The following is a 72089-nucleotide window of genomic DNA, read 5'->3' as shown; positions in this document are numbered from 1 at the left end:
TTGATGCCATCCAGCCATCTCATCCTCTGTCGTCCCCTTCTCCTCTTGCCCCCAATCTCTCCCAGCATCAGGGTCTTTCCCAATGAGTCAACTCTTCATATGAGGTGGTCAAAGTATTGCAGTAAAGAGCAAATTTCAACAATGCAATACTGCAATTACTGTTGCACCAAACTGATAGTAGAGGAAAGGGGAGGTGGCTGAATAGAGGGAGAAATGCTTCCACATTTGCCCACCCCCATGCCCAACTGATAATAGTCATTTTGTACTTCATTGAAACAACAAAGACAGTAGGGCAGGAATTCTCTTATTGTCCAACTGAAACACTGAGTTCACCTGTCTCTGCTTCTATTACGGTGGAAGAAGTGTCCCTAGGGACAATGGTCATCTCGAACTATGGCTTCTACATCTCCCCTTGCGCCCCAGCCCACGGTCTGTTCAGGGCTGGGTCTGTTCAGCCCACGGTCTTTTCTCAGCTCCATCATCCATTCCTCCTTCTTTCCCAGGTCTCTGCCTGGGTTCTGACCTTGTGAATAAGTCCTCTTTGACCCCACATCCCTCTTCAGCCACCACCTCACTTCTTTGTGTTTCTTCCTGGAGGGCTGCAATTCTGCCCTTTCTTCATTCTACTCCAGTGTGATTTCTGTGGCCACCACTCCCCTGATGCCAAAGCCAATCATTGACTACCATGTTGTGGGTGGTTCTCTATCCTCATCTGCCCCAACCTATCAGCAGCACTGGAAACAGGTGGCCAATCCCTGATTTTTGAAGTGCTTCCTTGCTTTGGTTTGTGTGACACTTAATTTTCCTGGTTTCCCTCTTACTTTTCCTCTGCCCCTTGTTGCGCTTTTCATTCACCTTTGCTGGCTCTTCCTCTCCTACTTGTTAATATTGGCATGTCCCAGGCTCAGTTTTGTGTCTGTCTTCTTCTTGGGAGGTCTAATTTAGTCCCAGGCTTCATTTACTCTCTGTTTGTCTGATCCTAAGTTTATATCTCCAGCCTATGTTTATTTTCTCTGAGCTTCAGACTTGTACATCTATCTGACTCTTTGCCATCATCACTTGAGTATCTAATTGATATCTCAAACTCAACATGCCCGAATGAGAATCTTTGACTCATCACCTACTTTAAGCCTCTTCCTCTCTTGGCCTTCCTCAGTAAATAGCACCAAGACTTACCTAGTTAATCTTAAGAACTTCTTTTTTCAAAAAACTTTTTATTGGAGCATAGTTTATTTACAAGGTTGCGTTATTTTCTGCTGTTCAGCAAAGTGAATCAATTATACATACATGTGTATTCACACTTTTTTAAGATTCTATTTACAGGTCATTACAGAATAGAGTAGAATTTCCCTGTGCTATAATTAGGCTCTTATTAGTTATCTATTTTATGTATATTAGTGAATATATGTCAATCCCAATCTGAAACTATTTTTTTTTAAAAGAAGCTATCTGATTCATTAATTTTCCTCATTCCCATATCCAATCCACTTGGATGACCATTACTTCTACCTCTGAATTGTATCCAAAATCATTTTTTTCTTTCTTTGTTTTCCTCTAGAGAAATTTGGATGCAACATATTCTGAGCCACCATATTCCTTGGATGGTGCAGTAACTTCCTAATTGATCTCTCAGCTTTCACTTCTGCTCCTGGCCAGTCCATTTTTCATACAATGGTTACAATAATGCTTAAAAAATGTAAACCTGGTAATGTTACATTTTACTTATCATCTTAAAAACAATGGTTTCCCAATAATTTATAATAGCTCCAAATTCCTCAGAATGATTTATAAAACCTGATGATGGTGGTCCTTATCAGTTTCATTTCATACCATTCTCAGTGATGTGCTGAAGCCACTTACATCTGTTTCTGAGATGACTCAGTGCATGGCTTTCCAACTTTGCATTTATTGATACCATGTTGGTAGCTTGAAGTTGCCCATGATGGAAATATTGACACCTTGGAAATCGGTAAATGACAAAACCTAAGAACTTTTGTTTTCTCTCAGAGGGTCTCCTCTTTCTCATGATGCCTCAACCACACTGGCCTTCTAACTTTGACTTGAACTCATCCATCAGGTTGCTGCCTTAGGCTCTTTATGCTTGTGAAAACTTATAGTTCTCTCTGTCTGGATTATTCTTCCTTTCCATGGTTGGCTTTTTCTTATCATTTAGAGCTTTGTTCAGAGTCATTTCCTGGGAGAGGTCTTCCTTGATGAACTTCCTTGATGAACCTCCTTAATTCTACTGTGCCACTCTGTTTTATTGCTGACACAGCATTTACCTCTAACTGAAATAATTAATTTAAAAATGTATTTATTTATTTTATTTTTGGCTGCACTGGGTCTTCATTGCTCTGTGTGGGCTTCCTCTAGCTGCAGTGAGCAGGGGTTACTCTTCTTTGTGATGCATGGGCTTCTCATTGTGGTGGCTTCCCTTGTTGCAGAGCTCAGGCTCCAGGCACTGGGGCTTCAGTAGTTGCAGCTGGTGGGTTCTAGTGTGCAGGTAGTTGTGCAGGTTCTAGTTCTGTAGTTGTGGTGCACAGGCTTAGTTGCCCCAAGGCATGTGGAATCTTCCTGGACCCGGGATCGAAACCGTGTCCCCTGCATTGGCAGGCAGAGTCTTATCCACTGCACCACCAGGGAATGCCTAAATAATTTTTTTTTTACATGGTTACTGTTGTCTCTTCACTTTAAAATGTTGCCTCCTGTTGCTTCCTAGTACCTAGAACAGGGTCTGGCACATGGTTGGTGCTCACTAAACATTACTGAATGAATATGTGAACCTCTTTATGTTCTTTATCCTCCTGGGTCTCAATTTCCTCATCTAAAACAGGATCACTGAGGAGATGTCACAAAATGGTGATAGGAGACCCCATTCTCTGTCCCCTAACAAGGATAAACAATTAGACAGCTCTCTATGAACAAAAACAGCTTCAAGAGAGCTCTGGAACCCACTTACAAAATATCAGCAGGAAGGTGGAAGAGAAAAAGAGAGGAAGAGAAAATCTGAGAATAACTGCACAAAATGGGAAGGAAGAATAGTTCCATTTTGCCTACATCATCCCATCCCTCGAGCAAACGTTGCTTAGCACCAAGGGGGAAATCCCCAGTTAGAGAGAGCCCCTGTTTCTGGGAAGGGGAAAGCAGGACCAGCAACCAGCTTCCCTTTTGGGGCACTACATGAAGGACTCACTTCATTTTCACCCCACCTGGTGACAAACTACACTTATGTCACATAAAATAGACTTTAAGTGAAGAGCTGTAATAGACACAAGGTAATTGTTTAATAATAAAGGTGTTAATTCATCAAGAGGATAGAATAGTTGTAAATATGTATGTACTCGACATTGGAGCACCTAAACCATAGGCAAATACTAACATACATGAAGGGAATAATAGACAATAGTACAATAATATTAGGGGACTTTCAACAATGGATAGCTCATCTACACAGGAAAGCAGTAAAGACATGTTGAACATGAATTGTGCTTTAGACTAAAAGAACCTAACAGACATATATAGAACATTCTATCTAACAGTAGCAGAAGAGATGTTTTTCTTCAAGCACATATGGAACATCATCAGCATAGATTATATTTCAGGTTACAAAATGTATCTTACACATTGTATGTACTCAGTTGTGTCCAACTTTTGCGACCCCATGGACTCTAGCCCACCAGGTTCCTCTGTCCATGGAATTTTCCAGGCAAGAATACTGGAGTGGGTTGCCATTTCCTTCTCCAGGGGATCATATCTTAGATTTTAGAAAATTGATATCATACCTAGTAACTTTTACGACCACAGTGCTCTGAAACTAGAAATCAATAACGGAGGAAAAAGGAAAATTCACAAATCTGTGGAAATTAAGTGACACCCTGAGAAACAAGGAGTGAATCAAGGATAAAATAGAAAGGAAAATAAACAAATTTTGAAACAAACAAAGAAAGAAACACAATATACTAAAACTTACAGAATGAAGCAAAAGCAGTGCTAAGAGGGAAGTATATAGTGATAAATGCTACATTAAAAGAATGGAAATATTGCAAATAAGTAACCTAACTTTACATCTCACGAAACTAGGAAAAGAATGAACTAAACCTAAATTTAGCAGAACAAAAGAGATAACAAAGTTCACAGTAGTAATAAGTGACAGAAATTAGGAAAACAATAGGTGAGAGTGACAAAACTGATTTTTTTAAAAGACAAACACAATTGACAATCCTTTAGCTAGATGTACTAAAGAAAAAAAAAGGATTCAATAAACAAAATTATAATTAAAGAGAGTTTTCAACTGTGATTTCAAATCACAGAAATACAAAGGAGCATAAGAAATGACTATTAACAATTATAAGCCAATGAACTGGACAACCCAGAGAAATGGATAAATTCCTAGCAAGGTATAATCTACCAGTCTGAATTTATGAAAATATAGAAAATCTGAAGAGATCAATAATGAATAAGGAGATTGAATCAGTAATAAAAAACTTTTCAACAAAGAAAATTCTAGGATCAGATAGCTAGTGAATTCTACCAAACGTTTAAAGAAGAATTAATGCCAATTCTTCCCAAAATCCTTCCAAAAAATATTTAGAAGAGGAGGGAACAGTTTCAAACTCATTTTATGAGGTCAGCTCTATCCTGATATCACAACAGGCTACTAAGAAAACTACAGGCCAATATTCCTGAAGAATATAGATGCAAAAATTCTCAAGAAAATTTAGCAAACCAAATTCAACAGCACATTAAAAGGATCATACACTATGATCAGGTGGGATTTATTTCTGCCATGCCAGAATGTTTCCACATTAATCAGTGAATGTGAAACACCACAGTAATAAATAAAAGACACAAATCATACAATCATCTCAACAGATGCAGAAAAAGCACTGGACAAAAACCCACATCCTTTAAAAATAGAACTTCTGGGGATTTCCATGGTGGTCCAGTGGTTAAGACTCCACAATTCCAGTGTAGGGGCCCTGGGTTCCCTCCCTGGTTGGGTAACTAAAATCCCACATGTGGCTCAGTGTGACCAAAAAGTTGTTGGTTAGTTGCTCAGTCATTTCTGACTCTTTGCGACTCAATGGACTGCAGCACGCCAGGCTTCCCTGACCTTCACCATCTCCTGGAGCTTGCTCAAATTCATGTCCATTGAGTCAGTGATGCCATCTGACCATCTCATTCTCTGTCACCCCCTTCTTCTCCTGCCTTCAATCTTTCCCAACATCAGTGTCTTTTCCTATGAGTCAGCTCTTTGAATCAGGTGGCCAAAAGTATTGGAGTTTCAGCTTCAGCATCAGTCCTTCCAAGACTGGTTGGATCTCCTTGCATTCCAGGAGATTCTCAAGAGTCTTCTCAAACACCACAGTTCAAAAGTATCACTTCTTTGGTGCTCTGCCTTCTTTATGGTCCAACTCTTACATTCATATATGACTACTGGAAAATACCATAGCTTTGACTGTATGGATCTTTGTTGGTAAAGTAATGTCTCTGCTTTTTCATATGCTGTCTAGGTTTGTGATAGCTTTTCTTCTGAGGGGCAAGTGACTTTTAATTTCATTGCTGCAGTAACCATGTGCAGTGATTTTGGAGCCCAAGAAAATAAAGTCTGTCACTGTTTCCATTGTTTCCCCATCTATTTGCCTTGAAGTGATAGGACTGGATGCTATGATCTTTGTTTTCTGAATGTTGAGTTTAAAACCAAAAAAGAAAAAAATAAAAAAGAACTATGGTGTGATCCTAATGTCCTTAGACTTCACCAGTCAGAGAGTTTCTGTTATGTGGGCTTCTGTTTGGACTTGCTAATGTGTGACCGCTCCCTTCTTGCCTAGTCCCTTCCACTGTTTCAGGAATTTCCCAAAGTCATGGTGCAACCCAGGAGCTTCAGAACAGGTCCACACATGTTTTTGCTTCCTCTCATTTGCACATGGCTTCCTTGAGCTCCAGTGTAGGAGAGGGTTTCCCAAAGTTGCTCTACAGTCTGTAAGTTGAGTTGGGAGGGGCCTTCAATACTTGTACTGGCCTTTGGCTTCTCCTAAGCAGCATGAAACACAAAAACTCTCAACAAGTAGCTCTCTGACCCTAACTTCTTCCTCCTCTGAGGACACAAAACCAATCTGCCAGGTTGAGCAGAGTATAGATGTAACCTTGCTGATGTAACAAAACATCAGATTTGTCTAATCTTTCACCTTTTTAGAACAGATATTATACATGTAACATATTCATTAACTAAAACATACACACTATACTATATATCACATATATTATGTATGTATATATGTAGTTAATATATATGTACTATATTACATATATATACATGTAAATTATGTATACAAATATCAATATGTATATAGCAAAGCTAGATACAAGCTCGGGTAATAATATAAAAGTTGAGTTCACTATTTTCCCTGGGCAGGATTAATTTGCTATCCTATGAGAAAAAATGACTCAGCACTTATTCATCTTCTGCAGATCAAGATCCAACTCAACACCATCTGGGCCTTGATCAATAGTAAACAGTAAGTTAAACAAAAGCACTTTTCCTCTAGAGGTTTTCCTGGTGGCTTAGTGGTTAAGAATCCACTTACAAGGCAGGAGAAGCAGGAGATGCAGGTTTAATCCCTGGGTAGGGAAGATCCCGTGGTGAAGGGAATGGCAATCCACTCCAGTATTCTTGCCTGGAAAATTCCATGAATGGAGGAGCCTGTTGGGCTACAATCTAGAGAGTCGCAGAGAGTCAGACACAAGTGAAGCAACTTAGTGCGCATGCACTTTCCTCTAGAGAAGGTAGTCAGGAAACTGACCCATGAGTTTAATCTGGCCTTTTGTTTGTTTTTGTAATAAAAATGCATTGGGAAACAGCCTGTCCATTTGTCACAGTTTTATGCCAAAGCAATGGTGTTGACCTGTTGTGATAGAGACTTTATGACCCTCAGGCATAAAAGATTTACTATCTGTACTCTTCCAGAAAATAAAAAAATATTTAGAACACCTGGTGCCTTCTGGCATGCTAGTTAGATGTTGAAAAGGTGCAAATACTTTTTGTCTTTTCCCCACTGGATAAATTTTCTCAACATAATATTTGCCTCTTATGCCTGCCTTAAATGGGCAGTTCTCCTTAGTAAGTCCAGTTGTTTAGACTTTAGTGATGTCAGTCAGTAAAGAGAAGGGGTCTAGGATATGCAGTAGAGATTTTAACAGAGAGCTTGGAAGAGAAAGGGTGGAGGCAGCTGTGAAGGAAATGGATGGAAGAGATAGGGACATTCTAAGAATTGGTACTCAGGGACTTCTTGGCAGTCCAGTGGTTGAGACTTGGCCTTCCAATGCAGGGGGTGTGGGTTTGATCCCTGGTGGGTGAGCTAAGATCCCACAAGATCTGCAGTCAACATACAAAAACATAAAACAGAAGCAATATTGTAATAAATTAGTAAAGACTTTAAGAATGGCCCACATCAAAAACAATCTTGAGGGAAAAAAAAAGAAGAAGTGATGCTTGGGCTATGGACACTTTTCATGGGGTTTGTGGAAATAAGCCAAGAATCTGAATTACTTGAAAATTATTTTTTGTTGCCAAAATGTGTGTGTGTGTGTGGTGGGTGGATGTTTTCCCATACTGGAACTCAGCCCTGAGACTAGGCAGCAGAGTTGTCCATCATTTGAGATTCAAAGGGGCCAGTGAGAATGAAGAATTCAAGGACTGTTAACAAGTTGGGAAGAAAGAAGAAGCACAGCATCCTGAAGACCACTTGGGGACTGGCTTTTCTTTGTGGGGTGACTTCCTGTGATGTCAATTAACTCTTTTTTTAAGGTTTGAGAGTTGCTTGTGTGGGGACTTCCCTGGTGGTCCAGTGGCTAAGACTCTGAGTGCAGGGGACCCAGGTTGGATCCCTAGTCAGGGCATTAGATCCCACATGCCACAACTAAGACCCAGGGCAGCCAAATAATTTTTTTAAAAAAAGGTATGTGCATGCTTAGAAAAAGCATTTATTTGAGCCTAGATTTGTTGTGAACTATAACCATTATAAGTTTAAAAACCAAGATTTTCCTTTTTTTTTTTTTTCCATTTATTTTTATTAGTTGGAGGCTAACTACTTTACAATGTTGTAGTGGTTTTTGCCATACACTGACATGAATCACCCATGGATTTACATGTATTCCCCATCCCGATCCCCCCTCCCACCTCCCTCTCCACCCGATCCCTCTGGGTCTTTCCAGTGCACCAGCCCCAAGCACTTGTCTCATGCATCCAACCTGGGCTGGTGATCTGTTTCACTATAGATAATACACATGTTTCGATGCTGTTCTCTCGAAACATCCCACCCTCGCCTTCTCCCACAGAGTCCAAAAGTCTGTTCTGTACATCTGTGTCTCTTTTTCTGTTTTGCATATAGGGTTATCGTTACCATCTTTCTAAATTCCATATATATGCGTTAGTATACTGTATTGGTCTTTCTCTTTCTGGCTTACTTCACTCTGTATAATGGGTTCCAGTTTCATCCATCTCATTAGAACTGATTCAAATGAATTATTTTTAATGGCTGAGTAATATTCCATGGTGTATATGTACCACAACTTCCTTATCCATTTGTCTGCTGATGGGCATCTAGGTTGTTTCCATGTCCTGGCTTTTATAAGCAGTGCTTCGATGAACATTGGGGTGCACGTGTCTCTTTCAGATCTGGTTTCCTCGGTGTGTATGCCCAGAAGTGGGATTGCTGGGTCATATGGCAGTTCTATTTCCAGCTTTTTAAGGAATCTCCACACTGTTCTCCATAGTGGCTGTACTAGTTTGCACACCTTTTCTCCACACCCTCTCCAGCATTTATTGCTTATAGACTTTTGGATAGCAGCCATCCTGACTGGCGTGTAATGGTACCTCACTGAGGTTTTGATTTGCATTTCTCTGATAATGAGTGATGTTGAGCATCTTTTCATGTGTTTGTTAGCCATCTGTATGTCTTCTTTGGAGAAATGTCTGTTTAGTTCTTTGGCCCATTTTTTGATTGGGTCATGTATTTTTCTGGAATTGAGCTGCAGAAGTTGCTTGTATATTTTTGAGATTAATCCTTTGTCTGTTGCTTCATTTGCTATTATTTTCTCCCAATCTGAGGGCTGTCTTTTCACCTTACTTATAGTTTCCTTTGTTGTGCAAAAGCTTTTAAGTTTCATTAGGTTCCATTTATTTATTTTTGCTTTTATTTCCAATATTCTGGGAGGTGGGTCATAGAGGATCTTGCTGTGATTTATGTTGGAGAGTGTTTTGCCTATGTTCTCCTCTAGGAGTTTTATAGTTTCTGGTCTTACATTTAGATCTTTAATCCATTTTGAGTTTATTTTTGTGTATGGTGTTAGAAAGTGTTCTAGTTTCATTCTTTCACAAGTGGTTGACCAGTTTTCCCAGCACCACTTGTTAAAAAGATTTTTCTTAACAAGTTCAAATTACAAACCTCACTATTCTAAGGCTAAGTTTTTGATACAGCAATGAGAAAATCACTCTCAATTTTTAAATTAATAGACAGTTATTTCACTGCTTAAAATATTAAATCTCACTGAATCTTTAGCTTTTATTTTAGCATAGTAAATTGTGTTTTCCTTAAATATTTTAAGCTATAAATTTAATATACCTACAAATTTAGCAAGTGATTCTTTCAAACACTTCAGAAACCTGCCAGGGGGAGACTTAGAAATCTAGTGAGTAAAGTATTTCTAAACACCTAAGCAATATCTATAACTCCAAAAAAGGAAAAAGAAAAAAGAAAAAAAAGTAGTAAATCAGACTAAAAATTCAAACACTTTTTACAAACATAATCAAATTTTCTATCCTTCAAATTAAAATCAGAAGCCTAATATCAATTACACTTTTCAAATTGGAATGGCAAAGTTAACATTTCAAATTCTTTAATGTTTCAATATTTTAATGGTTTCAGGCACATTAAATAACAAAGACAGTTGACCAGGAGAATCTTAAAACTTATTTCTAAACTTAATGCCAAGGTGACAAAACAATGAATCTTATTTATATCATCAGTTCTACACTTTTTCTTTTTTCCTTTAAGTACTAGTTGAGTGTTGTCAAGTCACTTAACAGAGGGGGACAGATCATAGATTAACTGTCTTAGATGGTGTGTGAAAGGTCGGGTATGTTGAGGCATGCCCCGAAAAAAGTGCCTCAGACAAGTTCCGGAGGCTGACTAAACTTCCGGGAACCGACCCCCTGCAGCCTGGTCCAATCAGGAGCCGACACGGAGCCCTTGGACACCCACCGCCGCTGTAGCCCGCGCTTTCTTCCTTACATGGAAGGACCTGGCCTGGACGCCAGCCCTGGCTATAAAACCTCTCCCCATCTCTCATACCTCGCAGACTCCCTTTGTCCCCTCGCTCACCCGCCCCCGGGAGTTCTGCCCGAGAGCGACCGCCCAATACAGGCCTTCACCAACGGTCCTTAGAGGTAGCTCTTTCTTCCAGCGGCGTTTTCTAAGTGTGTAGGTCAAAGATTCTGACCCTGAGGTTCCTGGGTGAAAGATTTAGGAATTTGATTTGGACCATTGGCTTGAAAATCTGAGCCAGTTAGTGACCTCTTCTTGGATAACTCTTGACGCAAACCATAAGGTAACACACTCAGTCAACCCTTAGTGTTGGAGTCAGGCTGCTGAGTCAGTGGCAAGCCTTCGGATCAGACTTTTTAGCTGTGAATTGATTTCACAACTAAGCCCCAAGGACGTCTTTCAAAGGGCATCCTTACGCAATTTTTATCTTAACCGCTTTTCATCTTTTCCCCACCTCGTGTGTATAGACAGAAACTTGCCTCTTGCCTGGATTGTAGTTAATATCTCTCATTGCTTTATCAGTTGCAACTTTCTTTACTATCTGAATTTTCCCCCCATTGTTCGTTGATGACTGCGATTCTGTACTCATTGTATTGATTAATGGGTACTTTAATACACATACACATAACATTTCAGCATTCTCATGCATTTATTGCCTATGATAGTCACTGCTGACAGTCATCATGTAATAATAAATAAAGGGGAGATGACTTTCAGGGCCTTCTAGAAGCTGGTATGTCCTTAAAGGGGGTGAAAGTGTTAAAGTGTTAGTAGCTCAGTCCTGTCTGACTCTTTGTGATCCTGTGGAACATAGTCCGCCAGGCTCCTCTGTCCATGGGATTTTTCAGGCAAGAATACTAGAGTAGGTAGCCAATTCCTCCTCCAGGGGATCTTCCTGACCCAGGGATCAAAGCTGGGCCTCCTGCATTGTGGGCAGATTCTTTATCATCTGAGCCATCAGGGAAGCCCGAAGGGGTTGATGGTAAAGCACAATAGTGTTTGGGGCTTGGCAGAGGAGACTCCACGAGAACATACATACATGGTCAGGGCAGCTCAGTCTGCTGGATCTGAGAGTCAGAGTGAGGCAGTGAAACAGTCCTGCTTAGGGAACCAGGAGAGGAGAACCCAGACTGTGCAGGACTAATGACCACAAGGGCCTTGACAGCTGGCATCACTGAGCACTCTGAGCTGTCTCATTCAGAAGTCAGGGAAGAGCTGCTTCGTATTTCTATCCTAGGAATGACTGGCCTACCTGCCGCTGTACCCATGTATATCCCTGCAGACCCGCGCCAAGCATCACCTCCCCAGTGAGCTACTGAAGGTTTTGGCTCCTGTGATTCCCCTTTGTCTCTCCCCTCTACTGACTGACTCATATAGACCTCCCTGTGTGTTATAACAGCTCTTACCTTAAACACAAAAATCCTCTTTTGACCCCACAGCCCCCTCCAGCTACCTCGGTATTTGTCTGACCTTCTTACTCCCACTTTTATTTCACAGTAGAACTACTGAGAGGAGCCTTGCCTACTCACTGGCTTCACTTGCTCGCTTTCTATTGCATGTGCTCAGTCACTCAGTTGTGGCCAGCTCTTCGCGACCCCATGGACTATAGCCTGCCAGGCTCCTCTGTCCATGGAATTTTCCAGGCAAGAATACTGGAGTGGGTTGCCATGTCCTCAGCTTTGTCTTTCTTTTTTCTAAAATAAAAGAAAAATTTATTTACTTATTTATTTATGGTTGCACTGGGTCTTCATCGCTGCATGCAGGTTTTCTCTAGTTGTGGTGAGTGGGGGCTACTCTTCATTGCGGTATGCAGGTTCTCATTGCTGTGGCTTCTCTTGTTGCAGAGCACAGACTCTAGGACACACAGACTCAGTAGTTGTGGTACCTGAGCTCTAGAGCACAGACTCAGTAGTTGTGGTACATGGGTTTAGCTGCTCCTTGGCATGTGGTATCTTCCCAGAGCAGGGATTGAACCTGAGTCCCCTGCATTGGCAGAGGGATTCTTGATCACTGAGCCACCAGAGAAGTCTTATCCTCATTTTTGTTATGGCCACACACCACCTCTTTCTCACTGAATCCAGTGGCCAGGTCGTCACATACTCAACCTCTCAGCATCCTTGGATTTGGTGGACCCCTCCTTTAACCATCTTTCTCCTGTCATCCTCTTCCTTTTCCTGATTTTTCTCTTCCCTCAGTCTTTCCTCCTCCTCAATGAGAAGCCTTCAAACCAAGCTTTTGAGCTGTGAGTTGATTTCACATCTAAGCCCCATGGACATCTTTCAAATGGCATCCTTACACAGTTTTTATCTTAACTGCTTTCATCTTTCCCTCACCCAATGTAGATAGATAGAATCTTGCCTCCTGTCTGGATTGTAGTTAATATCTCTCTTTGAAGGCCCCATTGCTCCCTTTCCATCTCTCTACATAGTGCCTCTGGCTCAGTCTTTGGCCACTCTCTCTTTTATAGCTACACACTCTTGGTAGGTATTCTCATGAGACCCCCAGCATTCCATGCCTTTACATGCCAGTTATTTCTGAATCTGAATCTCAAGGGGTATTCCCATTTTATATTCTCAGAGAAGTCTAATATGAAATGAAGTTTTCACTCCTCAAATGAAACTTGGACAAAACAAGACTTCTGGATCACCTCTCTCCTCGACATACCACTTGTTCCTTCCTAAGTCTTCCCCATTTCCATTAGATACCCCCATTTGCAGAGTTAACCAGCTTTCAGATCTGTGAGTTCCCCTTGATTACGCTCTTTCTCTCATCTCCCACATTTACTCCATCTGCCAGTTCTGTAGTCACTACACCAGAACACATCCCTTCCTACCTTCTCTGCTTTTACCCTAGCCCAAGGTAACATTATCTCCTCGTAGTTCATTGCCACAGCCTTCCAACTTGTCTTTCTGCTTCCACTCTTAACATCCTCTCCTTCTGTCCCCAGGGTCCATTCTTCACATGACGGGAAAAGTGATAAAGCCTCTATGAGGTCATCCCTTCCGGGTGTAGGATGCTTTGTGTAACATGCTAAGTCCAAACTCCTTACACAGAGACTTGGCCCTGGCCTGCCTTCCCATCCTCCTCTCCAGCTTTCTCTCTCTCTCTTTTTTTTTTTTTAAATAATTTTATTTATTTATGTATGTATTTTTGATGGTGCAGGGTCTTCATTGCCTCGAGGGCTTTTCTCTAGTTGTGGCGATCCGGGGCTACTCTCTAGTTGTGGTGTGTGGGTTTCTTGCAGAGCATGGGCTTTAGGGCACATGGGCTTTAGTAGTTGTGGCATGTGGGCTCAACAGTTGCAGTTCCTGGGCTCTGGAGCACAGGCTCAGTAGGGCAGTAGGGGCTTGATGACTCTGAGGCATGTAGGATCTTCCTGGCCAGGGATCAAATCAGTGTCTTCTGCATTGACAGGCAGATTCTTTACTACTGAGACACCAGAGACATTCTCCAACTCTCTCTCTCTCTCTCTCTCTCTCTGCTTCAGTCACATGACCTTCTTACTTTGATAGGGTTCAAATCAGGCCACCTCCAAGTATGTCACTTAAGTGTATTGATTCTTTTGAAATAAAGTTACTTTGGAAACAGTGTAAGATGAAGGCTCTGACCCTCCTCTGTCCCCATGAATGCCAGAAATACATCTCTCATGGAAAGAAACCCTACCTACACCAGAAGGATGGGAGACATAGGGAATATGAGATAAGGAATTCAAGGTCAAGAAAGTTGTGCAAACAAATAAGCTTTGTTACTTCAGTAGTCTTCTGCCCCAAGCAACCCCCCCTCTGTTTTGTCAAATTTTCTCAAATTTTCTTTGTCTGAAAGGTATAAAAGTTGCCTGCTTTGGTCACTTCGTTGAGCTATATATCTTTGAGGTGCTCGGATGTGTGAAATTAAATTTGATTTTTTCTTTCTCTTTTTGATGTCTTTTGTCAATTTCATTACTAGACCAGCTCAAAAGACCCTAACATGGTAGAGGAAAGTTTTTTCCTCCTCTACACCTCATTCATGCCAAACTGATTTACAGCTCCCATTGGTTTTCCCCCCGTGGCAAGATGTCCCCCCAAATCTTTGCAAGATTGACATCCTCTTATATCTCTGCTCAAGCCACCTCCCATAAAATGGCACCTCTCATTGCACTCACCCTTTATTTTCTATCCTAAGAAAGATTGTACCCACCCTTTATTCTCTATCCTAAGAAAGCTTTGCTATTTTCCTATCACTGGTGTAGATGCTAGAGCCAATGACCCAACCTCCCCTTCACCCCCATCATTACAGAGGAAGAAAAGAAGCCAGAGGTCAGGGTGGCCCAAGCCCCCCACTTCAGCCTGCTTCTCATCACTGTGCAGCAGAACTTGATTAAGTGTTGTCACTGCCATCACCTGACACCCTGACATCAGCTGCTGTCACTTTTGGCATCATTCAACCAGTCCAGGCAACACAGCACCAGGGCAACAGCCCCATGAGTGGTGAGAAGGATGCTGGAGTGACCTTCACTTCTCATGTTACTTCTGTATGATCCCTGGCAGATGAAAGGCTTCATACCTTTTGTCTCCAAGGGCTGGTGGGAAGGGGGAACATGGGCTTCAGGTGAGGGGCTAGAGAGAAAGAGAAGCATTGGCCCTTTCAAACAGCCTGTGGGGAAACTCAAGACTTGGAGTTTGAGTTTAACAGACTCAAATAACAATCATAACTCACACCTTGGTTTCCAGAGGGTCCTTCCTGCCTCAGCCCACCTGGGCCCCTCTGTCACTAGCTGTCTCCACAGTTGCCAGAAGGGAAATTGTTCTCAGAGGCAGTGATGTCCTGAGGCCCAGGCCCCTGGCACCTTACTTGTACCTCCCAGTCTTACTTTTCCTTGTCCACATCCTGCATTTCATGGTTTTATGACCTGCTCTCAGAGAGGGATGTGAATTTTCACGATTACTTGTGTAAGCAAACAGTCATACTTCTACAAATAAAAAGAGCAGTGCTTCTGGACTTCCCATGGACGTCACTTGGCTTGCTTCCACACTGCCCATTTAGGAACCAGGATGTGGGTGGGCTGTGATAGGAATTGGGAGGAGGCTTTGACTATGGTCCCACACCCCTGGACGGGCAACTCATCAGTTCTCTAGGTCATCCTCACTCCGGTGTCCAGTTCAACCAGATGGTTCTGAGTACTTCAGCAAGGTTGTACCAGGAAGTGGGGAATGGGTGGGGAGGAGGTCTATCCGAAGGCATACAGTCTTACCCTTGTCCCTCTGACCGGGATGCTGGTGCAGTCACCTACCCCCAACCTGTCTTTCAGACCGGACACGCTCCCATCCACTATTGTATCATTTACCTTCCCCCACCAGCTTACTGCAGGCCACGCTTACAGGATGAGCCACGCCCTAACCCTATGTTGGCTTGACACAGAATCCAGTTCATCAAATCAAAATCCCCAAGCACTGGCCCCCTACTCTTCAACTACCTGGATAGGATCTCCTTGAACGATAGTTGGAGCTATGGTGGTGGAGAGTGCAACCTGCTGGAGGGGCAGACAAATTGAATTCCCAGTTCATTGGAGAGACTTCCTACTTCCGGTTGTATTTCCTGTTGAGTTCATGGTGGATGGGAGGGTGTCAGCTCTCCTCACTCAAACCCTCTGACCCTTTCCCTTTCCTGTCCAACAGACTATTTTTACTTGTTTTTCTCTTTCTGACTTACTTCACTCTATGACACACTCCATCTGGGTCCATCAAGGTCTCCAATTTAGTTCCTTTTATGGCTGAGTAATACTCCATTTGTATACATGTACCATGTCTTCTTTATCCATTCATCTGTTGATGAACACTTGGGTTGCTTCCCTGTCCTTGCTGTTGTAAATAATGCAGCTATGCATACTGGGGTCCCTCTATCTTTTACACATACATGTAGAATCTAGAAAAATGGTATAGATGATCTTATTTGCAAAGCAGAAACAGGGGCACATATGTAGAGAACAAAGGTATGGGCATCAAGGGGGATTGGGAAGTTGGGATTCACATTTATGCTCTATAAGATAAATAACTAATGAGAACATACTGTATAGCACAGGGAGCTCTACTCAGTGATCTGGGTGGCTTGAATGGGAAGAAAGTCCAAAAGGAAGAGGCTATTGCTGCATAGTAGAAACTGTCACAACATTGCAATGCAACTATACTCCAAAAAAAAAAAAATTAATTAAAAGCAGCAACCAAAAAAGAAGCCATGGGATGATACACGCAAAAAATAGGCCATTTTTCTTTTCTAGGATAAGGCTCCTCAGTGCAGAGGAGGAGAGCTGGTTTTGGGAAATAACTTGGCCACAAACCAGGAATAGAACAGCCCTTGGAGACTCTATTTTAGTCTTTGTCTCAGGTACAGGAATTGAAACACAATTAAAATACAATATCTTAGTGAAAAATATTAAAATGTAAGTACATATGTATATATATTTGTATAATTCATGAATATATTTCTCTGGTAAAAAATTCAAACATTATAAATAAAGTTGAAGTTCCTTTTGATGACCCCCTCCCAGCCTCAGCCCACGATTTTCAGTCTGCTCTGTACTCTCCAGGGCTCGCTGCCTTCCATACTCTTAGAATTGCATGGTTATGCATTTTACTTTTTTTCCCCCAAAATATATTTATTTGTTTGTTTGACTGTGCTGGGTCTTAGTTGTGGCACCCAGGATTTTGGATCTCTGATCTTCATTGGGCATGCAGGATCTTTTTTTTTTAGCTTCCTCATGCAGGATCTTTAGTTGCGGCCTGTAGAATTTAGGTTCCCTGACCAGGGATCAAACCCTGGTCCCCTGCATTGGGAGCACGGAGTCTTAGCCACTGGGCCACCAGGGAAGTCCAAATTATACATTTTGGATGGGCAGTGTTTATTTTTTCATTTATGTGAATGATCTCATTCTGTGCTTAGAGTTCTGCAGTCTGACTTTTGCACACAATGATTCACCTGGATCTCTCTCCTTTCAGGGCTCTTTTTCTTTTTAATTTGCTGTGTTTTATTTAAGATTTTTTCTAACAAAGGATGTTTAGCTTGTTTCCAGTTTACTTTTTCCTAAACAATTCTAAAGTAAAAGTCCTTAAACTTGCTTCTTTAGGGGAGACACCCAGTAGGGGAACAGTAAGTCATCTTAAAAATAAATTAGGCACTGTCAGGACTTCCCTGGTGGTCCACTGGCTGAAGCTCCATGCTCCCAAGGTAGGAGATCCAGGTTGATCCCAGGTCAGGGAACTAGAGTCTGTGTGCCACAACTAAAGATCCTGCATGCCACAATGAAGTTTGAAGATCCTGCACACTGCAACTAAGACCTGGCACAGACAAATATGAAAATAAATGTTAAAAAAAAATGAATTAGACACTATCAAATTTCCTCTCCAAAATGGCTTTACCAATTCACTCTCACATAGATGATTTGCAGGGCTTCCCCAATGGCTCAAGCACTAAAAATATCTGCCTGCAATGCAGGAGACACAGGAGACTCGGGTTCGATCCCTGGGTCGGGAAGACCCCTGGAAGAAGCCATGGCAACCCACTGCAGCATTCTTGCCTGGAGAATTCCATGGACAGAGGAGCTTGGTGTGCTATAGTCCATGGGGTCGCAAAGAGTCAGACACAACTGAAGCGACTGAGCACCTAGACACAGATGAGTGAGATGCCTTCTCAGTTTGTCAGTTTTCTTGCTGGCATGTCCTCTCTTTGGGGCCTGAGAGTGGAGCTGAACCAAGGGAAGGGAACAATACCACTGCTGAGGCTCCCACGGGGCACCTCTGCTTTCTCCCCCAAAGCAGCCGCCTGCCTCCCAGGAGTCCTAGTCCATGTTGCGGATGGGTACCACTTGGATGCCTGCTCCTAACAGCCGTCCCATCCTTTGCACTGCAGTTAGGAAACAGACTGAGCTGGGGGAGAGGCTTTGCTGGCTTGCAGGGTCTAGTTCCATCCGCATCTTGTGCCCTGGCTTGGAGAACTGTGAAGAAGGAGGGGAGGGTGTTGGGAGCGAGCCACTGAGGACCGGCACATTGTTTCTCCCCAACTGAGTCATATGCCACTCCCCCCTTTTTTGTTTTGATAGAAGGCTTTAAAAACTTAGTACTATTTTATTTGAGTAGCTAATATATTCACATGATTCAAAAATCAAGCAATATAAAAAGTATTGAGAGAAATGTCCTGCTCCCACCCTTATCCTCTTGTATCTTATTCCCCAGCCCCTTATGACTACTTTTTAAATTTATTATGTATCTTCCAGAGTTCTCGAAATCAGATAAAAGACATTGGAAGGAACTGTCTTATTTCTTTTTAAACTTTTTATTTTGTATTGGGGTATAACTGATTAACAGTGTTGTGGTAGTTTCAGGTGGACGGAAAAGAGACTCAGCATACATATACATGTATCCATTCTCCCCCAAGCGCCCTTCTCATCCAGGCTGTCACAGAACATTGAGCAGAGTTCCATGTGCTATACATTAGAGGATTGCCTTATATATTTTTTTCTGCTTTTTGTTACATAAAAGCTGTGTTCTTAGTTGCTCAGTCGTGTCTGACTCTTGTGACCCCATAGACTGTAGCCTGCCAGGCTCCTCTGTCCATGGGATTCTCCAGGCAAGAATAATGGAGTGAGTTGCCATTTCCTTCTCCAGGGGATCTTCCCGACCCAGGAATTGAATTCAGGTCTCCTGCATTGCAGGCAGACTCTTTAATGACTGAGCTCTTAGGGAAGCCCACATAAAAGCTAGCACACTATAAACACCGCCTCTTTTTCTTTTTTAGTTTTCACAATATCTTGGAGAGGATTCCCATAATTCATTCTACAAATGTCCCATAATTCATTCTATGAATGTCTCACAGTTCCTTTAGCTAGTCTTCTTTGGTAGAAACTTGAGCTGTTTCTCATCTTTTGCTGTTACAATTGATGCACAATGAATCATTTTGATCATTATTGCACATGACTATATGTCCACTTGGAGGATAACCCCCGCAAAGTGAAATTGCTGGGCCAGAGGGGGATATGTATTTGTAATGTTCTTAGTTACTATCAAATTTTCCTCTGTAGGAGTTGAAGCCATTTATTCTCCTCATACATGCATTGTAATGTTCAGGAGTGAGTGTTTCCCCAGTCTTCCCAACTGGGGGTGATATTAAACTTTTGGTATTTGCTAATCTGATAGAAGAGTTTAATCTCAAAATGCTGTCAATTCAACTTTATTCTAAGTAATATAGAGCATCTTTTACTCTGTCCGAGATCAAATGGTATTTCCTTTTCAGAGGACAACCTATTAATATGTTGTTTTATTAAATTTCTGCCTATTGTTTTGGTGGATTTTCATGATTGCTTTTTTTCTACTGTTTTGTGGGAACTCTATATATTAAACAAATTATCTCTTTGTCTGAGATTACAATTCCTTTTTTCCCCTGGGTTGTTTTTGTGTTTTGACTGGTGACTTCTGCAATCCTGAAAGTTTCCTCTTGGCCTCCTTCATTCTTTCATCCTCCATGCCTGTGTTCATACTGGTCCATCTATCTAGGCTATGCCCTCCTTTTCTTAGTGTGGGGAACTCTTGCTCGTCCTTTTAGGCCTGATTCAAACATCGCACAACTTGACCCTCGGTCTCCAGGGCAAGTCTTGTCACCCCTCTTAGCTGCTCCTTTCATACTTTGCCGTGTCTCTACTTGTTATGCTTATTTTTAAAAATCCATCTTCCCTATCTAACTAGGAACGGCTTACCTTTCTGGTTTCTGTACTCCCAGCCCCTAGGACATAACACTGGCTTAAGATGTGTTTGTTGAATAAATGAATAGAGAAACACTTGGCAGTTGTTACCACCAGCCCTTACTCCCTATAATACTCTAGCTGATCCTGTTTTTCAGAGGAAACTTGTTACCATATATACTTTTGTTGAATAACAGAAGTGAAAGGGAAGGGCGTTCAAGCTGATCTTTGCTGGACAGTGATGTTCCTAAGCATTTTGCATTCAGGGATGAGGAGGTTTCTAATTCCCCCAGGAGAACGCTCATGACTCCATTCGTCTTTACTCTTTTACATCAGATCCCAGACAAGTCAATGACCATGTGGAAAAAAACATTTGTTTACAGTAAAATTTATTTCAGAATCATTGAACAATCTGATCATTCTTCCCTCTTCATAAATAATTCTATTTAAATAACCTGAGCTGGTATGCTTTCAGGCTTGGTGAAAGGACTTGACAGAAGGATGGCACACTAGTCCAAAGGAAATTGGTTCCATAGTTATTGAAGGCTAGGGTTTTTCAAAGATGCGGCTGCTTCTTGGCCCCCTGGAACTAAATTAAATAGACTAATCCATCAATAAATAAATAAATAAATAGTTAAGTGGTTGCTCATCAGAAGCTGGGTGCAAAGGACAGAGGATTTCTTTGAAACTAGTGTGCCATGGTTTCTGCCAGGCTGGCTTTGAGTGAGTAGAAGAAGTGAGAGAGGGGTGGTTCAGTGGATGGGGTCTGAAGATGATCACTGGGAGGAAGGGATTGTTCCTCCTGGCTGGTGGGGAGATCTCTAAGCACTAATATAGGGCAGGCAGTTGGTCATGGATCAGACAATAGTGAAGTCAGGCTGCAGCTGTGGTCTTCCCTTCCCTTCTGCCAGTCCTCGGGGTTATTCAGCCCACGTGGACTCCCTGGCTTTCTTTAGGGAGAGAGGGTTTCCATTCTGAAGTCAGTTATATCCTGGCCGCCTCTAAAATGTCCCAGGAAGACGGGCTTTGCTTCAGTTTGAGAAGTGCTGATGTACCAGTTAGGGTACAGGACAGACTCAAACTCAACTGTATCCTTGATTTCTGTCTTGTAGAAGACAAATCGCTTTTCCATATTCCTCTTGGGGTAGACTTTGGGGTCTACTTCCTGCAGCAAAACAGAAATAAACATCTTTAAGAAGGAAAGGGCAAAGACACTCTACTCTGATCTGGACAAAGTTGGTCTCTGGGTCATTTAAAAATGGATTAGCAGGGTTCAGGTCTGGGAGCCAGGCTCCTGAGTTGTCTTTGGGACCCTGGCCTTCTGTGTGGTGACAGAAGGCACACTTATCCTTCTCTGAAACTTAGCATCAAATGCTAGGGTGTATAATATAGGTGGAAATGTTTTCAAAAGTGAAAATTAGGTAAAAGCTTCTAGGTGTAGCTAGTTTTCAGGGACTTATCCTGTGTTTTTCCTCATGGCTCTGGCTAGAATGACTTCAAGTTGGACATGAAATTTTTGCTGGGAAAACTGGTACGAGGAGGAGGAGGTGTGATTTGGGGAGTGTAGTGGAGATGGCAGTGACTGGTCCCTTGAACTGATTAAGTCCTCAAAGTGTCATCTATCAAATGATGGTTGTTGTTTAGTCACTCAGAAGTGTTCTACTCTTATGTGATCCCGTGAACTGTAACCCACCAGGCTCCTCTATCCATAGTATTTCCAGGAAAGAATACTGGAGTGAGTTGCCATTTCCTACTCCAGGGGTTCTTCCTGACCCAGAGGTCTAATTGGCATCTCTTGTGTTGGCAGGCAGATTCTTTACCTCTGAGCTACCAGGGAAGCCCCATCAAATGGAGGAACTCTAACAATGTACTATCTGTTGGGTGGCAAGACAGAAGAAAATCTGCAGAATAATTTATTTTTTTGTAATGGGAGTGAAAGCTACATGCATTTAACATTTACATTAAATTGATTTCCATTTATGCAAAATTATTATGTAGATCTACTCCCAGAGGTTCTGAGGAAGGGGGAAAGTTAGTTGTCTTTGAAGTAAGTGATGGCTAGGGATGCCCCAGAAGAGCCTGAGAAGGGCCTTCAGCCCCTGGTACTCACTCACCTCCAGCTGCAGGGTGGGCGTATCACCTTTCTTCACACAAGACAGGTATAGATTCTTGTCCCTGATACCCAAGGCCACAGGAATCTTGTTGTCTCTTTCCTCTGCTTGCACGAAGCTCATGCAGAACACCACTGGGGAGAGAAGAGGGGTCTTGTGGTCAGGGACATGGCACTGCAGGGTCAGCCCAACCCCTGGACCCCAAGCCCAAGACTCGTACAGTATAGCATCCTCTGTGGGAACCTACACTGAGGTTCCTATGGCAACCCACTGAGGTTCCTACAGCCTAACAGATAGGGTAATCCCACAGATCATAGTAGCTTCAGTTTCTTGAAACAGCTTTTTCCCTCCAACGGTCTGGGGGCTTCTCAGAGATTCATCATAGTGGCAGTGAAAAATCAGGGGGTCTAATTTTTAGAAATAGGAGAGAGCTCTCATGTCCCTGACCGGTAATGTGCCCATCCACAAGAAAAGAACAGTATGATCAACATGAAAATTGAGAAAAGAGATGAAGCTGGGCTCCTGAAAGACACTGGGCATGGATCTGTTTCAGGACTATAAAGAGACAAGTGGGAAGGACCTGGGAAAGGAAAAGATTAGCTGGGAAAAGTGGTTCCAAAGAAAAGACATGCAGTTTTAATCTTCCTTAGTTACAGCTGTCTCACTTAGAGGCCCCAAGGTCATGCTCACAACGCTGTTCTAAAGAAACAAGGATGTCTTGGCTTGGTTGAAGCCAGGATGCTTTCTCTCAGGGATGCCTCTCTTCAAGGTCAGCACCCTTTGAAGAGAACAGTCTGGCTGTTCCTTTCAGCTGCCCCCTTGGTTGTACTCCTGCGTACAGGGTTCAGCCACAGTGGCAAAGTACCAGACAGATTCCTGCAACCCACGGGCCATCCCTGGACTTAAAACAATTGCCAGTGACATGGGCTTCCCTGGTGGCTCAATGGTAAAGAATCTGTCTGCCAATGCAGGAGACACAGGTTCAATCCCTGGTCCGGGAAGATCCCACATGCCATGGAGCAACTAAGCCCGTGCGTCACAGCTACTGACACTGTACTCTAGAGCCCATGAACCACCTACTGAAGCCCCCTCACCCTAGAGCCCATGCTCCACAACAAGAGAAGCCACTGCAATGTGAATCCCCTGCACCACAGCTAGAGAGTAGCCCCAGCTCACCACAAGGAGAGAAAAGCCCTCACAGCAACAAAGACCCACACAGCCAAAAATAAAGAAAAATTTAAAAAGAAAAATTAAAAAGTTGCTGGTGGTAGTGGAGAGATATAAGTTCCTGCTTGTCAGTTAGGTTTCCCTCTAAGGAACCATCTGGTTTTGGATGGGAAGGATGTTAGGGGTGAGGGGGCAGGGTTGGGAATGAGGAGGGACAAATTATCTCCTCACCATTCTAGTTTCAACCCCAGCAACCGGAAGAAAGAACCCACAGGCAGTTAGGTCATGTCCATCAAATGACCTCTTTCTAACAGAAGCATTGCCATTAAATGACTTGGCTGGGCAGTGGTCCTGGGCTCGCTGGAGCAGTCTAATTTCTCAGTCACCTCTGTTGCTGAAAAATGAATGTACTAAGGGACTCAATGTGGTCTCATCACTAGAATCCAAACAAAACATTTGCATGTCCTTCATTGTTGTTGTTGTTATTTAGTTGCTAAGTCATATCTGACTCTTTGCAACCCCCTTGACTATAGCCCTCTAGGTCATGGAATTTCCCAGGTAATATAATACTGGGGTGGGTTTCCATTTCCTTCTCCAGGGGATCTTCCTGATCCAGAGATTGAACCTATGTCTCCTGCATTGACAGGCAGATTCTTTACCATTAAGCCACCTGGGAAGCCCCAGAATGTCCTTTATTGTATGTTATTTCACTGCCATGGATCATTTTCCTTAGTGGTCTGCTCTGTTGAAAATGTAGAGAATTAGCAAGCAACGAGGAGGCCAAGAAAAGAGACAAACTCCCCAGGTACCTTCTCGGCTCATTTCCTGTGAGAGGAGGTGGAGAGCCTTCAGCACACATGGGCTAGCCAGCACCAGGGATTTTTGCTCTCTGTCCTGGAGTTTGCAGTTTACTGACTGCACGGCTGCATCACACAGAAACTCGTCGGAGGACGTTTCGAAGATGACAGGCTCTGAAATGTGGAGCACAGACATTTTTTAGGGAGATGCCCAGGTGATGATGGGAGGCAGAATTTGTTTTCTTGGAGGACATCTGAGCATGCCTAGCTGACGCTCGATTACAACATCAGTGGAGAGGAAGTTGGGTGGGTCAGAACACTGGGCCTGGCACCCTAAGAGGTAGGTTCAAACTTCAGCTCTATTACTTGCTGTGGATGAGCCATGGAGTCACTTATGTAAAATGGTGGTGGCAACCGATGTGGCCCAACAAGGACATTCTGAGATTCGCAGGATATAATGTAAATGAAAGCATCCAGAATGATTGGCTACTTTGCAAATATGAGTAGTTATCAAGGTCCTATTTTAAGAATAGTGTCAACAACTAAAAAGGAGACTAAAACAATCACCAAGTTGAATTTTATACAGTAGTGTATTGAAATGTAACATTTGGGTACCATTTTATGCAGGTCTGTAAGTTCTGGAAAAGCTTCCATAATTTTAGGATGCATAACATGATTAACCAGTTACATCATTATTTCATTAAGGAAGAATTCCTTAAAAAATCTTTTAAGTGAACAAATCAGTCTGATGGAAGACAAAGCAAACAAACAAAAAGACTAGTTTCAACTGAAGAGATGATTAACTGGGTTTCTAGGTGTCTCTGTTTTCCTCTCATTACTAGGCCCTCTACTTTTAAAGGGTTTCAGCCTCAGCGGGGTTAGTTGACTGTTAGGTTATGGCCTCTGAGAAGGAAATGACCAGAGTGACCTCATGTCTGCCCTCAGCTCTTACTAGGTACCTTCTTCGAAGATGAATGAAAGGACGTTCCTCAGGTCATCATCACGGAAGACATGTGCATAGGCACTGTTCCTCAGCTTCTCCATGGCCACGATGACCGACACCACCTGCCTGAAGCTTTTGTTGTATAGCTGGTGAGAAATCTGCAGCTGGATGTTTCCAACTTCCATGGAGCCGAGGTTCAGGTGTTGGATGCAACTCTGTGAAGAGACCAAAGAAGTCAGCGTTGGAAGGTGGTTGGGCCAGACAACTTCTGTTTTGACGCGAGAGAGGAGGAAGGAGGAGATTCATGCGTGCTCAGTCACTCAGCCATGTCTGACACTCAGAGACCCCATGGACTGTAGCCAGGCTCCTCTGTCCATGGAATTCTCCAGGCAAGAATTACTAAAGTGGATTGCCATTTTCTCCTCCAGGGAGTCTTCTGGACCCAGGGATCAAACCCGCTGCGTCTCCTGCATTGGTGGGCAGATTCTTTACCACTGAGCCACCTGGGAAGCCCAAGGAAGAGAAAACAGAGCTTCTAAAGATAAACTTTCATCTCTCCGCAGCCCAGAGAGGTTAAGTGGCTTATCCAAAAACCTAGCGGCCAGTGAGAGGCAGACCCTAAACCATAATGTAAGCTTTCTAATGCAGTATACAACATTCTTCTAGAATAAATTCATTCTTATCTTATCTTTTCTTACACATTCTCCACCTAACCATAAACTTATACCTTCTTACACTATTTATCTTTTTGGAAGCCTAGTGCACCAACATTATGTATTTCATTTTTCATGGCCATGATGATCAGATTTTCAATATGCCTCTGCCCAATCAACAATGTTCTATATAATCTTTTTCTCAAATGCTTTCTCATCCTGTAAAATAGTGGTTACTATTATGAAATAGTTTCTCAGTTCAGAGAAACTATTTAACTAACTGCATTAAGCCTTAACTGAAGTTGCTTGCAAGGCATGATAATGGTTTAAAAGTTTGAAGGACAGCTCAAGAGACCTGTAACAACACAGAGGAAAGCTGAGTGGGAGGAACATTCTGCCCAGAGCAGAGGCCCCATGAGAGAGAGCCAGAATGCTGCAAGAAACTGTGGGAGGCAGGGCTGAACAGAGAAACTAGGCTCCATCTAGGACTGGAGAAAACCAGTTATGCTGGTTTTAGAACTTTTAAAGAAAGGAACTTTTAGCAAGACAGGAATGCTAGATAAGGCTGGAGGAGGTTGTCACAAACTAAAAACATCAGAGAGAAAGAACAGCTGCCTGCTAATTGGTACAACTGCACTAGATAGGCTGATGGCTGGACTATCTGAGAGAGTTATTAGATTACAGAAGTTAGTACACTTGCAGAAGAGGAGGGACAGCTGGAAGGTCAACAGTGCTCTCTGGGTCACAAAGTGTCAGACAATACTGAGTGAGTGAGCACACACCCACAAAGAAACACTCCTCTGCTAGATAAACTTAGCTCCTGCAGGTACTATCTCAGAGCCAAGGACTGCAGGATACTAGGGTCTCGGACATCAACCTGCTTATGACCCTTATTTTTCAGACGAGGATCAAAGGGGTAAAACGACTTGCTCAAGATTCAAAGGCAAGTGAATAATTTTCTTGTACTTCCCAAACTCAACCTTTTGTTTACATCGTGACTCATTGTCCTTAAGCGCCACTTCAGGGAGCAAAAAACAACCCCACACTTAAAGGAGGCAGACATGTTCATTCTCAAGGTCATCTTCTCTGGGTCAGGTTCAGTTCAAGTGATTAATGTAGCTTCATCACTTTTAGAGCTGAACACCTCTCCTTAAAGAAGAATTAAATTTGCTTGGAAGCCTGAACTGTCTTCCTAACACGAGACAGCAAGCACTATCTCTATTAAAATTCCCCTTCTAAAAGCCTCTGCAAGCATGACCAGGATCACCAAGCCTCAGTGAAACACTGGTGGCGTGGGAGTTGCAGAGTGGCCAGCTTCCGTTTGTCTCACTGGAAGAGCAGAAAGTCATTCTATCACAAAATTCCATAGGAACAAGCCAGCCCAGAACACTTCCCTTGAGTCTTTCCTGTGTCAGAGCCCCTCAACATGTTGGGATCAAAGCCCATGGACTCACCTTCATCTGTTTGGGGCCATCAGCCTCAAATAACAGCTCATTCTCGTCACTGTAATAAAAACAGAGAGGTTGCTCAATTATATCTCCTGGACAAGATTAGCTTTTCTTCCCAGTTGATCATCTTCACCATCAACGCATGTGTGCTAAGTTGCTTCAGTTGTGTCTGACTCTTTGCAATCCTGTGGACTGTAGACCACCAGGCTCCCCTGTCCATGGGATTCTCCAGGCAAGAATACTGGAGTATTGTCACGCCCTCATCCAGGGCATCTTCTGGATCCAGGGATCGAACCCATGTCTGCTGTGTCTCCTGCATTGCAGGCAGATTCTTTACCCACTGAGCCATCTGGGAAGCTGGGCAATAGGAAACTGCAAACAACGTGTTCCTTAGGGCTGCCTGAAGCAGGCAGTTGCCATGGTAATATACATGGGACAGCACAGGAGGAGGGCGGGTACCCATTGCTGTCTGAGCTCTCTGTTGTATCCTGAGACCTAACTTCCAGCCCAGTGAAAATCTGAGCTTTCCTTCTCAGCTAAGCCAAATCTGCCAAGGGATCCCCTGTATTGTTCACTTGGAATCTTTCTTTCCTGTTTCCATATACAGGAAGCCCCTGAAGCAGCATCTGGGTGGCCTAGGGGTGCCATGACTGGATTTTGCAGTGGGACATCAGTCCTTAAACCAGATTGACTTGGAACCCTGCTTGCCATTGTAAGAGGCAGTTTGGGAGATGAATCTGGTCTCTAACCACATGTAAAAATCCACTCTTAAGAGGAAAGCCCTGCTCACACAAGTGGTATCAATTTTCCCACTGACCTGTAGTAAGCCATCATTTCGTTGATGGGTTCAGGTACAGTTGCCATGGCTGCTTCAGAAACCTGTGCAAAGAGGAGAAAAATGAGTGACCATTTGCCATGCCAGTCCCCATGAGGACTGCCTTCTTTACATGTGAATTGCCCTCAGCATCTTGTACCTGGCAGGCAGGCAAAGAAGCCATTTTCAAATGAATGAGTGAATGCATGAAAATCATCCTTTGGGTTCATAGTAAGTGAAAGTCACTCAGCTGTGTCTGACTCTTCGCAATTCTCCAGGCCAGAATACTGGAGTAGGTAGCCTTTCCCTTCTCCAGGGGATCTTCCCAACCCAGGGGTCGAGCCCAGGTCTCCTGTATTGCAGGTGGATTCTTTACCAGCTGAGCCACAGGGGTCCAGAGTAAAGCATTTGCTAAACCAAACCCAAACCAGGAGCGGATCTCTTAGGTGATTTGGGGCAGAAGTAGGGTCCTGAGCTCTCAGATGCCAGCTGCTAGATAAGTGGTATTAATTCCCCTATTATTTTGCAAGTTATGGCATTATAACACAACTGGCAGTTTTGCAGAAAGCCCAGCTGTCAGGCAGAGAGGGAAGAGAAGAGAGAGGGAGGAAGACAGAAAAAAGAGAGAGAGAGGGAGAGACTCCTTTAAGACCTAATCAGAAGGAAGAATTAAAGTGGTACCTGGGCAATGAAGGTTGGCTGGAGAGAATAGAATCCCTGAGTGGCTTGCTGTGCCTCCAAGCAGGTATACTGTCTGCTGGTTTCTCCTACACTATTTTATGGCCTTCAAAAGCAGAAGTGGAGAGCTGAGAGATTTCCCCTTTGGTTAACTGATTTCACAACCAAGTTAAAAAAAAAAAAGAGAATTGATGGTAAATTCTGGGAGAGAAATAATTCTCCAGTTCTTGGGAGGGAAAGTGGTAGCAAACCGTGACACATTCTTGCAAATGTGTCATTATGCAAATATATGTTGGTTTTTCTGATGATGTCAAACAAAAATAGTGGGTTTTCCTAGATTAGAAGGATGTTTTAATTTTGGATCTCGGGACAAAGTGGAGGACACACAGAGGCACACACACGAAAATGCTCCCTCACTCACTCCTTTCACTTAAGTTTAGGAAACTTCTCACTTGGAGATGGATAACTGAGCATAGGGAAGTGACAGTAACCCTGCGAATTCCAAACACATCATGCTGTTTTCTACCTTGGGGGCTCTGGGTCAATTACTGAAGCCTCTGGGGAGACATCTGATCTTGCTAGGACGAGGCAGGGAAAACATCGTTGTGCAGGGGTGCAGGCTTCAGATGGAGCTGGGGGAACCTTGGAGACAAGCTCATCCAACCCATTCTGACCAGGTGCTGGTATCCTAGCCGATTGCATATGGAATCGACATCAATATTTGATGGACAGTGAAACAAGCCTGGATTGAGGACCTATTTGAAAATATTGTGAATAAGTTTCATAATCACATTCCCTTTTTAAAATGCAGAGATGTTGGGGTCTTTTCTGGAGGTCCAGTGATTAAGACTCTGCATTTCCACTGCAGCAGGGTTAGGTTCGATCCTTGATTGGGGAACTAAGATCCCGCATGCCTCATGGTGGAGCTACATAAAAACTGCACAGATGGTTTTTGCCTAACAGATGTTTTTTTTTTCTGTTAAGTCTGAAAAGCAAAAAATTTCAAAATAAGAATATTCGGCTGAGACTATATCTGTTGGTAGCTCCAAGAGTTATTAGACATTAGACCTTTTTTTCCTCTAGCTTTATTGCAATACAATTTACATTAACATTGTATAAGTTTAAAGTGTTCAATAGGGGCTTCCCCAATGGCTCAGAGGAAAAGAATGTGCCTGCAATTCAGGAGATGCAGGAGATGTAGCTTTGATCCCTGGATTGGGAAGATCCCCTGGAGAAGGAAATGGCAACTCACTCCAGTATTCTTGCCTGGAAAATTTCAAGGACAGAAGAGCCTGGTGAGGTATAGACCACAGGGTTGCAAAGAGTCAGACATGATTGAGCAACTAAGTACAGCACAAGGTATACAAATTGATGATTTTATATCATATGTGTGTGTATATATATACATATAGCAAAAAGTTTAATCATTCATAAACATATACATATATACAAATATACATATATACTATATGTGTGTACATATATATACATATATAATACACATAGTGTTGAGAACATTTATGATTTACTTTCTTAGCAAATTTCAGCTATATGACACAGTGCAGTGCAGTGTTAATTGCTCAGTCGTGTAACCCTATGGTCTATAGACCACCAGGCTCCTCTGTCCATGGGATTTCCCAGGCAAGAATACTGGAGTGGGTTGCCATTCCTTTCTGCATTCCTTTCTGGGTAGGGATCTTCCCTACCCAGGGATGGAACCCAGGTGATCCCACATTGCAGGTGGATTCTTTACCACCTGAACCACCAGGGAAGTCCACAAGATACGTAATACAGTGCAGTTCATAATGATCACTATACTGTACATTAGATTCCCAGACCTTAGCTATCTTAAAACTGAAAGCATCATACATACTCTTTGACCAACATCTCTCATTTATCTCATCTAGCCCTTGGCAACCGCTATTCTTTTCTCTTCTCCTATGAGCTTTGCTTTTATTTCTTTTTTAAGATTCCATGTATAGGTGGGATCTATAGCTTTTGTATTTCTCTGATGTATTTCACTTCGCATAATGCCCCTCAAGTTCATCTGTGTTGTCACAAAGGTAGGATTTTCTTCTTTTACTTTTTATGGCTAAATAATAATCTTTTATATACATGTTATATATCTCTAAATTGAGATCTATATCTTTGTAACAATAGTCTGAAATCAGAAAGTGTGATATCTTCAGCTTTGTTGTTTTTAAGATTGTTTTGGCTATTCAATGTCTTTGGTGATTCCATACAAATTTTTGAGTTGTTTTTCTATTTCTGTGAAATATGCTGTTGGAATTTTGATAGGAATTGTGGTGAATTTATAGATGGCTTTAGGTAGTATGGACAACCTAGAGGGGTGTGATAGGGATGGAGGTGGGAGGGACATTCAAGAGGAAGGGGACATATGTATACCTATGGCTGATTCATGTTGATGTATAGCAGAAACCATCAAAATACTGTAAAGTAATTATCCTCTAATTAAAAATAAAATGCATTAAAAAAAATTAGTTATCCTAGTCCAAAACATGGGATATCTTTCCCTTTACTTGTGTCTTTGATTTCTTTCATCAGTGTGTTATAATTTTCAGTGTACCGGCCTTTTTGCCTTCTTAGAAATTTATTTCTAAGTATTTTGTTGCTTTTGATGCTTTGTAAATGGCACTGTTTTCTTTATTTCTCTTTTAGGTATTTTGTTATTAGGGTATAGGAATGCACCAGACTTTGTTTAACTCAGACACCAGAAGCATGCCTGCCTGGGTACTGCCCCAGGGTAGCCCTGGAAGAATGAATGAATAAATAATCAGGTCAAAACTGGTGTGTGGAGTCTAGGAACGATGCCTTCTCTACCCTCTTTGTCACCTATATTATAGCACATTTAAAAAATAATTTTATTATGTATTTATTTTTGGTTGTGTTGGATCTTCATTGCTGTACATGGGCTTTCTCTAGCTTTGGTGGGCAGGGCCTATTCTCTAGATTTGGTGCACGGGCTTCTCTTGTTGCAGAGCACAGGCTCTAGGGAACTCGGGCTTAAGAAGTTGCAGCACACTGGCTCAGTAGTTTCAGTTCCCAGGCTCTAGAGCACAGGTTCAGTAGTTGTGGCTCACGGATTCAGTTGCCCCATGTTCATTTGGATCTTCCCGGATCAGGGATTGAACCTGTGTCTTCTGCAGTGGCAGGCAAAATGACCACTGAGCCACCAGGGAAACCCCATAGCACTGATAGCCCTGAATCGGGACCTGGCTCACTTACCAGGTTCCCTTAGGAACTTGTGAACTTTTAGAGCCAGGACAAGCACACTCTGTGATGTGCAAGTTCTGGCAGTAAAACTTTGCTGCAACAATGCGGGAGACATGGGTTTGATCCCCTGGAGGAGGAAATGGCAACCCATTCCAGTATTCTTCCCTGGAAAATCCCATGGACAGAGGAGCCTGGAGGGGTACAGTCCTTAGGGTCACAAAAGAGTGAAACATGACCTAGTGACTAAACAACAATCACAACAAATCTTGATATCAGGAAGATAGATGCAAGAAGCCCATCTTTGGGATGTTGTATGTTCCACATGGAATCTAAAAGTTGCAACCTGTTCAATACATCCATTTGTTGTGGGTTTGGGGATCTGTAGTCATCTCCTAAGTCTAAGCCCTCATAAAACTGGAGGTCTGGTTCTGCAGACTCTGTTTTGCCATCACAGGATCCACTCTGGAAATGAACCCTTGATCCTCAAGTCTCATTGAAAGAACTACCACCTTCCTTAGACTCTTTGTGCTGGGGACCTGGTGGTCTGGTAGCTCTGTGGTTTCTCCTGACAGAGAATCAGAATTGGTGATGTGATTAGAAGCCAAGTGAAGGAAGATGAAAGCCCGCAGCAGTAAGAGAAGTAGGCGAGGGACTCAAGCATCATTTCTGAATGAATCCGTTCTGTTTCTGGGGCTTGAGATAGAGGTCAGGAATGAAACTACTTCTCCATCTTCTTCATCCACCAGTATCCAGAGTGCATGAGCCCTCATTCTTTCTGCTCAAGGGAAATTTTGGAGCCATGGGGCAATGCCCCTTGATGTAGTAATAGCTACAGTTCTGCCCTGTCTCATCCCGGCCCTGTGGCCTGGACACAAAATCTGGTGGCATTCTGTCCATCTCAGGAAGTGAAACCTCTTATTGTGTCAAGCACACAGATTGCACAATGCCTGTATTAAAAACTGTCTTTCCAAGGGGACGACTCAGGCCCCAGGACTTCCTTCCGGTCCCCAATAAGCAGAAAACGTCTCATTACAGATGTAGTTGCACAGAGGGAGGGCCTGGAAGAGTGATGACGATGGGGATGGAGATGCAGACAACCCGAGAATGGACCAAGCAGAAGTGGGAGATTGGCAATCCTGGATGTCATAGGGAGCTTCAGCTTTTGGGGGATTCTTCAGCTGTTGAGTCACCCAAGCTCTTCTCAGCTCAAAGTTGCCTACTACTCTGCCGAGTCATTCCTCTGAGACAGGACCCTGGCCTTACTCAGAGCAGCGTGTGCCTTGGTACCAACTTATGCCTCATCTTGGGCATCTAGCCTCTCTTATTAAAGTTGGTCTCACCCAAATGGTCTTCACTCAGTTTGAACAAGAAGACAGGCAAATAATCATGGGTTAGTTCTTATATCATCTCAATACATGTAGTGATGTCTGCTCTATGTTGGAGGCCATGACCAACCTTACCATCTTCCCCAAGACCCTTCTCATCCTCAGCACTGACTTCCTAACATTGTTCCTAAGAGTCTGTCATTTTCCTTCCATTATTTCTGTAGGTCTTTCTGTTATCCGAAAGTGTAAACAATGTCCTATATAGCCACACCTGTCACCGTGGATACATGACTCCTTTTCCTTCTGCACTGGGTATTATTTGGGGTTGGGAAGTCTGATTTTTAGGTTTGAGACCTCTGTTCTTCTCAGAGCAACATCTTAGTTGGGTCTGCTTCCTGCCCCCTTGAACCCAAGTACTCAGAGAGGGGACAGACTCCAGGAATGCTCCATCTTTTCTCCAGATCTAGAACAAGGAGGGCTTAGATATTTAAGCAGGGGGCTCAATTCATTGAGGTATATGGTCTCCAGTGGACACTTCTTATAGGATGAGACCTTATTTCACCTATGAGAACCCAGTGAAAACTTGCCCTTCCTTTAGATCTAGCAGAAAAACCATGGGTAGGTGAGATGGATACCAAGAACTTTGTGTTGTATATCTCCTTGCACACATAATGGGTATAGGAGAGCTGGCCATAAACATAAGACTCTGATACAACTTATCCCAAGGGTCTGGAAACATTCTGTAGAAAGAGCCAGGTAGCAAGTATTTTAGGCTTTGTTCACAACTCAACTCCACCATTGTTGTGAGAAAGCAGCCATGGGTAACATGTAAAGAGATGGGCTTAACTGGGTATGGCCTACAGACTGAAGGATGCGTGTCCCTGTCATATACCATTGTATTACACCATTTTTATTGTATGCAAATTTAGAGATGATACTTTAAAAAAAGCTGTCCTTTCTCATACAACTCAAGGTCCAAAAAACCAAACAACTGGATTAAAATGTGGGCAGAAGAACTAAACAGATATTTTTCCACAGAGGGAATACAGATAGTCAACAGGCAACACACCTAATCATCAGAGAAATGTAAATCAAAGCCCCAGTGAGATGTCACCTCACGTAGGTCAGAATGGTATCACCACTGAGAAAACAAACAACAAATGTTGACAATGATAGGGAGAAGCGGGGACACTTTTACCACATTATTGGTAGGAATGTAAATTGGTTTAGCCACTACAGAAAACAGTGTGGTTTCTTAAAAAACTAAAAATAAAACTGCCATATGACCCAGCAATTACATTCTTGGACATGTATCTGAAAAGGACAAAATACTAATTTGAAAAGATACACAGCCTCAGTAATTAGAAATGAACACAGCCTCAGTGTTCATTAGCTGCATTATTTACAGTTGCCAAGATGTGGAAGCAACCTAAGGGTCCATCAGCAGATGAATGGATACTGAAGATATGGTGCATGTACACAATGGAATATTGCTCAGTCGTAAACAGAACAAAATTTTGCCATATGCAACAACATGCATGGAGTTGGAGGGTATTATGCTTTTAGTACATGAACTGTGAACTTCCAGATGTTCAAGTTGGATTTAGAAAAGGTAGAGGAACCAGAGATCAAATTGCCAACATCTGCTGGATCATAGAAATAGCAAGAGAGTTCCAGAAAAACATCTACTTCTGCTTTATTGACTATGCCAAAGCCTTTGATTATGTGGATCATGACAAACTGTGGAAAATTCTGAAAGAGATGGGACTACCAGACTACCTGACCTGCCTCTTGAGAAACCTGTATGCAGGTCAGGAAGCAATAGTTAGTACTGGACATGGAGCAACAGACTGGTTCCAAATAGGAAAAGGAGTATGTCAAGGCTGTATACTGTCACCCTGCTTATTTAACTTATATGCAGAGTACATCATGAAAAGCGCTGGGCTGGATGAAGCACAAGCTGGAATCAAGATTGCAGAAATATCAATTGGATTTTGGGAGAAATATCAGTAACCTCAGACATGTAGATGACACCATTATGGCAGAAAGTGAAGAAAAACTAAAGAGCCTCTTGATGAAAGTGAAAGACGAGAGTGAAAAAGTTGGCTTAAAGTTCAACATTCAGAAAACTAAGATCATGGCATCTGGTCCCATCACTTCATGGCAAATTAGATGGGGAAACAGTGGCTGCCTATTTTTTTGGGCTCCAAAATCACTGCAGATGGTGATTGCAGCCATGAAATTAAAAGACGCTTACTCCTTGGAAGTAAGTTATGACCAACCTAGATAGCATATTAAAAAGCAGAGACATTACTTTGCCAACAAAGGTTGGTCTAGTCAAGGCTATGGTTTTTCTAGTAGTCGTGTATGGATGTGAGAGTTGTACTATAAAGAAAGCTGAGCGCCAAAGAATTGGTGCTTTTGAACTGTGGTGTATGAGAAGACTCTTGACGGTCCCTTGGACTGCAAAGAGATCCAACCAGTCCATCCTAAAGGAGATCAGTCCTGGGTGTTCATTGGAAGGACTGATGTTGAAGCTAAGACTCCAATACTTTGGCCACCTCATGCGAAGAGTTGACTCATTGGAAAAGACCCTGATGCTGGGAAAGATTGAGGGCAGGTGGAGAAGGGGACGACAGAGGATGAGATGGTTGGATGGCATCACCTATTCAATGGACATGAGTTTGAGTAAACTCCGGGAGTTAGTGATGGACAGGGAGGCCTGGCATGCTGCAGTCCATGGGGTCACAGAGTCGGACATGACTGAGCAACTGAACTGAACTGAACTGAATGCTTAGTGAAATAAGTCAGATAGAGAAAGGCAAATACTGTTTACAATCAATTAAATGTGGAATCTGGGACTTCCTGGGTGGCCGAGTAATTAAGATTCCACACTTCCACAGCAGAGGGCGTGGGTTTGATCCCTGGCCAATAAACTAAGATCATGCATGATGCATGGTGTGGCCAAAAAAAAAAAAAAAAGCAAACTAGTGAATGTAGCAAAAAAGAAGCGGACTCACAGATATAGAGGACAAAATAATGGTTACTAGTGAGAAGAGATGAAGGGGGAGGGACAGTATAAGGTGGGGAAGTAAGAGGTACAGACTATTAGATATAAAATATGCTACAAAGATATATTGTACAATACAGGGAATATAGCCAATATTTTATAAATAACCATAAATGGAGTTATTATTTTCATTTAGTTACTCAGTCATGTCTGACTCTTTTGCCATCCCATGGACTATAAACCACCAGGCTCCTCTGTCCATGGGATTCTCCAGGCAAGAATACTGGAGTGGGTTGCCATTTCCTCCTCCAGGGGATCTTACCGACCCAGGGATCAAACCTGAGTCTCCCACATCACAGGTGGATTCTTTACCACTGAGCCACCAGAGAAGCCCATAAAAGGAGTACAACCTACAAAAATTGTGACAGTCTGTTGTACACATGTAACATATAATATTGTATAGCAACTATAACTCAACAATAAAAAGTCAATGCAAAAAAAGGGGGGAAAATCTTTCTTTTATTGGGCACCTACAGAGGATGAGGTGGTTGGATGGCATCACCAACTCGACGGACATAAGTTTGAGTAAGCTCCGGGAGCTGGTGATGGATAGGGAAGTTTGGCGTGCTGCACTCCATGGGGTTGCAAAGAGTTGGACACAACTGAGCGACTGAACTGAACTGAACTGAAGTACCAGGCACCTTTATCTCATTAAATTATTTAGTCTTCACTATTTACCTTTGAAATTTAAGGTAAATAGTACTGATCCATTTCACCTGTGGGGAAACTGAGGCTAACAGAAGTAATTTATCTAAGACCAAACAACTAGTAAGTGTTGAAATCATGACTCAGATATGGGTTTGCTGAACCCAAACAAGATCCTTTTTTTTTTTTTTTTAATCACTTAATTTATTGTCATGAACACTTCTTGCCCCATTCCTGTGATGTCCATGGTGTCCATCTTTCCGCTCCTTTCTCAATAATTCGGTTATATTCCAAAGGATGTCGTCCTGGCAGATTGCGTGTTTGCCCCTAAGTGTTTCTACACTGGCCTAGTAGGGTTAGGGTGGACTCTTCCCTTCTTTTCCCACCTGTGACAAGTTGTGTGAGCTTGAGTCTTTCTCCTTCTCTCAGGGCACCACAGGGACTTTCCAGCTGGGTTCTCAGTTCTCTCTCTTCCGTTTTCTGAGTATCTTCCTTATTCCTCTTCACTTTCTTACCTGCTCTGGCCGCTGTGTTGCCTGATCTCCTCTGTCCTATCCTTTTTCCTTAAGATTTTGCTATAGCACTGTCAAAAGAATCCCTTTAGGGTTTCTACCCCCAGAATCTTACACCTTTAAAACAAATGATGCTAAAAAATACATCTCTCCTAAAATCTGTGATTAAATGCATCTCTCCTAAACTCTCTGTTGTGTATTCTACCCGCTGGTTGTTACATAATCAAAGGCGATTTGGCCACTTCCTTCTATGGCTTACTTAATTTCACTTCTTGACTCATTTTCTCCGAATTGGCTAGAACTGAGTTTTCTATTTTCTGGGAGAGGAAGTTCTCAGCAAGGTCACTCAGGATTTATTGGGTGTACTGGTTAAGTCTAGTAACCCAAACTCTGGGTGATTATCTCCCCTAATTACTGAACGAGGATGTCTGATTGTGTAAAGGTGTTATAACAATTCTGCTCAAATTTCAATACAGTGGATAGATATTACAGAATTCACCAACCTCTGACTTGGAGTTTCTTTCTCACCCTTATATTAGAAGGTTAGAAAATCAACACCTCCCTTTAAAGCATCAGTGGAACTGTCACATAGAACCCGTTTTTCAAATTAGGTTTTTATAGAGTGATGTTTGACGTGATAGTTCTAGAAATGATCAAAGTTAATTGATGATGTGCACAGGCAGAAAGTTATATGCTAGAGCTAGTCTCAATATCCTTGGGACTTGCCTGGCGGTCCAGTGGTTAAGAATCTGCCTTCCAATGCAGGGTATGTGGGTTTGATCCCTGGTCTGGGAGCTAAGATTCCATGTGCCTCGCAGTTAGTGAGCCTGCACACCACAACTGGAGAGTCCACATGTGACAACCAAGAACCAATACAGCCAAAAATATATCAATAAATTTAAAAAAAACCCAATACCTTTCTTGGGCTTTTTGTTAATACATGTGTGTGTTAAGGCGCTTCAGTCATGTCTGACTCTTTGCAACCTGCCAGGCTCCTCTATCCATGGAATTCTCCAGGCAAGAATACTGGAGTGGGTTGCCAGTCCCTTCTCCAGGGGATCTTCCTGACACAGGGATTGAAGCTGCGTCTCTTACATCTCCTTCCTCGGCAGATAGGATCTTTACCGCTATCACCAACTAGGAAGCCCTTTGTTAATATATATGCACATTTTAAGATTTTCAAATAATTCAGAAATATTTAGAATAAAAAGAGGAAACTCTCCACTCCCCTTCCCCACTTCCTCTCTCACTGGAAAAGGCATTCAGTCAGAAAGTATCCCAGTCATCACCACCCAAGGGCTCAGCCATCCCTCCGTTCATGATACACCATCAGTTCCTAGAAAGGGTCTTTCTTGAGTGCTTCCTAAATGCCTGGAGTCTGTAGATTTCTCTTCATCTCCATACCTCACTACCGTTCAAGTCTTCCTTCTCACCTAGTTTATTTCAATCATGTCCTAATTGGTTCACTTGCTGCCATGGAAATTCCATCCATCCATTCCCCACACACCAGTCACAGGGATCACAAAACAAATCTGGGACCCAAGCCCTGGTATCAGTCCTGTCGTTGGCTTCCCATCCCCTTTGTGGATGAGCCCTCCTGAGCAGGGCAGACAAGTCCCATCATGGAGTCTCCTTTCCTCTCTGAGCCCATGCTTCGGCCCTCCCAAACTATTTGCAGTCCCTTGAATGTGATGACCTTTCTGGGCTTTGGTACGACCTGTTCTTTCTGGCCTGAAACCTCCTTCTCCTATTTGGGGTTTAGCCAAACCCTAGTCCTTAAGGCTCATGCTTTGCCTCCTCCATGACAAGTCTCTTCCCAAGTTGGGTGGTGGGTACCCTTCTTACCTATGATGTGCCCCTAACACCCTCTGCAGGCCTCCTTAATTGTGTTTTATTTGCTTGTCTCCATTACTATTTTTTCTTTTTATTATTGGAGTATAATTGCTTTTGGAGCTTCCCTGGTGACTCAGATGGTAAAGAATCTCCCTCATTGCAGGTTTGATCCCTGGGTTGGGAAGACCTCCTGGAGAAGGGAAAGGCAACCCACTCTAGTATTCTTGCCTGGAGAATCCCATGGACAGAAGAGCCTGGTGGGTTACAGTCCATGAGGTTGCAAAAAGTTGGGCACAACTGAGTGACTAACACATGCAAAATTGCTTTGCTGTGTTCTTTAGTTTCTGTCGTACAATGAAGTGAGTCAGCCATATGTCTACATGTATCCCCTCCCTCTTGGGCCTATCTCACCCTGTCCCCCTCAGCCCATCCCTCTAGGTCATCACAGAGCACTGAGCTAAGCTCGCTGTGCTATAGAGCAGCTTCCCACTAGCTATCTGTTTTACACATGGTAGTGTATATATGTCAACCCTACTCTCCTAGTTCATCCCATCCTCTGTTTTTCCCCCATGTCCACATGTCTGTTCTCTACATCTGTATCTCTATTTCTGCTTTACAAATAAGGTCATCTATACCATTTTTTTCTATGGGCTTCCCAGGTGGCAGTAGGGTAAAGAACCTGCTTGTCAATGCAGGAGACATAAGAGATGTGGATTCGATCCCTGGATCGGGGAGATCCCCTGAAGGAAGCCATGGCAACCAATTACAGTTTTCTTGCCTGGAGAATCCCATGGACAGAAGAGCCTGGTGGGTTATGGTTCATAGGTTTGCAAAGAATTGGACACAGCTGAAACAACTTAGCATGCACATACCATTTTTTGTAGATTCTACATATATGTGTTAACATATTGTATTTTTTTCTTTCTGACTTCACCATATATGACAAACTCTAAGGTCATCCACATCTATACAAATGACTCAGTTTCCTTCCTTTTTATGGCCAAGTAATATTCCATTGTACATATGTACCACATCTTCTCTATCCATTCAACTATTGACGGACATTTCAGTTCAGTTCAGCTGCTCAGTCATGTCCAACTCTTTGTGACCCCATGGGCTGCAGCACACCAGACTCCCCTGTCCATCACCAACTCCTGGAACTTGCTCAAACTAATGTCCATTGACTCGGTGATGCCATCCATTTAGTTCCTTACTATAAATGTACCTGTTGCAGGCTTGGGATTATTACAGCTTTGACTTCTGTGCCTGGCACGTAATGATGCTCCATAAATGTTGGTTGACCAAATGTATGAAAGTCAGGAGTGATAACACCATGCCACTCTCATTGCTTCCATCTTATGCTAGCTTCCTCTAATGGGGAAGAGTTTTCTTAGAAAAGAATCTCCTTGCATGAAAAGCAGAGATTCATCGGAAGTACAATGTCCATCCCAGAATGAACTCTTCAGCAACAAATAGGCCTCCCCAGACTCTTAGAGCGGGAGAGTGGTTCTGGGCCCAGTCAGGGGTGTTACCCTCTGGGAGAAGCTCAGCTCCTGCCATGAAGGCACAGTGTACACCTTACTGCTTGATCTTGTGTCAGAGCAGGGCCCACCTGCTTCTCTGGGGAACTCTGACCCTTTTATGAAGTTAGTTTTGGGACAGGCAGGTAATGGGAGCTCCCCCCATAACCACAAACAGGTGATCTGGGCCTCACCAGAAATACCCTGGAGGCAAATTTCTGGAAAGATGCTTCAATTTCTCCAATAGGGCAATTTTGAAGTGTTTCTTGAGGGCTTTTCAAATTCCTCTGAAAATGCAGGAATTCTAGGAAGATGAAGTCAGAGCTGATGACAGGTTGGGGTGACAAAGTTTAGGTCAGGTCAGGTAAGGTAATGTCCATCATTCATTCAACACACCAGGTACCAGATTGATGTGTGTTTGTGTGTGTATGTGTGTATGCACAGAGGAAGGGTAACACAACTAAATGAGACATGATGGCTGTCCTCAAGGAGTTTTTGCAAACGTCCACAATTTAAGGTGGAATATGGCAGTGCCGGGACAGATATAAAACATCATGAAGCTGTCGTCTCCTTTTCCTCTCCACACTCAGGGACATAGCCAGGCCACAGGAGGAAGAGAAACATGTTCCAGCTCTCTGTGGGCTGCATATGCTCCAGACTGCATGCTGGGCTGCTTTTGGGGGACTTGTGGACTTTGGTGGGAAGGGTCATTTAGGGCAGGGCAGGGCTGAGGACCCGAGAATGCCAGGAAAGGAGTGGGGTGAGAATCCCCTCACTCTGGACAAGAGACTGTGAGGAAGAGCAGCACTGGCCTTGGCAATATGGTGTCTGGAGAAACTACAAAAGTCTTTAGGTCCTACTCTATAGCACAGGGCATTCTGCTCAAAGTTATGTGGCAGCCTGGATGGAAGGGGAGTCTGGGATATATGGATATATGTATATGTATGTATGAATCCCTTTGCTGTCCACCTAAAATTAACACAACATTGTTAATTGGCTGTACTCCAATGCAAAATTTGTTGTTGTGGTTCAGTCACTCAGTTGTGTCCTACTCTTTATGATCCCATGGACTGCAGCATGCCAGGCTTCTCTGACCTTCACTGTTTCCCAGAGTTGCTCAAACTCATATCCACTGAGTCAATGATGCCATCTAACCATCTCATCCTTTGTCACACCCTTCTCCTGCCCTCAATCTTTCGAGCATCAGGGTCTTTTCCAATGAGTCAGCTCATCGCATCAGGTAGCCAAAGCATTGGAGCTTCAGCTGCAGCATCAGTCCTTCCAATGAATATTCAGGGTAGATTTCCTTTAGGATGGACTGGTTTTGGATCTGCTGTTTACTGACAATCGAAACTGGTTGTATTCTCATTGTGTCCCCAGGCCAGGGTATGTGATGAACAATTGTTGTTCAACTGGGGATTGATCAGACCATCCTTCGCAAGTTCCGGATGACTGATTCTTTCTGGATTCTGTTTAGGTCTTACTCCTCCTTCTCCAAAGGATGCAGGCCCTGGAAAGTTAGTGTCATTCAATTCAGTGCCTCTGGGTGGGCGGCTCATGTCCCTCGGTCCTGCCAGGGAGATTGTACTACTTTAGCTGATGGGGCAAGTTTCCCTGCCTCTCTCAGTTCCTCATGGGAGTTCCTTCTAAAATTGCTTGCTCAGTCCAGAGAGTGACCTTACCCAATAGGGTCCTACTTCACAGGGGCTTAAGGCACTGTGATGTCCTGATCAGATGTCTTCTGCTGAGCTCCCCAGGGCAGCCAGTGGTCGAGGGACCAGCCTGGCCCAGGGTCCAGCCCAGATCCAGCAAAGCACAGACTCCCATGCAGGTACCCAACTTCCGGCTCAAGGTCCTCCCACCCACGCTGTATGTTCAGATGGAGAGAGCATGAGGTGCTCCACTGTGCCCCTGGGAAACCCCAGGACTCTGAAATCTCAGTGTCAGCCAAGGCCACGTTCTTCACACAGTTCCTGCCACTTGAAATCAGTCCCCTGCTTGTTGTCTTTTTTAAAAATTTAATTAATTCATTTTTGGCTGCGCTGGATCTTCATTGCTGCCCAAGGGCTTTCTCTCATTGCAGAGGTGGGTGGACTTCTCGCAGGGGACAGGCTCTAGGGCATGTGGGCTCAGTAGTTGTGGCACATGGGCTGAATCACTCTGAGGCATATGGGATCTTCCAGGATCAGGGATTGAACCTGTGTCTCCTGCATAAGCAGGTGGCTTCTTTACCTCGAGACCACCAGGGAAGCCCTGCCTATTGTCTTTTCTAAAATGACGTTGTTGACAAGGGGACTAGTCTGGTGTGAGTGGAGATGGAGGGAAAAGGGAATACATTCTCAATGTTTCCTCTGAATCCACAGCGGTCAGGTTGGCTGAGCACATGTGGTTTTGTCAGACCACTTAGCTCTTATGTTGTCTTGTAGATACCCAACTCTCAGGAGTTGGCTGGTTTCTGTGAATTCCAGCAAGTTCTTTAACTCTTTCTTTCCAGAGGGTGATTTCCTAGGAGACATTATTTTAAAGTATCAAGAGTACGATTGGATTCACCTCAGGCTCCTGTTGTCACAGGACAGGGGGATTTCCTCTGACTTCTTTTAAGTTCTAAGTCATGAGAAAGCAAGCCTACAAACAAGCAAACTCATCACATGGATACCCAGAACTGAACCTTTTAACTTAATCTCCCCAGGTGACAGCGTCCTTCTTGGTTACTAGGGAACCGCTTTGGGTGTGATGGTTTGGGGACATAGCTGACCCTCCCCACCAGTCTGTAAGCTCCTAGGGGGCCATGACAAAATTGTCCACCTCGCCTTCTCCTGTGACACCTTGCTTAGGGCAAGCACTCAATGAACCGGCTGAGTTATCACTGAATAAAGGATTCCAGGAGGCACTCAATCAGTGAGTTGAAAAGACCAAGGAGGGCATCAGATACAGTGCTGCCCTGCTTGTCCTGCCTGCAGATGTCATTCCCTTCATAAAGAGGAGTTGTCCCTTCCTTATGAGAGTGACCTCATTTCCACTGCTGCCACTGAATCTCTGACTGTAGAGATAATCCAACAGGGATTGTTGGTTGTGAGTGAGCGCTGTGCTGTGCTTAGTTGCTTCAGTCGTGTCCGACTCTTTGCGATTCTGTAGCCCATCAGGCTCCTCTGTCCGTGAGATTCTCCAGGCAAGAATGCTGGAGTGGGTTGCCATGCCCTCCTTCAGGGGATCTTCCTGACTCTGGGATTGAACTCACATCTCTTAAGTCTCCTGCATTGGCAGGTGGGCTCTTTATCACTAGCACCACCTGGGAAGTCATGTGAGTGAGTATGTGTGCTTTAAGACTGGAAAATGCTAACTGGCAACAGTGACTCCTAAAGATCTCACTTGACCTGGGGCTGCAGTGAACTTGGGGATTCCTGTTCCCCAGTGCGCATCACTGCTCCTTTGTCTCATGAGACTTCTGACTGAATGGAACCCCAAGTGGGCTTACGGCACAGGGGTTTCCTGAGGTTTCCCACATCCCTCATAATTTATCCTCCTCCCTTCCCAAAGGTTATCATTACCTTCCATGTAGTATTTTCAGTACTGCTGGGAATACAAAGATGGATTAAAGATGGTTTAATCAAGGAACACGGGCTTCCCTGGTGGCTCAGTGGTGAAGAATCTGCTTCCAATGCAGGGAACCTAGGTTCGATCTCTAGGTTGGGAAGACTCCCCTGGAAAAGGTCGAAAAGAGTTGGACACGGCTGAGTGACTAATATTTCCACTTACTTATCACCTTGAATATAAGGAATTAATACTCCAGGCAGAAGAAGCCTTACTCTGGCCACCGCCAAAGTTGGATGCCTCTTGGAAAGGCTTCATTTCAGCAATCATGCATGCAGGCGTCCTGTTCTCGCATGCAGCATTCCTGCTTTCTCACTCCCCCACTCTCAAAGCACCAGTTATTCATCCTTATCAGAACCTCTAGCCCACAGACATCCCCCCTCTCTATCTGCCCCCTCTCCTTTTGCTTCCTTATCCATCCAGTGTAATTTCTAGGCTCCATCTTTGCAACCATTTCCTTGACAGTCTTCTCAGCAGACTTCCTCTTTTTCCTTCCTAGCGTACGTGTGCATGTTCAGTAGCACAGTCATGTCTGACTCTTGATGACCCCATGGACTGTAGCCTGCCAGGTTCCTCTATCCGTGGGGTTATCTGGCAAGAATACTGGAGTGGGTTGCCATTTCCCCCTCCATTTCTTCCCTAGTACTCACTAGACAAAACCTCTGACTTGGTTGTGTTAATGGTCTGCCTCTCCGTCGGGACTGCTGGGGACTGTTGGAGAAAACCACTTGGCCTTACATGTGGCTGTGACCTGGATGCATGGGCTCCACCACCACCCACTGCTCTCTCATTCTGCTCAGTCATCCTTGGAAGCTTTCCTTGGTGTTTGTGCACAGCAGCAATATCCTGATTCCATCACTCACATGCTCAGTCCTTGAAAATAAATCTCATCATCTGAAAGTCTGCTCAGCATCTCCCACCATACTGTCAACTGCATCCCACCCACCCCTACTATGCTCTTATTCCTGGAGTGGTACAGGCTCTTTCTTTTCCCCAGGTCCTGAACATCCTGACTCATTGCTATTTATTTATTTTTGGCTGCACGGGGTCTTCATTGCTGTGTGCGAGCCTTTCTCTAGTTGCAGAGAGCAGGAGCAACTTTCTAGTTGCCGTGTATGGGCTTCTCATTGCAGTGGCTTCTCTTCTTGCAGAGCACAAGTCCTAGGTGCATGGACTTTGCAGCTTGTTGACTCTAGGGTGTGGAGATTTCAGTGGTTGTGGTACACTGGTTTAGTTCTTCTGTGGCATGTGGAATTTTCCTGGACCAGGGATTGAACCCATGTCCCCTGCATTGGCAGGCAGATTTTTATCCACTGAGCCATCAGGGAAGTCCCTGACTCATTATTATATAATAAAAAATTTTATCTGAACTTTGTCCCAGATTTCTGGCAGGGTGCTTCTGAAACCCTTGGAATTTCCTCAGTGACAGGTAATGATCTGACTCATGGCAGGGCATCTAGAGAGTTTCATGCTGGTGCCTGGTCATCAGAAGGACCAATTTGATGATTAGAGGGCTGGGGCTGGGAGACACATGATATCAATCCTTTCTTCTGGCCTCCTGGGATGAGAGGGGGGCTGGGGATTGAGTTAAATCACATAGCCAATGATTTAATCCATCATACTTGTGTAATAAAATCCCCCCAAACTCTGGACACTGAAGCTTGGAGAAGCTTTCTGGATGGGACACACAATGATGCACCAGGCAGTTGAGGCATTCTGACCCACAGGAAGAAGGCAAGAAAGCTCTGTGGTTCCTCCTAGACCTTCCTCTAGATGTCTTTTGGCATCTGGCCTGTCATTTGGCCTGTCTTCCTGATGTATATCCTATATAATAAAATTATACTTTACACTACAATTGTTGTTGTTCAGTTGCTCAGTCATGTCTGACTCTTTGCAACCCTGTGGGCTGGCTGCAGCATGCCAGGCTTCTCTGTCCTTCACTATCTCTCAGAGTTTGCTCAAGCTCATGTCCATTGAGTTGATGATGCCATCCAACCATCTAATCCTCTGTTGCCCGCTTCTCCTCCCTCCCTCAATCTTTCCCAGCATCAGGGTCTTTTCCAATAAGTTGGCTCTTCACATCATGTGGCCAAAGTACTGGAGCTTCATCTTCAACATCAGTCCTTCCAAGGAATGTTCAGGGTTGATTTCCTTTAGGATTGACTGGTTTGATCTATTTGCTGCCCAAGGGCCTCTCATATAGTAACAATAATAGTACTTTCCTGAGTCCTGTGAATCTTTCTCATGATTTATCCAACCTGAGGGGGTCATGGGAACTTCTCAGGTTACAGCCACTTAGTTGGAAGGGTGGGTGGCCTGGGGACCCCTGAAGCACAGCTGGCATTGAAAGTAAGGGATGGTGCCTTTTAACTTGTGGGGTCTGTACTGACTCTGGGTGACTATTACTAGAGCTGAATTGAAGTATCCCCATTTGGGGTTCAAATGGGATACCCTTCTTCTCAAAGAACTTGTACTGACCTTGCTCATCTTCAACTATTTGCTCTCTGCAGCTCCATCTCACCAGACCCACTCATGTCTTGCTTTTCTAAAACAAAACAAAGGAAGACAACATCTTTCCTCTACTCTCTGCCTATTGCTTTGCTTTTCTTGAAAAAGTGCCTTCTCTTGCTTCTCCTCCCACTCTTGAACCCTCAACGGTTTGCTGCCTCCCAGATGGAAACTTCTCTCATGAAGGTCATCCCTGGCCCACAGATGATGGACCATTTTCTGCCCCCTCCCCTTTAAAAAATTATTTATTTAATTTTTTGGTTACACTGAGTCTTTGTTACTCCATGGGCTTTCTCTTGTTGCAGCAAGTGGGGACCTGTCTTTGTTGTTGTGCATGAACTTCTCACTGGGGTAGCTTCTCTTGTTGCGGAGTACGGGTGCATAGGCTTTGGTAGTTGTGGCTCTCCGGCTTAGTTGCTCCACAGCATGTTGAATCTTCCCAGACCAGGGATGGAACCCATGTATGCTTCACTAGCAGGCAGATTCTTATCCACTGAACCACCAGGGAAGTCTTCCCCTCCCCTTTCAAATTTGACTTCTCAGCAGTATTTCACATTATTGACTATTTTCTTATCTTCTTCAACTATAAACCCCTACTACCCTAGCTTCTGGAATACCACATTGATTTTCCTTTGTCCTATTTTTGAGTTTATTTTTTTTAATTATTGAATTTATTTATTTGGCTGCGTGGGTTCTTAGTTGTGGCACGTGGGATTTTCATTGTGTTATCAGGATCTTTCCTTGTGGCCTACAGTGGGCTTAATTGCCCTGTGGCATGTGGGATCTTAATTCCCTGACTAGGGATCGAACCTTCTTCCTCTGCATAGCAAGGCAAATTCTTAGCCTCAGGACCACCAGGGAAGTCCCGTGCCCTTCTCTTGTATTTCCAGCCTACAGAAGTCTCATCATCCACATGGGTTCCTAGAGCACTACCTTGATTCCTTCTCCTCATTCACTAAGCTAGCTCCTCTTCTGATCAACCACTTGTTTGGCTTCTTCTACCTCCAAGATAACTTTGGTCTCTGTGCATATACACCCTCTGGGTCTGCTGCTCCCTAGTCCAGATGACAACCCCCAACTCACCTCTTCATTGGTCTCCCTGCTGTTCATCAAGTGACCCTCCAACTTATTCTCCACCTACAGCTGGGATGATATTTTCAGAACAGATGCAGTCACATAGAGCCAGAGCTTTATGTGGGGCTTCCCTGGCGCCTCGGATGGTAAAGAGTCTGCCTACAAGGCGGGAGACTGGGTTCAATCCCTGGGTTGGGAAGATCCCCTGGAGAAGGAAATGGCAACCTACTCCAGTATTCTTGTCTGGAGAATTCCAAGGACAGAAGAGCCTGGTGGGCTATAGTCCATGGAGTCAGAGAGAGTTGAACACGACTGAGTGAAAATATTTTTTGATTTGGTCTATGTAAGGTACTAGTGACTTTTTGGTTCAATGAATGAATGTCATGTCCTAGCTTAAACCCTAATAGCTTATTTTATTTATTTATTTATTTTAATTGAAGGATGATTGCTTTGCAATATTGACTTGGTTTCTGCCATATATCAACATGAATCAGTCATAGGTACACATATGTTCCCTCCCAACTCCTACCGCATCCCACCCCTCTAGGTTGTCACAGAGCACTAGTCTGAGTTCCCTGAGTCACACAGCCAATTCCCATTGGCTATCTACTTTGCATAGGGTAGTGTACATGCTTCCATGCTATTCTCCATCTGTCCCCGCCTCTCCTTCCACTCACCTATGCCCACAAGTCTGCTCTTTATGTCTGTGTCTTCATTGCTGCCCTGCAAATAGGTTTATCAGTACCATCTTTCTAGATTCCATATATACACATTAATATATGATACTTGTTTTTCTCTTTCTGACCTTCTTCACTCTGTATAATAGGCTCTAGGTTCAACCACCTCATTAGAACGGACTCAAATGTGTTCCTTTATACGGGTGAGTAATATTCCATTGTATTTATATACCTCAGCTTCTTTATCCTTCAACTGTTGATGGACATCTAGACTGCTTCCATGTCCTAGCTATTGATGTAGTGCTGCAAGGGACAACCTAATAGTTTCTCATGAACCTTAGAGTCCAAGCTCCTGGACACAGTTTCTAGCCCTTCTGACCTAGCCCTTATACACGCCTCTCTTTAACTTTAGTTGTTATCATGCTCACCCTCCCTCTATGCGGGACACTCTGCCTTTGTTTTCCCTGTTATTCATCTTCTACATTTCAACTTTCATGGGCCTTTTCCTGTCTCACCTGCTAGTGGGTCCTAGTCACTTCCTGCTCCACCTATTATATACCAATTACATTTTTATTGTGGTTGTTTACAGTATCTATTTGCACACCCTTATCCGTGTCTCAGTACCCCCATCACTCCATATTCTTGGCAACATTTGATGTAGCCAGACTTTAAAAAAATGGATAACTTGCTAGAAAATGATATCTTATTATAACTTAATTCCCATTTTTCAAATTTTTAAAGAGGTTGAGCATCTATTTAAATATTTTCTAGCCAGGTGTGTTCTTCTATGAAATGCTTATAATTTTCCCTGATGATTATTATTTTTAAAATTCATTTGTAGGAGTTCTGTTTATATCACCTGAATACCAATTTTTTTTTTTTTTACTCCACTGAGTGGCAGGTGGGATCTTAATTCCTTCTGTCTATGTCTATGTGCTTAGTCTCTCAATCGTGTCCAACTCTTTGCGACCCATGGACTGCAGCATGCCAGGTTTATGGGGATTCTCCAGGCGAGAATAGTGGAGTGGGTTGCCATGCCCTCCTCCAGGGGAATCTTCCCAAGCCAGGCATTGAAGCCAGGTCTCCCGCATTGCAGGAGGATTCTTTACCATCTGAGCCACAAGGGAAGCCCAGAATACTGGAGTGGGTAGCCTATCCCTTCTCCAGGGGATCTTCCCAAACCAGGAATCAAACCAGGGTCTCCTGCATTGAAGGCGAATTCTTTACCAGCTGAGTTACCAGGGAAGCCCTAACCAGGGATCAAATCATGCCCCCTGCAATGGAAGTGCAGTCTTAACCTCCGGACCACCAGGGAAGTCCCTAAATATCGATCTTTTGGGAAGTGTGTATGTTGCAAATATTATATTCCAGTTTGTAGCTTACCATTTCACTTTTAATGAGAAAAGTTTAACTTTTAAAATGAGATCAAGTCGATCCATTTTCTAGTTATGGTCTGTACCTTTGGTGTCTTGTTTAAGAAATATCTTCCTGCCCAAAACCACAAAAATATCCTCCTATGTTTTGTCCTAAAAGTTTTCAAGTTTTGCTTTTCACATGTGTGCCTTTATTCCATTTAATTTACTGCCTCCTCTGCTGGAGAGGGGCTTCCCTGATAGCTCAGTTGGAAGAATCTGCCTGCAATGGAGGAGACCCCTGTTCAATTCCTGGGTTGGGAAGATCCACTAGAGAAGGGATAGGCTATCCACTCCAGTATTCTTGGGCGTCCCTTGTGGCTCAGCTGATAAAGAATCCACCTGCAATGCAGGAGGTCTGGGTTCGATCCCTGGGTAAGGAAGATTCCCTGGAGGAGGGAACGGCTATCCACTCCAGTATTCTGGCCTGGAGAATTCCATGGACAGTATAGTCCATGGGGTCTCAAAGAGTCGGACATGTCTGAGTGACTTTCACTTTCATTTTCGGCTAGGGAGACGCTACAGGAGGATGTAAAACATCAGTCTTGTTTCTTGCTGATCCCCAGAGCCCCAAGTAGTCACTGGTACCCAATAAGGGATCTGTGACTAAACAAATAAATAGTTGAGTGACTGAAGGTAGAAACAAATTAGCATGGGTGTTCAAAGGGAGCAAGAGATACCTTTGAAGACATGAAGGAGAAAAAGTAGGATAGTGGTTCTCAATCCTGGGTCCCCAATGGAATTCCCCAGAGAGCATTAAAATGTACTGTGGAGAGACTTCCCTGGTGGTCCAGTGGCTAAGACTCCATGCTCCCAATTCAGGGGCCCTGGGTTCAATCCCTGGTCAGGGAACTAGGATCCCAGTTGCTGCAACTAAGACCTGGGACAGTCAAATAAATTCATTAAATAAATAAAAATAATTTTAAAAATAAATAAAGGGGAAGGGGAGGGAAGACAGCTGGTGAGAAGGACCAGTAGAATGGGTAGAGACTGTGAGGAAGAGAGTAGTGGGGAATCTGCCCCGGGACAAAGGTGAACGAACAGATGTCAAGGGGATGATTTCCCAGGGATCCCCATGGACACAGCGCTCCTCCCAATCTCCAACTCAGTCACCAGTGAGCAAGGGTTCCAGGTTCTCTCTTTCTGCTCCTTGCTCTAGGAGCAGAATAGTGACTGATATACAGGAGGAGAATGGAGGCAGCCTGGTGGGGAGTGGGGGTGCAGAATGCAAAGATGGAGGAAGAGGATGAGGCTTCTGTTCCCAGAGGAGGAAGACTGGGGCTACAGAGAGGCCTGTGGGTGATGCCAGACTCCACCTTAGGTCAGGAAGGAAGTATTTCTATGAAGAATGATGTGAAGTGTTGTGGTAGAAGCAGCCAGCTATAGTCAGCTTCCTGAAGTGTCAAGCCTTTTAGATGGCTTTTAAAAGCCATTTAACGGTGTTTTCCCCTTCATGGATCACAGCCTTGTCGTGGCAAAGGAGCTATGGTTTTTCCATCATGTATGGATGTGAGAGTTGGATCATAAAGAAGGCTGAGCACCAAAGAATTGATGATTTTGTATTGTGGTGCTGGAGAAGACTCTTGAGAGTCCCTCGGACTGCAAGGAGATCAAATCAGTCAATCCTAAAGGAATCAGCCCTGAATATTCATTGGAAGGACTGTTTCTGAAGCTGAAGCACCAATACTTTGGCCACCTGATGCAAAGAGCTGACTCACTGGAAAATTACCCTGATGTTAGGAAAGATTGAAGGCAAAAGGAGAAAGGGGAGGCAGAGGAAGTGATGGTCAGATAGCATCATTGACTCAATGAACGTGAATTTGAGCAAACTCCGGGAGACAGTGGTGGACAGAGAAGCCTGGCATGCTATAGTCCATGGAGTTGCAAAGAATCAGAAATGACTTAGTAACTGAACAATAACAACAAAAAATAGAGTTTTATTTGGTGTTAAAGTTCACAGGAAACTAATATAGTAACAATGGGAAGCTATTTGAGAAGGCTCAAGGGAGTGGCCTGGAAGTTCTGTGTTGTTATAGCAGGTGACTTAGGGTGAGTTCAGACTTGGATCTTTGCATTCCTGGCACAGTCACCTGGCTATCCTAGAGCATCTTCACCTTAACATGCCTTACGTTGAACCTTGATATTTCTGCTCAACCCATCCCTACACCCATCTCCCAGCTCTCACCAAATGGTACTCCAACCACCCAATTGCTTAAGTAAAAGTCTTAGTACTCATCCTGAATTTCTCCCTATCCCTGTTCTGTCACCCCATTCAATCCATCAGAGCTTCTGGCAGGCTCTGTCTCTGACATAAATCCTGCCTGTGTGTTGCCAGTTCATTCCAACTACCTTTCAAGGGACTCCTTTCAAGTTTCTTCCAAGAACCTTCACTGCTCTGCCTGTCAAGACAGGCAGGCCTGTAAATGAAACCAGGAGACTTAAAATGTAGCCAATACAACTGGGTGGAATTACACTTACAGGTTATTCTTCCTTGAACAACAAACATTTGTTATTTATATAGGGAAACAGGCCATCTTTCTTCTCATGCCAACTAACAGACGTTATTGTTGACAAAATCTGCTGATACCACCAGTACTGTTTTTGAATGCTCAACTTGAATTATTCTCACTGTCATATATGGGAGTTATTCTTGGGGAAAGGTAATTGAGTTTTCCAAAGCAAACAAATTTGAGGTGTGCCTCTGGAGCATGACTCATGGAATCAGATTCTTAGAGGGAGCTCCGCGTGCCTCCAGGTGACTGTAAAGGAGCTTTGATGGCTGCCATGGGGGTTGGTTGACCTTTGCTGCAGTCATCAAGGTTGAAGTTTGGCTTGCTTGCCTAAGTGTTCCTTATCTGATTACTGAGAATCAGATTCATAGGGGTTGATTAATAAGCTAGAACGCCAATGTATCACATTTATGGTGAAGGCCATATCTACAGTAACTATATGTAGTCAAGTTCATATCAGGATGAAAGTTCTGACAAATGCATAACACAGGTGAGGGGCTACCCTGGTGGCTGAGTGCTAAAGAATCTACCTGTTAATCCAGGAAACAAGAGTGTGATCACCGATCTAGGAAGATCCCACATGCCGTGGAGCGACTAACCCCATGCCCCACAACTATTGAGCCTGTGCTCTAGAGCCCAGGAACCACAACTACTGTGCTCACGTGCTGCAGCTACTGAACCTGAGACCCTAGAGCCTGTGCTCGGCAGCAAGAGAAGTCACTGCAATGAAAGTCCGCTTACAGCACCTGGAGAGTAGCCCTGGCTCGCTGCAACTAGAGAAAAGCCCCTGTAGCCAAGAAGACCCAGCACAGCCACAAAATCTAACTAATAAATAATTTAAAAAATAGCATGTGAGAACCATTGGACTGCAATTTAGATTTTCCTGAAAAATTGTGGTTGCCATTGACTTAACCTTTCTGCATACTGTAATTCTCAAGCCCCTAATATTAAAAGACATGTTCCCATCTGCTGCTTTACTGCCAGTTTTCTTTTTGAAACCTTAATCAGTAAGTCAAGTGAGGCTTAGGAAGCATCATTATGAGCAAAGCTAGTGGAGGTGATGGAGTTCCAGTTGAGCTCTTTCAAATCCTAAAAGATGATGCTGTGAAAGTGCTGCACTCAATATGCCAGCAAACCTGGAAAACTCAGCAGTGGTCACAGGATGGGACAAGGTCAGTTTTCATTCCAATACCAAAGAAAGGCAATGCCAAAGAATGTTGAAGCTACTGCACAATTGTGCTCATCTCACAGAGTAGTAAAGTAATGCTCAAAATTCTCCAAGCCAAGCTTCAACAATACATGAACTGTGAGCTTCTAGATTTTCAAGCTGGCTTTAGGAAAGGCAGAGGAACCAGAGTTCAAATTGCCAACATCCGCTGGATCATTGAAAAAGCAAGAGAGTTCTAGAAAAACATCTACTTCTGCTTTATTGACTATGCCAAAGCCTTTGACTGTGTGGATCACAATAAACTGGAAAATTCTTCAAGAGATAGGAATACCAGACCACCTGACCTGCCTCTTGAGAAATCTGTATGCAGGTCAGGAAGCAACAATTAGAACTGAACATGGAACAACACACTGGTTCCAATTAGGAAAAGGGGTACATCAAGGCTGTAAATTGTCACCCTGTTTATTTAACGTATATGCAGAGTACATCATGAGAAACACTGGGCTGGATGAAGCACAAGCTGGAATCAAGATTGCTGGAGAAATATCAATAATCTCAGATATGCAGATGACACCACCCTTATGGCAGAAAGTGAAGAACTAAAGAGCCTCTTGATGAAAGTGAAAGAGGAGAGTGAAAAAGTTGGCTTAAAGCTCAACCTTCATGGCATCCCGTCCCATCACTTCATGGCAAATTAGATGGGGAAGCAGTGGAAATAGTGGCTGACTTTATTTTTTGGGGCTCCAAAATCACTGCAGATGGTGACTGCAGGCATTAAATTAAAAGACACTTGCTCCTTGGAAGAAAAGCTATGACCAACCTAGACAGCATATTGAAAAGTAGAGATAATACTTTGCCAACAAAGGTCCATCTAGTCAAAGCTATGGCTTTTCCAGTAGTCATGTATGGATGTGAGAGCTGGACTATAAAGAAAGCTTAGCGCCGAAGAAATGATGTGTTTGAATTGTGGTGTTGGAGAAGACTCTTGAGAGTCCCTTGGACTGCAAGAAGATTCAGTCAGTCCATCCTAAAGGAAATCAGTCCTGAGTCTTCGTTGGATGGAGTGATGTTGAAACTGAAACTCCAATACTTTGGCTGTTGACTCATTGGAAAAGACCCTGATGCTGGGAAAGCTTGAAGGCAGGAGGAGAACGGGACGATGAGATGAGATAGATGGATGGCATCACCGACTCAGTGGAGATGAGTTTGAGTAAACTCCAGGAGTTGGTGATGGAGAGGGAATCCTGGCATGCTGTAGTTCATGGGGTTGCAAAGTGTCGGACACGACCAAGTGACTGAACTGAACTGAATCAGTTCCTATTGTTCCCTGACCTCCATTCCTGAAAGGCTCACAGCTTTCTGTTGAATGAAAAAGCAGATTTCTGTTTTGGGCAACATGGCTGAGTATAGACTTTGCAGGGTCTTTCTGCCTCAAAAGAAATGTTGTAGATAAAACAGACTTAAACACACATTTTTTTTTTTTTTTTAATTTCCAGTAAGGAAAGGAAATCTCTAAATTCCTCCTTCTGTGTCTCTCACCCCCCGCCTCCACTCCATGCCGTCTAAAGTGAACTTGAGCCAGAGGGGTGGTAAAACAGCAGCAGGTAAACATATTGCAAATTCAGTCTTCCTCCCAGAGAGGAAAACACTTACTTTAGCATTGTGGTCAGTGGCACCTCTGAATTAGAGTTCAAGGTCAGTGGGAAGGTTGGGACTGACCCCAAGGTCACAATCTAGGACCTTCAAAGCATGCTAAACTGGGCTCCAGGTTATTCACATTTTCCTGGTCTTCCAGCAGTTTGAGTTAAATCCCTGGACAGGGTGATATTAAAAATGTTTGACAACTTACATAGCATAGACACCAGCTAATCAGAACAGGATCCAGCCAGAAAAGATCATGACTACAATAATGATGTCTGTTGTTGTTTTGTTTGTTTAATTGCTAGGTCATGTCTGACTCTTCTGTGACCCCACGGACTGTAGCCCACCAGGCCCCACTGTCCATGGGATTTCCCAGGCAAGATATTTGAGTGGGTTTTCATTTCCTTCTCCAAGGGATCTTCCTGACTCAGAGATTGAACTTGAGTCTCCTGCATTGGCAGGTGGATTCTTTACCACTTGGCCACCTGGGAAGAATTTGCTTCCCAATGCAGGAGATGTGAGTTTGATCCCTGGGATGGGAAGATCCCCTGGAGAAGGAAATGGCAACCCACTCCAGTATTCTTGCCACAATAATCCTATGGGACAGAGGAGCCTGGCAAGCTACAGTCCATGGAGTCGCAAAGAGTCCTGTCAGACAGGACTGAGTGACGGAGCAGGCATGCCCAGTCTCCCAGCAGAGGGAAACACAATCCTCTCTGCAAGCAGGACTCCAATCTGCCATCGATTAATGTCCCCACGAGCTAACATCCACCGTCAATGAGCTCACAATCAACGGTCACTGAACACAGAGCCACAAACAGTGAGTGACACGAATCATTCAATAGAAACTACACACAACAGCTGGGACCTCCCAGACCTCGACTCTTGGAATGCCTGAATATAGAATACAGCTGCCACCAGAGTGAACATTTTAATCAGTACTTACTACACAGCAGGCCCTGTTAGAAGCACTGCATACCTTGTGCCAGATGCGGTGACTCAGCTCCACACTCACCTTCTCATTTGCACTGGATTAAAAGGTGGGTAGAAGGTGGTAGCTATTTTGGTCTTGGCAGTGCCTCTGGCAGCCACTGCCAAATGGGCAGTAGCAATGGTAGTGACAGCTCCTGTGGCTTGGACTGAGGCAAGGACTTACATGCGAAAGGTCCCTGAAGGGACAGTGGTCAGCAGATGAGCAGTACTCTATAGCTCCTGCTGTCTCGATCGTGCATACTGCTACGTCACTTCAGTCATGCCCAACTCTTTGCCATCCCATGGACTGTATCCCACCAGACTCCTCTTTTCATTGGATTCTCCAGGCAAGAATACTGGAGTGGGCTGCCATGCCCTTCTCCAGGGTATCTTCCCCACCCAGGGACTGAACCGGCATCTCTTATGTCTCTGGCTTTGGCAGGAGGGTTCTTTACCATGAGTGCCACCGGGAAAGCTCACCACACTTAAGAATAAGCTCATTTCTACATTGGGCTCCCTCCGTGGCTACTGAGAGATAGTAACTCAGCAAGGTTTATTGCTTAATAGTGAATATCTGAGAGACACGTGAATATGATCCTAGGAAAGTCTTCTGTGTCTTTGAAAGGTCCATGAGGCTTAAATTTTCCTGAAGTCCTAGCAAGTGTTTTTATAATCACACCCATGTTTTCAAGACAGATTCTGTGTTTCTGTTCTTCCTGGAAGACACTTTTTAATTATAGCATTGTTTGCTCTCTGGAGAGGCTGGGAATGAGAAATAGTTTTATTGTTGAACTTTGCAAGTCTGGGCTCTTAAAAGTTTTTTTTTTCAGTTGGAGGATAATGGCTTAACAATACTGTGTTGGTTTCTGCTGTACAATAACATGAATTAGCCATGAGCATACATATGTCCCCTCCCTCTTGAGCCTCTTTCTTACCCCTACCTCCCCCGATTCCACCCCTGTATGTTGTCACAGAGCACCAGGCTGAACTCCCTGTGTTATCCAGCAACTTCCCACTAGTTATCTATTTTACACATGGTAATGCATATATTTCAATGCTTCTCTCCCAATTTGTCCTACCCTCTCCTTACCCCAATGTGGTACCTGGAGGTTTGAATTTTTTTTTTTTTTTAGTTATTTACTTATTCCCCACAGCGCACTGAATGCTTAATAAATGGTTATGGACTTTGAGTTTCACTTAAATGGGTATGTTCCATGTCTAATTGGCTCCTGCACAATTGCATAGTTCCTCTCTAGCATCACCAGGAGAGGGGGAGCCACTTTGGGTTGCACTGTGCCAGGTGGAAATGCATGAATTCACCCTGGCTCCTGACAAAGAGCATGGGAAGATGCTAAACTGAAACCTTCCATTTTTAGAACAATGTAGTGATGTGGCACTCATCACTCTCAGGTGGTATTTTATCCTGCAGTTACCACTGGTATTTTATGACAGTGCTTACCCAGGTATGGATTTTATTTCTCATGCAGGAAACTGAGGACAGGAATGAGGTTGAAGAAGACTCTAGATAGTGAAACCAACATTCATATAATTTCTATTATGTGATTTTTGAAGAATTTTGTTTTGCATTCCTTTAGGTGGTGCAGTGGTAAAGAATCTATTTGCCAATGCAGGAGACCCAGGTTCCATCCCTGGGTTGGGAAGATTCCCTGGAGTAGGAAATGGCAACCCACTCCAGTATCACTGCCTGAAGAACTCCATGGACAGAGGAGCCTGGCAGGCTACAGTCCATGGGGTTTCAAAAGAGTCAGACACAACTGAGTGATGGAGCATTAATGCTCCATCTTAAGGGAGCTTAAGCATTGAGCAGCACTTATCTAACTTGATAGTTGTAGGCTGACTGAATGTTTGAGATGTCCTCAAAAATTATGGCTTTGGTCTTAGAAAAGCTATTTGAAACTATTACTTCTAGTGATATTTAAACAGCATGGCCACTGAGTCTGGAGACTTCCCTTAGACTATGAAATATCCTAGATGGTAAAATCACATCATCTTTGAGTAGAAAAATGCTTATCCTTTCGTCCTGCACAGCGGGATAGGAACCTAGCTTGTTCCATAATGAAATCAGATGAGTAAAGCGTACTTTACTAAGAAAAGAGTTGAAGCAAAGAAATTTCTGCTGCATTTACTCTGTAGGAAATCATCTATCCATCAGACTTCCAACTGACCTCAACTCTTAAGAAATAGCTACAACAAGCATAAACATTGAGTTACATTTTTAAAGAAACTTTCCCACGATTTAGGGGACTGTTGACTGGATAAACTGACAGATCTATAATTCTGGGAGAGTAGACTGTTGCCCTGACTGGTTTGACTTATTTCAAAGCTACACTTAATTTTTTTGTGTGTGTGAAATAATCTGGATTCTTAAAAAAAAAAAAAAAAAAGTTGGATTGCATAATATTGAGAAATACTGAGCCATTTGCCTGGAAGAAGTAGATGTGAGAGAAAATTTGAACTAATTTAGAGATGGATACTATTGATATCTACCTTCTGAGACTTTTAGGCTGACCCACTGAAGAGGCATTACTTAACAGCACTAGGCAACTATGGGGATGATCAGCTTAGAGTGTTTGGTGGTATTGTGTTTGTGAGAGAGAAGGGGAAGAAGGCAGTAAGGATTCCAAAGTAGGGGCCAAGTTATGCATGAGATATTTGATCCATAACATAAGGGAGATTGAAGCAAAGAATCTCAAGCAAGAGGGGTGTGCATTTATTGATCTTCCTTTAAGAAGGACACAATGATAAGCATTGGGAAAATGAGGATGAGTAAGAATTGGTCTCTGATCTCAAGAGGCTCACAGGTTTGCTGGAGGACAGACAAAAATATTTGATAAGTATGGCAGAGTGTTAGAGATGCTCTGATAGAGGTCAGTGCGGGAGACCAAGAAGAGAAGGGCCAGTTGATTGAGTCTAGAAATCTGGGAGAATATATTCATGGGCAGATGCTATTCACATGTCTTATAGGAGAAGTAGCCCTCAGAGGGGATGGAGGGTATCAGACTTAACGTCTTCAGGTAGGCTCTTTGAAGGCAAGTGATGAGAGGTGAGACTAGCAAAGTAGGCAAGGGCCACATTAGGAAAGACCTTGTGTACTAGGCAAAGGAGATCTCGGTGATACAACAGAATTTGCATTTTAGCAAGTTTATTTTTTCACTGTACAGCTGGAGTTGGGCCAGACTCAAATCAGGGAGACAGTCTAGGAGGAAATGATGAGGTCTTGAGATAAGCGAATGGTGGTGGGAAGAGAGTAGAAGGGATAGAGCTGAGACATTTTCAAGGTAGAATTGGAAGGAACTTAATGATTTTAGATATGAACGGGGATTGAAGAAGCAAAGTTGAAGCTAACTCTAAGACTTTTAGATTGACCCGCTGGAAGAGGCATTACTTAACACCACCAAGCAACCAGTGGGACGATCAGCTTAGTATGTTTGCTTGCTCTGGGGGAGGGATAAAAAAGGAGTCATTGCAGTAGAGCTCGGACAAATGAATTTGTTGTGTTTTTAGTATTTATAGGTAAATCTCCCTAGACAACAGGCTGGTGATGCACAGTTAATAGAAGATGTCATTCTATTTCCCTGAAGTCCATGGGATCTCAAGTAGCCAGACATGACTCAGCAACTGAACAATGATTCTGTTTCCCAGATCTCAGAGAGAGTACATGGTGACCCTGCAGAAGCTGGGTGAGGAGCTTGGGGAATAAATGTTCTCACTTCTCACCCTTCTGCCTTCTGACTTCCTCTCCATTCCTCTGGTAGCCTGAACCGAACTGAAAGCTAGACACCCAGAGAGCCCAGTGAATGCAGTCCATGTGAGTCAGACTCCAAGGGAACAAGTAGGGTGGAAGAGAGTGATAGAAGATCTGGGAGTTCAAAATGAATATATGTAGGACAGGCAACACCTGAGGGCAGGTAGTATAAGAATTGTCAGCATGGGAGAAAAGAAGAAGGCCAGAAGATAAAGCAGGTGAAGGACTTCTTTGGCGGTCCAGTGGTAAAGACTTCACCTTCCAATGCAGGGGGTGCTGGTTCAAACCCTGGTCAGGGAACTAGATCCCAAATGCCTCGTGGTCAAAAAATCAAAAACAGAAGCAATATTGTAACAAATTCAATAAAGATTCAATAACTGGTCCACATTTTAAAAATCTTAAAAAAAAAAGTAAAACTGGTATTTAAAAATAAAAGAGAAAGAAAAACCAGGTGACTCAGAGGATAAAAGAAAAAGGAAATGGAAGTGGTCAGTGGTGCCTAGGGCTTCCCAGGTAGCGCTAGTGGTAAAGAATCCTCCTGCTAATATAAGAGATGCAAGAGACCTGGTTTCCATTCCTGGGTGGGGAAGATCTCCTGGAGGAGGAAATGGCAAACCACACCAGTATTCTTGTCTGGGAAATCCCATGGACAGAGGAGCCTGGTGGGCTACAGTCCATGGGGTCGGAAAGATTTGGACATGGCTAAGCACAGCACCCAGGAATGTGGCCTAAGATGTGGGTGAATCCACTGGATTTAGTAAGATTTCACAAAAGTAGCTTCAGTGGAGTGGTGGAACCAGGAGTCAATCAGATGAAGTGGATTAAAAAATAAAAAGGCTTTTCAAAATGAAGTTCTTCTGAGCCTTCTGAGAAGGCCAAACCTTCCTAATTCCTTCATTTCTCCATACAACAATGTTTTAGGTTCTTTCAACTTTCGAGTCATTCTTTTTGTTCATATTTATTTGTTTTCTTGTTTGTTGAATATCTCTCCTATCAAGCTGTAAGTTCCATAGGGCAACATCATATCTGTTTTATGCTCCAATATACATCTAGTACCTAATACAATGCCTCACAATTAGAAGGTTCCCAACAAATATTTGCTGAATTAATAAGTGAACAAAGTAGTGAAGAAACTGAAAAAAAAACCAAACAACAATAAAAAGGCTTTTCATTTCTAGCTGTATAGATGACTAATTGTGTAGCACGATTTCTCCCAGTAAAAGAATCTGCAACATAAGGATTAAGTTAGCTCTCATTAGCATATTTTTAAAAGCATGACTCAGTTGATAAGAGAAATAATATGAGACTGGATGCAGTAAGAAAATTATTTCACAAGTGAGGTTAACCACGTTTGTGCATGCTAAGCCACTTTAGTAATGTCTAACTCTTTGTGACCCTATGAACCATAGCCCGCCAGGCTCTTCTGTCCACAAGATTCTCCAGACAAGAATTCTAGAGTGGGTTGCCATGCCCTCTTCCAGGGTATGCACAGGAGATACCAAAGAGAAGTTGGTTAGTTACAGAGGCACAACAATTAGAATGATGGGGAACTCTTCAACAGTTAAAGTGAAAGCTGAAAAACAGTGCAATAATGGTTTTACAGTATTGTAAGCAAATGCTATCAACTGAGAATTGTGGGTCCCCTAAAAACATCTTTCAAGAACAAGAACCATGCAAAGATGTCAGTGGTGAGAAGTTTCATACTAAGAGGCCTTTATTAAGCTAACTTCCAAAGGCTGTACTAGGGGGAGGGGAAAATGACCCCACTAGGAAAGCCTGGGATGTAAGAAGAAATGGTGGGCTAAGAACATAGTCAGTGTTTGAATAAAGCTAAACAAACGTTTGAGCTTCCCAAGTGGGACACTGGTAAAGAAACTGTCAATGCAGGAGATGTAAGAGACACCAGTTTGATCCCAGGGTTGGGAAGATCCCATGGAGTAGGAAATGGGGTAGGAGCCTGGTGGCCTACAGGCCATGGGGTTGCAGAGAATTGGACTCAACTGAGCACACACACACACACACACACACACACACACACACACACTCAGAAACAAGCATCAACTGTTCAAAATAATAAAATATCTAATTTGTGAGGGAACTATAGTAGGTTTGGGGAGGGGAGAGATAGAAGTTAAAGCACTCTGAGGTTCTTTTTAGTTTGAGAGAAGGGAATAAATGTTGACAAATTTATTTTTGTCAAGACAGATTTTGACAAAGTAGATTTTATTTAATTAGATATGATGTTAAAAACTCTTAGAGGTAAGCACTTTTATAACAGCGATAAAATATATAATTTCTTTAGACTAGTGAACAAAACATTAATGAAAAAATGAAACAAAACTCAAACCATCTAAGAAAAGAGAAAAAGATGACATGAAAATTCATAGCACATGCCATATTTTTACAAAACAGAAGTAGAGTCACAGATGTAGAAAGCAAACATACGTTTACCAGGGGACAAGGTGGGGAGGGATAAATTGGGAAATAGGGATTGACATATATTTCGGCATATATTTACTACTATATACGCGGGCTTCCCTGATATTTCAGTTGGTAAAGAATCTACCTGCAATGCAGGAGACTCCAGTTCAATTCCTGGGTCTGGAAGATCCCCTGGAGAAGGGATAGGCTACCCTCTCCAGTATTCTTGGGCTTCCCTTGTGGCTCAGCTGGTAAAGAATCCGCCTGTAATGCGGGAGACCTGGATTCAATTCCTGGGTTGGGAGGATTCCCTGGAGGAGGGAAAGGCTACCCACTCCAGTATTCTGGCCTGGAGAATTCCATGGACTGTACACCCCATGGGGTCACAAAGAGTCAGACATGACTGAGCAACTTTCACTTCACTTCACTTCACTACTACAATATACAAAATAGCCTAAATAGCACAGGGGACTCTACTCAGCGCTCTGTAAAAACCTGTATGGGAAAAGAATCTAGAGAGTGGATGTGTGCATCTGTGTAACTGTTTCACTGTGCTGTATCAGAAACTAACACAACATTGTGTATCACCTCTAGTCCAATAAAATTTAAAAAAATAAGAAAAAATAAAAAAGGAGAAACTTTTCTGAAAGAAACAAAGCAAAGCAAAACCTCTCTTACCCTGGAGAGAAATTCTGGGGGGGAAATGGTGCTTCCAAATAATTCCAGATTCATATAAAAGGATGATACTAGCAGTGAGTTGGAGGTGACTCATACTGGGTCTGAGTTTCCAAGCCTGCCTAATCCTGACAGATCAGAAGCACTGAGTGGGCTGCAGGAGGGCCTCTTGCTTCTCACGAAAGTCCTGGAAAAATGGCTCTGGCTAACTGGGTTTCATTCTGAGGACCAGCCTGGGGGCTGCAAGTGAGAGAGAGTGATAGGTGATGCCCCCAGCCCCTGGCAATGGCTTCACACACTCAAGTCTGTGAAGATTGGGTTTTAGGTTTTTATTTTTTAAGTTTTTTTTAATTTTTGGCTGTGCTGAGTCTTTGTTGCTGCACGGGCCTTTTTCTAATTTTGGTGAGTCAGGGCAGCACTGCGCCGGCTTCTCATTGCAGTGGCTTCTCTTATTGCGGAGTACAAGCTCTAGAGTGCTGGGGCTTCAGTAGCTGTGGCTCCTGGAGCCCAAGCTCAATAGTTGTGGAGCATGGGTGTAGTTGCTCCACAGCATGCGGGATCATCCCGGACCAGGGGTTGAACCCACGACTCCTGCATTGGGCCGAGGATTCTTTACCAGGGAAGCCCCGAGGGGTAGCTTTTAAAAAGCTTCTTAGAATTTTACTTTCCTTGAACATCTCTTCTTTGGAAGAGGTGGCTCAACAAGGGAACAGTTTAACAGGTTAAAAGATCTCCCGGGTGGAGGTGAGGGTGAAAAAAAGTGAGCACTTAAAGTTTTTCTCTGAGACAAGCTGGAAATATATTCTTAGAGAAAACACCCATTTCTTGAGCCTTGAGCTCTCCAGGAAAGTTTGGACTGGTAGAGTAGCCACACCCACAGGAGTCTAAGAATTTCTATATCACCCATCCTCTTTAATTCCCTCACCAATCTTGGGTGATATTAGGGAACTCTGGCAGGTAAACTTCCAAGTATTTGATAGTAATGGGGTGGATGGTATGGGTGGCATGGGATGTGTGAAACCATGATGTGGAAAGGCAGTTGGTTCTAGACCGGAGAACTGAATGGATTGTTTCAAAATTGTTCTGATGCGATTAAACCCAGGAGCAAAGAATTGGTGCTGTTGATGGACAGGACTGTGTGTGCATGTGTGTGTGCATGCTCAGTCATAATCGACTCTGGGAACCCATGGACTGTAGCCCTCCAGTCTCCTCTAACCATGCCATTTTCCAGGCAAGAATTCTGGAGGGGGTAGCCATTTCCTACTCCAGGGGATCTTCCCAACCCAGAGATCAAATCTGTGTCTCTCGAGTCTCCTGCCTTGGCGGCAGGTGGATTCTTTACCACTGTACCACTTGGGAAGCTACTCTGTCTAATTGGTATGTCAGTTTGTCCCACCCTCTCCTTCCCCTGCCGGGTCATGTGAGCTAATATTTGATATTTGTTGTTCTCTTTCTGACTTACTTCCCTCTGTATAATAGGCTCTGGGTTCATTCACCTCACTAGAACTGACTCAAATGCATTTCTTTTTATGGCTGAACAGCATTTCATTGTCTATATGTGCCACGACTTCTTTATCCATTTATCTGTTGATGGACAGACATCTAAGTTGCTTCCATGTCCTAACTAAATAGTGTTGAATGTAAATAGTGCTGCAGTGAACACTGGGATACACGTGTCTTTTTCAAATTTGGTTTCCTCAGAGTATAAACCCAGTAGTGGGGTTGCTGGGTCATATGGTAGTTTTATTCCTAGTTTTTAAAGGAATCTCCATACTGTTCTCCATAGGGGCTGTTATCAATTTACATTCCCAATGACAGTGCAAGAGGGTTCTCTTTTCTCCACTTTCTCCAGCATTTGTTGCTACTAGTTTTTAAAAAGCTTACAAGCATAGGATAAGAAATCAAACAGCATGAAAGCTTTCATTGTGAAAAGTGACACTGTCTCTGCTCTGAGTCATATATTGCAGCCCAGAGATTACTGCCATCAAGAGTGATTTTTCTGTTTTGATGGTTTTATTCATTGGAAGGACTGATGCTGAAGCTTCGATATTTTGGCCACCTGATGTGAAGAGCCGACTCATTGGAAAAGACCCTGATGCTGGGAAAGATTGAGGGCAGGAGAAAAAGGGGACAACACAGGAGGAGATGGCTGGATGGCATCATCAACTCAACGGACATGAGTTTGAGCAAACTCTGGAAGATGTTGAAAGACAGAGAAGACTGGTGTGCTGCAGTCCATGGGGTTGCAAAGAGTTAGACATGACTTAGTGACTGAACAACAACAGGGGTTTATAGCTTTAAAAGGTAGATACTAGGGTAGATCTCAGAAAAATTATCGTGGATGAAGGCACAGCTGCCTCACAAAGATAGACACATGCACAGCGGGGACACTTCCCATGGGGCTCACTAGCTGCTGTCTCTTGCTTCTGTGCCCATGTTGGGCTCAGGATACCCTGCAGTTGGGGTCAGCTGGGGGGAGAAGGCTAGCATGTAGTTCTCCAGAGACCACTTATCATCCTAGATCACCTGGAAAGCCTATTGAAGAAACCAGATTCCCCGAGGTTCTCAGGGGGGCCATTTGAGGTTTTGGCAATTTGGAAAGTCTGTTGAAGAAACCAGATTCCCTGAGGCTCACAGGAGGGCCATTTGGGGTTTTCTAACCCTAGGGCTTCCCAAGTGGCTCAGTGCTAAAGAATCCGCTTGCCAAGTAGGAGACACAGGTTTGATCCCTGGGTCAGTAAGATCCCCTGGAGGAGGAAATGGCAACCCAGTCTAGTATTGTTCTGGGAAATCTCAGGGACGTAGGAGCCTGATGGGCTATAGTCCATGGCGTTTCAAAAGATATGGACAAGACATAGTGACCAAACAAATACAACGGCCTCGAGATTAAGGAGGAAGAGTTTGCCTTTGGCCACATGCTCCTTCACTCAGCAGAAGCAAGGCACCCAGGAGCTGCTGGGTTGGATCCTGGGCAGGAGAGCAAGGCAGGGACAAAGGCCAGGAAGTTGATGGGTTGTAGGAAATCTCATGGTGGGTGCTGGGCAGCGGAAGTTAAAGTTAGGAGTCCTTGTGGCAACTGTGGGTGCAGAGGTGGGAGAAATGAAGCCTCTGGGGCTGTTGGTGTCCTGACTGTGCTACTTTGCTTTCTGAAAGTTCATCTTGGGCTCTTACTGCAAATGGCTGACAGCTGCGGCTTCAGCCAGCAGCAGCAGCAGCAGACAGGCAGGTTGGCTGAAGGAAAGGCATGCAGACAGCTGTTCAATTCTATTAGTACTTTTGGACTCCCAGCCAGGGAGTTCTCGATGACAGATCAAATGAAAGAGGAAATGAGGTCACCAGTGACTCAGTGCCCACAGATGCTGGGGGTCTTAGGGTGAGATCCCATCCATTGCCTGGGTCTTCTTTGTAGCTGGATCTGAGCATGACTGGTGAGGAGTGAGCTGGTCCAAGAGGCTGTGCAGAGTTCATCACGAAATCTTGCAGGAATGTAAGCACGCAAGCTCTTAAGTATGCAAGCGTGTACCGACAGGTGTGCTGTCGCTTTCCCCTTTCACACCAGGACCACGTCTGGGCTGGCTTAGCTCTGCCACATGAGAAAACAGGCTGTCCTTGGGGAGCCCCTACGTCCTGTGTCTGGGCCACATATGTCAACAGATGTCTGCTCTTCTAAGACTGGGCCTCCGGGCCAGTTGGCAGTCTTTTACCTCCATGTGACACACTCCACCTAATGAGGGGCTCCCTGTTGTCTCCATTCTCTTTACCTCTAGCAAGTGGAGGTACAGAGACTTTGCAAGGCGCAGTGACTGTTGGAGAAAGTGAACAAGAACAACCAAAAGTTATCTAAATGGCATTTCCCATGGGACAAGGGAGGGGTCTGTCTGTCATCTGACTCCTATCCCCATTTGCTGACCTTCTTCCCAAGACTGGACATGCCTTGGAAGAAGGGAGGCTGAAAACAAGATTGAAGAAGGAGACCTTCCAACCTTTTGTAGAACACAGGGAGCTCAGTACTCTGTAATGGCCTATATGGGAAAACAACCTAAAAAGGGGTGGATATATGTATACGTGGGCTTACCAGGTGGTGCTAGTGGTAAAGAACCCACCAGCCAATGTAGGAGACATAGGAGATTCCAGTTCGATCCCTGGGTTGGGAAGATCCCCTGGAGGACACCATGGAAACCCACTCCAGTACTCTTGCCTGGAGGATCCCTAGGACAGAGGAGCCTGGCAGGCTATGATTCACAGGGTCGCAAAGAGTAGGACACGACTGAAGAGACTGAGCACGCACGCACGTATGTATATGTATGGGAATTCCTATAGTAGTAGGAATTAGTAGTAGGAATATAGTAGCTCTGTAGTAAAGAATCCTCCTGCAAATTCAGGAGACGTGGGTTCGATCCCTGGGTCAGGAAGACTCCCTGGAGTAGGAAATGGCAACCCACTCCAGTACTCTTGCCTGGAAAATCCCACGGACAAAGGAGCCTGGTGGGCTACAGTCTGTGGGGTTGCAAAAGAGTCGGAAATGACTTAAGCAACTGAGCACATATGTGTACGTTTAACTGATTCTCTTTGCTGTACCCTGAAAGTAACACAACATTATAAACTAAATATACTCTAATAAAAATTTAAAAAAAAGAAGTAGCCATTTCCAAGCTGCCCCAAATACCCAGCCTGACCAGAGATATACTGGCCTTGACTCAGCCCATGCGTTATATCCTTGTTGTGTTGACTCATCTCTGTTTAATACTATAAGGCCCCCCTTTCCTGTGACAGGAAGAGCCTGGGGCTAGTTACTTTCAGTTTATGCAAATTGGGCAGGAGGGATGACGGGTTTGTGTGCCTATGGTCCGGGAGGGCAAACAGAGGCCAACACAGAGATGGGACTTGATCCCAAGCTGTGCCTAAGGGAGAGGCCCAGCCTCTTGCAGAGGAGTGATTCTCCTGCTTCTTGTCTGTTCCAGAAATGTGAGCGAGAGGACTTCCCAGGTGGTCTAGTGGTTAGGACTCTGCACTTCACAGCAGGAAGCCTGGGTTTAATCCTTGGTTGGGGAAGATACCACAAGTCAAGTGGCCCAAAAGAAAAAAAAATGTGAGCTAGATCCTCAAGTTGTTATTCAGTCACTGAGTCGTGTCCAACTCTTCAAAACCACATGGACTGCAGCCTCATAACTTGGACTTATTTCCACAGCTGAGGGCAAAGCTCCTCATCTTTGGGAAGAGAAGGCTTCTCCTCCTGGTATCATAGCTTTCCCTTTGCTTCTGCCTGCCCCCCTCCTGGCATGGGAGTGGTTGGGAAAGCTAGGAAGGGGAGTGGAGGTGGACCGCCCAGCCACGGGATACGTGTGTCTTCTTAAGGGAGAGACAGGATGTGCATATGCCTACTTGGACATGGAGAATTGACAAACAGGCAGCTTAACGCATGCCAGTGAGTTTTCCAAGTCAGAACCGCCAGAAGGATGGAAGTAGGGATCCAAGTAGAGGCCTGGTAGGGACCATGGATGTTGGGGCATCCATGGAGGGGCTGCACTGGCTAAAGGAAAATTTAAGGAAAACCTCTGGTCTTTGTCAAAGCTATAGTTTTTCCAGTAGTCATGTATGGATGTGAGAGCTGGACCATAAGGAAGCCTGAGTGCTATGGTGCTGGAGAAGACTCTTAAGAGTCCCTTGGACTGCAAGGAGATCAAAGCAGTCAATACTAAAGGAAATCAACCCTGAATATTTGTTGAAAAGACTGATGCTTAAGTTCCAATACTTTGGCCACCTGATGCGAAGAGCTGACTCATTGGAAAAGACCCTGGTTCTAGGAAAGATTGAGGGGAGGAGAAGAAGGAGATGACATAGGATGAGATAGTTGGAATGGCAACACTGACTCAGTGGACATGAGTTTGGGCAGACTCTGGGAGATAGTAAAGGACAGGAAAGCCTGGTGTGCTGCAGTCCATGGGGTTGCAAAGAGTAGGACACGGCTGATTGACTGAACAACTATCAGTCTTTGTATTCAAAACAAAGCAATTAACTGAATCTCTCATTTGGTTACTGGAGAAAGGGTCAGGGAACGCTCCCTGGCTGCCTGAGTCCGAGGTTCTTGGAGCTCCAATGATTTCTTGGGCATCAGAGGCTGTTCTGGTCTTGAGCTGTCATTGCAGTGGGAACATAGCAGACACAGAAAATTGTAAATCGGGAGGGTAACTGCCAGGCCTTAGTAACCCATCTGATAGGCTATCACTGGCAAGACAGAAATGAGTTACATTACTATTGACAAGGCCAGACAGGAAGGCTTGTTCATCAACAGGAAAGTGAAGCCTTGTCATTTGGTCTTAAAATTTTTTTTTTTTATTTATTTAGGCTGTGCTGGATCTTTGCTGCTTTGCTTGGGCTTTTCTCTATTTGTGGCGAGCTGGGGCTACTCTTTGTTGAGGTGCACGATCTTCTCACCGATGTGGATTCTCTCGCTGCAGAGCATGGGTTCTAGTAGTTGTGGCACGTGGGCTTAGTTGCCTAGCAGCAAGTGCAGTCATCCCGGACCAGGGATCAAAACCATGTCCTCTGCATTGGCAGGTGGATTTGTAACCACTGGACTGTCAGGGAAGTCCTGTTTTTTTTTTTTTTTTTCAATGCTCTTAAGATACGAATTTCAACAGTGGAGACACAAGCAATAAATATTTTCTTGACTTGATTGATTTGGATATTACTGGGGCTAGTTTTATAGCTAGTCTTGAACCTTAGGAAACAGAAGAATTACTTGGTTATTTTCATTATAAAAGCTAGATATTTCTGAAGTGGCAGAAAGAAAGATGCTAGTATTGGATGGGGCCTTGGGTATCCAATCCCTGTAGATGAGGAAGGCATCTGAGATGGTGTGGTCTGCCTGGAAATACTCATCTGGGGACCGAAGAAACCTGGCTCCAAACTCACCACCACCACCAGCTGTATTACCTGTTTGCAGGATGCTTTCCTGCCTGTCTTTCATGTGACTTGTCTCATTTCTTGCTTCTAATGTGAACAGGACAATAGTTATCATGAACACCTCTTCTGTGTGACAGTTGGGGGTGCCAGGGGCATGCATCCTGGGGACCCAAGAGCTGGAGGCTGTTGCTACAGAAACGGAAACAGAATGAAAGGCAATGAAAGAAACTCACATGAAAGTGGCTGCCACATCACAGACCCAGTCCCCATCAGGGTCCAGTGATGTCTTTTCTGTGTTCACACCCACCCATCTCTGCTGGGTCTTCAGTGGATGGATCTGGATCACCTTGGAGACCTCCTCCATGCCCACAGCTTGCCCCACCCTTCAGATCATCAAATGTTACTTCCCCGTAGCCTTCTCTCTCCTCCCCAGATGGGAAAACTGAGGCACCCCAAACAAATCACCGTGCTTTCCCAAACTAGGTAGATGTTCACTTCTGTAAGCACAACTTTGCACTTAAAAAAAAACAGCATTATTGCATTTCAAATTTATCCACAAGCATTGCTTGCTTTTACAAAGTGAACTTTCAATACAGCTTAAGGAGTGAACTCAAAATGAGAATGAGGATGGTCAGGGAATCTGGGAAATCTGTATTAGAAAAAGAGTGGTTATCAGTCACCCATATTTATTATTTTACTTTATCCTCATACCATCATTAAGCTTCATAAAACACCTTGACCTTCCCTCCTTAGAGAGTATAAACCAGGCTTAGAGGAGTTAAGTAAATGGCCCAAGTTTCAGTAAATAGGAAGTAGCAGAGACAGGACATGAACCAGAGTCTCACATCTTCAAAACTTCTGCACTTTCTCAAGTTTTGACTTCTGGCTTTCTGAGCAGCCACTGGAACACAGAAACACAAAAGCATAAGTAAAAAACACCACCAGCAAAAAAGCACACAAAAAGGAAAAACCTCAAACAAAACTTTGGTCTCAGGAATCTTTTGTCTTTCCATAGAGTACACTGACTCTGGAAGCTTTGGAAAATAATCAGTAAAGATCACATAAAAATAGGCATCAAATTCATGTCATTGGGCAGTGTCATCTGATAAAAATCCAATTGTAAGCTGCAAATGTGAGCCTCATAGGGAATTAAAATTTTTGTAGAACTTGCATTTAAAAAGTAAAAAAGAAAGAGATGAGATTAATTTTTGTATATTTTATTTAACCCAGTAGATCCAAAATATTGTCATTTGAACACATAATTAATATAATAATAATCAGTGAGATATTTTATGTCCTTTATTTAATAATAAAGAATGTAAACTATGTCATCTGTGACATTTGGGGTTTGTTTTATAATTTAGATGCTCAAGAGCCATGTATGGTTAGTGTATAGTGCAGGTCTATAAGTAAAGAGAAGGAAAAATATTCCTGGAAGTATGGTCATTGGGTGTCAAGGTCATGGTTAATTCTTAAGGGCTTGAAATTTACCCTGGCATGGAGTGTTGAAAATATCAGCAAGAAGTAAGATGAGAGAGTGATTGTTACACCTAAATTACATATAACAACCACTCTCTCATCTTACTATTGAAATTATATACAAGCCTCTGTCCTCATCTTTTGAAGTAAAAGGCTGATTGAAGAGCTAATGATTGGGAAATGTGAAGATGCAGAAACTGTGAGGCTGGGAAACTGGTAACAATTTATACTATAATTCTGCCACATAGCAGAATCACAGAACTCACGATTATCTGCAAGATATTGGTACAGGCCTGATACACTTTCCTGAACTGTTTCTTATAAGAGGCAGACCCTCCATTAGGTGAAAACTACTGACCACAAGAACACTGACCCCAGACTGGTTGGAACCAGAAGGCTGTTGTTGCTGACTCCCAGTTACCTCACCACCAGCCAATCAGAGGAATATCCACAAGCTGGCCACACCCTGCCCCTTGAACCATAACACTTCTCAGGACCGCTTCCAGGG

General features: G+C 43.6%; 1 protein-coding gene across 3 annotated transcripts; it reads right to left on the bottom strand.

Annotated features, from left to right (window-relative positions):
* Window positions 1-20458: 20458 nt before the first annotated feature.
* On the bottom strand, window positions 20459-56385 carry IL1B (interleukin 1 beta). Of its 3 annotated transcripts, XM_065927306.1 has the most exons (8): window positions 56342-56359; window positions 44330-44482; window positions 27968-28029; window positions 27157-27205; window positions 25066-25264; window positions 24119-24280; window positions 22146-22276; window positions 20459-21196 (listed from the first exon to the last, which is right to left on the bottom strand). In XM_065927306.1, exons 3-8 carry the CDS (start codon window positions 28012-28014, stop codon window positions 20984-20986), a joined length of 801 nt encoding a protein of 266 aa, XP_065783378.1. In that variant the 5' UTR covers window positions 28015-28029; window positions 44330-44482; window positions 56342-56359; the 3' UTR covers window positions 20459-20983. The 3 variants fall into 3 exon arrangements, with proteins under 3 accessions (XP_065783378.1, XP_065783377.1, XP_065783376.1); XM_065927305.1 differs by lacking the exon at window positions 44330-44482 and having other exon boundaries at window positions 56342-56385; XM_065927304.1 differs by lacking the exons at window positions 44330-44482; window positions 56342-56359 and adding an exon at window positions 28646-28980.
* Window positions 56386-72089: the final 15704 nt, after the last annotated feature.

Source organism: Muntiacus reevesi, chromosome 3, assembly GCF_963930625.1.
Source record: "Muntiacus reevesi chromosome 3, mMunRee1.1, whole genome shotgun sequence".
In the NCBI taxonomy this organism is placed as follows: domain Eukaryota; kingdom Metazoa; phylum Chordata; class Mammalia; order Artiodactyla; family Cervidae; genus Muntiacus; species Muntiacus reevesi.
Note: the sequence above shows the minus strand (reverse complement) of the source record. Positions and strands in the feature narration are given on the sequence as shown.

What these genes read in the sequence shown, in the direction of transcription:
- IL1B (XM_065927305.1), bottom strand. Translation starts at nt 28,014, where the DNA reads ATGGCAACTGTACCTGAACCCATCAACGAAATGATGGCTTACTACAG. An exon ending in GAAATGATGGCTTACTACAG is followed by an intron (nt 27,206 to 27,967) that starts GTCAGTGGGAAA and finishes TTTTTATTACAG; the next exon opens with TGACGAGAATGAGCTGTTAT. An exon ending in ACAGGAAATGAGCCGAGAAG is followed by an intron (nt 22,277 to 24,118) that starts GTACCTGGGGAG and finishes TTCTCTCCCCAG; the next exon opens with TGGTGTTCTGCATGAGCTTC.